This window comes from Sinohyriopsis cumingii, chromosome 4 (assembly GCF_028554795.1).
Source record: "Sinohyriopsis cumingii isolate HCF-2022 chromosome 4, ASM2855479v2, whole genome shotgun sequence".
In the NCBI taxonomy this organism is placed as follows: Eukaryota; Metazoa; Mollusca; class Bivalvia; order Unionida; family Unionidae; genus Sinohyriopsis; species Sinohyriopsis cumingii.
The window spans coordinates 44,615,841-44,687,929 of NC_142964.1; the positions used below are offsets into that span (position 1 = coordinate 44,615,841).

A 72,089-nucleotide genomic window follows, 5' to 3' on the forward strand; every position below is an offset into this window, starting at 1 on the left:
GACTTGATCAAAACGCATATACTGGTTTACAAGTCTCACAGCTGGATTTTACAACACTGTATCCGATCTATTACTTTTCACTGGGGGTTCCCAAGTGGCCGAGTGGTCTAAAGCGCTCTCTCTTACGGAAAATTGCCATCTCACCTCTGTCTCCGTAGGTTCGAGTCTCGGATTCAGGCAATGTGTGTATGTGAGAAAGCTTGCCAGTAGCTTCTCGTTCGTCGGTGGTTCTTTCCGGGGTTTTCCCGGGTTCTTCCTCCACCATTAATACTGTCCGCCATGTATAGCCTATCGTGTGCTGAAAAATGGCGTTAAACCCTACACTAACAACAACAACAACAACTTTTCACTGGAACATTTAGACTTATTTAGGCGATCTGTCGTTGATATACACTTCAGAGCTTTCCTGAATCCAGGTGGCGTTAATTACAGAGCAATTGCGGTTATACTTAGCGACAAAGCTTGAAGGTGCTGGTGGTCGAATGAAAGTTATTAATGCACCAGTAGAAAACATGTAACCGGCGGTGATTTATACATACGAGTATTTTATAAATGTCATCGTACCATCACGTTAGTGTTAGTCTGACTCCTGGTCATATTAAGAATCTAAAGTGAAAAAAACAGGAACCACAATAACGCTAAAGCAGTAAAATCACAGGCGGTGAAAATAAAATGTCGTTGACATCAGGTCAACTTAAACATCTCGATAAAGCCAGACTATTCTGAACCGGAATACGACTCAAACTTTCCGCCGGAGCCATCAACGATACTGCTAAGACTGGCGGTATATTTCCACTTCACGCGGCAATACCAGCGCTGATAGCTCTGAAGCTCCAACCGTTGCAAAAGCAGAAGCTTTATGTGCTATTTGAACAGCTGCTGTAATGGCATTTAAAAAGCAACGGGAAATGGCTTAAGGCTTCTGGAAACTCATCCTCGGGGAAATGGTCTAAGATTTCCAGGAACACTTCGTTGATCTCACAGTTGTCAAATTCTGATTTACTTGATGCTGCTAAACAACTAAATATCAAATACTTTAGAGCTGTTTTTACGCGCGATCAGTTACCGCAACGACCAAACAACACAGAGACAGGTATTATTAATCTTGATAATAGTACCGGTGCAGGAACTCATTGGGTAGCATAGGCGATTGATCCCTGTGGAATTGTTTACTTCGATTCGTATAGGTTGGCTTCACCGCAGGAATTTATCAACTATGTCTCACCACACAAAATCCCGGTTCGGTACTTAACGCTACCAACACAAACACTAACCGATCCACCGATATGTGGTCGTGTAGCAATTGCTGTACTCGACACTGTATCAAAATCAGCGTTGCCACCTTACAAAGTCGTGCATAATTATACAAGTGCGTCGTTTAAACAATAATGGTAGATATTTACGAATAATCTTGCGGCAATACTACTAAGAGTTAAAAAAAATCGACGAATAGATTTGTCAAATTACGCGATAAAGACGAACTCGCTGATATTATGAACCTCTCTGGAGCTGACCTTGATGAAATTGTTGTTTTTCAGGATAAATACGACGTTTAAAGACGAGTAATATCAAATGGAATGACATTGTTCGTAGAGTTCTTGGTGCTAACACGGATAACATCCCTGTGTTTACCAGAGACGTTAAGATCAGAGACTCAAGTACATCTGTATCGCAAATCAGAAATGAAATTGCAAGAAGCATTGCTAATCGTTTGAAGACTACCGGCGACACAACGACAGGTGAACTCAGCATGAACGGAAATAAAATAATCGTGTTAATGAGATTCAACATCCGACGAAGATGCCGCAACAACAAAATACGTGGACAAGGTAGATTGTAAATTGTTGGCGTTGCGGGCCGAGTATGACGTTCACGTAAGTGCGTTTACAAATCTCCGTAGAAACTTTCGAAAACTTAATGAAATCGCAGATGATTTCTTTTGCACCCTGTTGACTGCTGACGTGAAACTTTCTGATGTCAAGAGGAATATTGAAACAATTAAAAAAAACCACTAGAAGATGTAGTAAGTGGAATTCCTGATATCGTTAACAAAATTAATCTGATTAAAATTCCTCACAAACAGTTTGTCAACGTGGTATACACGATATCATGAGGATTCTCAACATGGTCACAGCAGAATAATACTATCAAACATACCGCGGAAGTCAATGGTGTGTACAGGTTGTCTGTGTTCAGCGCTGAAAATTTAGCATATATACTACATATCCCTGGCATCATTCAACCGATAAGTTTTCTGGGGTTGTGTCTATTGTGTTAAATAGCGGAGACGAAGAAACATTTATACTGGAAGCATCTGATAAGAAATTAACCGCAGCATCTCACTGGTGGTGTCTGGAATTTGTTGCTGAAACGCCTCAATTGGTTACCGTGTAAAACATAATAATGGACTTAAAAGAGTTAAGCGCTCACAAATTTAGATATGACCAAGTACGTGAATGGCAAACATCGTTGACAAATATACAACGAAAGTAAAATAAGACGCGCAGTTCTCCTTGATTTTGTTGTATAATCGGTATCTGCGCTCACTGCTGGTACCGGCGTAGTATTATTAGTGCTGATACCAATGACAGCAACAGTAGCAGTGACAACATGTGTTTCATCATCGGCAACCATCGCTGGGTTTTTTAATATTATCGCGAAAAAGATATCCACGTGCACTAGCACAAAACCGCACGATTACTTTGTAACATTACACACAGCAACACCCGCGTACGCTAAATGTTTGTCGCCGAAATCATCAAGTCTAAACGATGAAACGATATCAGATTCTGAATTTGACGGAATGCTTAAGACATACAGTGAAATAATTGATTCAGAAAACCATGATTTAAATCACCATTTGAATAATGACAGAACTACTGCAGCAGATAGTCGCAGATACAAATCCGCTGAAACCACAATGATATCAGTAAACACCACTAACCCTGAATTCAGTATTAATTTTCCAACCGCGATTCCAGTAAAGGCAATAGCCCTTGCGCAGTTGCGGGTATACTAAAGTTGGCCAAATATCAAATCAAAATCATTCAGTGGCTTGTCAACAAATAATTAGTTAGTATTTGCGAATAAAAATAAAGATGATGGCACTTCCGACTGGCAGGTTGTTGGAATATCCAGGTGAAGTTATTAAATCGAACAAATCAATGATGAATTTCAACGTAGAATAAGATCGATAACTGGACGAGGATCCAAGATAGCTATAATAGTCCATGAACCAACGCTATTGGCCGCGTTGAGATAATTTATTTCGATTACGTCGTTGACATTTATCAGTCGTCGATCAGATCACTGTTAGGATGGCCCGAAGTTGCACCTGAGTATCATGGACCGCCAGAACTAAAACAGTTTGATTTTATCACTAACGAAAAGAAGTATATAACGAAACCAGAATATCGAAGAAAATATCCGTGGATAGAAAATTACCGTTATGATTCGACTTCAGATCCTTTGATTGAACATCCTTGGGATAAAACGTTTTTTTTTTTTTAAAGAATAATATGCGATTTATACACCCATGATGATAAATTAAATCTGATTGTCAATTAACAATTTGTGAAATCATTTTCCGAACCTATTAACGTCGAGTTTAGGCAATCATTAAATCAATTACAAAATTTATTTTCCAGCGCTACACAACTCCACAACGATGACATAAAACAAGAAATCATTCCAACGATACAACATCTAAATCACTTTATGTCAGATCTTGAATATATGAATAATATTGTTATTGGGAATTTAAATCGCCTCGGCAGTGAATTTGTTCATTACCATGGAAAACCCCGTACAATAACTCTTAAACAATTGTTTCTAAAACACTATGCGACCAAAGAAGAATAAATACAAGATCTCATATTTCCAGGATTGGAAACTATCCAACTAAAAACGATCAATCAACATTCTCATGAGGTTTTTCTCTAAAATACTAGAGTCATGGAGAAAAATTGCGCCGCCACCAAGTATTCTCAGATACAACAATGATCAGCACGGTGAAAGCCATCCTATTTCACCGGGAATTGTAAATACAACCTCACCGATCGCGGTCAAATTTGTATGTGACGTAATTTGATGGCAGCTATCAGACAAAGATCGACGTATAAAATGGGGCGCAGCAGGGATATATTATTTATACTTTTACACCGCAAGTTCCGCCCGGATATCTGATTGTGCGAGAACCGATTAATCCGGTCTATCTACGATAGCATAATCCGCTATTATCAAGAATACATTTCAAACTATTTGACCAGACCGGCCACTTTGCTAGACCTTCATAAAGAGGTTTTTATTTTAAATTTATATGTGTGGTCTTAATGATTTTTATCAAAAGACAACACATACTTGAAAACAGGAGGAAAAATGCATAATAATCTCCCTCCTTGATCCTTGACTCTGTCAAGGGGACATTTTTAAAGACAAATCGACTAAAATCAGTGACAAAAGGACTAAAATCTGACATACTTTCACTTTCACTTTCACGAAATGACTTTTTCTTTTTCAGATATAATCTTTCTTAATTGTCTTATGTGAGTTTTGATTGTCTTTTTCGCTTGGTATTCATGAGACAGTTATAATCTAATTTTTTATATTGCGCGCGCGCGAGAGAGAGAGAGAGGAATTTCCCTACTTCAGTTTCGTTTCTTTTACTGTAGTCAACGACTGAAACATAGCGCCTTGAATTCGCTTTACAAATTTGTATTCTGATGGTAGTGTGTATCCCCCTTCGAATTTACGTTCTTGTAATGTTTCAAAATCAGTAACAATTTTTTCAGGAATTAGCTCATCAGGTATATTTATTTTAAAAGCAGAAATAATAGCATTGATATTTTCGTAATGCATTATACAGTATATAACATATCTTTAAAATATATTTCTCAGTCATGTGATATAATACAATTGTGTGAAACGCATCCTCTAGATTATTGAATAAAATATTTGTCTTACCTCTGCTGTTTTGCACTTCAGTCCAGACTGAGGTAGAAAATTTCCGTCTTTTATAGATATACACAGATATTTCCAGTGAATCACCCGATGAGTCATTTGGGAACTTACATGAGTTATTTTGGGAATTCACGCGATGACCTATTTTTGGGAACTTATATGATGTGTTGTCTTGGGAATTCACATGATTCACTGGAAACAGCTGTATATAAAAAATGGATTTTTTTTCTATCTCAGTCTTGACTAAAGTGCAAAACAACAGAGGTAAGGGATATATTTTTTTCACTGTGCTATGCCAATTATTAGGTAGACATTTAAACTGTGTGATCGCGGTGGCTACAATTATGAAAGATAATTAATCACTAACATGCGAGATAACTGCTTAATTATTCTACCCGATTAAACTTAGCATTATGGAGTTATCTGTCTTCATTGTCCGTATCTAACACTATTGGAACATGGTAAAATGAACTCCACCGTTCATTCTTCTGCGAAAACGTTGATTTTCGTATTTTATCTGCAACACGTTTTACCCGGCGTGGGTTAATTCTGAAATGCTTGCCAGTCGGGAGCATTGATTGAAATATTATTTCTTCACCGATCTTAATATTTACATATTTAACTGCCTTCCTTGCAACTGTTTTACATCTCCCAGTATTATCACGTGTAAAATTCTCACTATGTGTAATAGCTTGTAAGTTATTGTGCTTTTGTACGTTAATATGATCGATCACAAGACCGTGTTTGATCACCTCGTGAAAAGTCTCGTATATAAACCTATGATTGTAATACCTTTTCTTCCTATCGGCGGTGAACACGAGATAGCCAGCATTATCAACAACTAGCTTTTTCGCCGACAGTTTTAGACTACACCAGCACGAGGTGCTTCATAATTTGTGGTGACAGGATGTCTCAAGAATTCCTTTTACTCAGTTTTATATATAATATTATTTGTCTAAATTTGTATATGTCTTTACAAATCAAGCTATATAATCTTCAGGGTTTCTTATAACCTTATCGTGTAGATTTTTATCCTCTTGATATTTATCAAGGTCCTTGACGTCGTAAAGGTTGTTATTTTTTTTATCATAATATGGTTTTAGTTCTCTATATTATTTTACTACCACATTGCACACACAAATGCGTTTTCCCTCTAACTTCAACACCACACCGTAAGCAGGGTTTTGGATCAAGACTTCCTCGACGCCTTCTTTGCAAATGTTGTCCGCAAAATTCATTTACACAAGATTTGTTACAAGGAGTTGAAGACCCTATCATCAACCACTTGCATCATTGTATATATAATATTTTTAATTTAAATGCATGTTTAAAATATAACATGGAAGAGTTTGAGAGATTATCTACAATCGAGCCCTGAAAAACGATGTTTCCTGAGGCCAGATTCGATCTTGACAGAATAACTCCTGACTTACTGAGGCGAGCTCTGGTTGATCCGACGAATAACCTAATTAATAATATTCGGGATGCTGAAAAAGAATTTCGCGACGATGGTGCATCTCACGTATGGTCAAAATTCAAAATTATACACGACGACAATGGTGTCGATGGTACAATGAACCATAAGCGGGCGGAAACGATTGTTAATTATCTCAACGATCAAAAATATTTTTCAGAATAAAATTTGTTGTATTATCAGAAACAGACAATTCCAGCGCTGGGTGGATTATCCGTGACAAACGTGACCCTGTCCTTGCTAATGGGAAAACCGCTGTGCTAAGCAAAAATTGCAAACCAGGAATGTTGTGTGTATTGATAAACCATATTATGAACGAGCGTATCCTATAACAGCGTGTATTTATGGAATTTATTCGCTAAATGATGAACCCAGCGTCGATGATCTTGAGACAATGAGATTGTCATGGCTAAATTGTGTAGCCGAACGAGTAATCGAACACTTTACAAACGCGATACGTGGAAATGTGTTAACGGATCAGCGACGTGAAAAATAAACAAATGGGCTGAATCGGTCAGTGATACCGGAGCTACAATAAATGATGTTGCCGGGTTAGAAAAAACACTAACATTCCCAATAATAGTAGCAACGAGAGATTTTACACGATTCGAAACATTATAAAAAGTGGTGAGCTCCAATAAATATCGTTGATCATAATGAGCACGCGCGGACTAGCGCAGTGACAATATTTCCACGAGATCGAACCGTAATGATTTTACCCTCAAGACTCTGGGGGAAACCTGTTTGATTGTATTCACGAAATAAGCAAAAACGATCCTGTATCAGTATGGCTATTTAAGAGTTCCGACGATGAAAAATATGATCAATTTGTGCGACCTAACGGCGAATTATATCGTAAAAAATCTCTTCACGAAGAAATGAAAAATCTTGCGCACAAAGCTGCAACAGAGAATACGGAACAATTGTTGAATAATTGTTTTATAGTTCCATCTGTTGCAGCTCACTTTGCAAGAGAAAAAAATTCGCGGAAGACAACACGATTTGAATTTCTTGCGATGTAAAATTAAGTTGCTGCGTGTATGGTCATGATGGATTGTGGAATACCGAGTATGACCACAACGATGTTATCTCGGTTGATATGGTCTCGTGTTATCCGGAGAGTTTTCTTGGTTATGGAGAGTGTTATGGACATTTTAAAAGATTTGGACACCCCACACACGAGATGATTAGACTATCAATAAACGGACCCCTACCTGATTTTGATCTAACTGGATTCGCCCGTATTGAGTCATTCGTGTTTGATGAAGGTCTTCATCCGATCTGTTATGCTTGGTTTGGTAGGCACTTTTCAGAAAAACGTTGGGCACAAATACTGCTGTTACGACATATGCTTGATTGTAAAATACTAATATTGTTGATTGTGAGTGAGGCAATTATATCATACCGTCTTCAGAAAGAAGTTTGGTTACCACCACCTGATGAAAATAAAACCGCAAAGGATCTTGGCAGAAGAATAATTGGTAAATTTACTTAACGCGGAGCATTTGATCATTAAGGACATTATGCACGATTGATCATAGACTGATGTTGAATATGATTTTATAATTGCTGATGCAAGAAAGAGAAATATATCTGTAAGTCGAGAAACCGCTTACTTGTCTAACGGAACACGATTAGGTACTATTGGTGGTTATATTGATGAGGAGTCACCTCAGTTTATTCGTTTAAGATCTTCAATGATCGCTTATGTTTCTATACACTTATTATCGATGATAAACAGATTCCCTAACACTGCAGTCAGAGTTGCAACGGATTTGTCTTATATTGAAATAAAATATTCAGAATTACTGACTCAATTTACCGCTCATGATGCATCGTGGGGTGAATGGAAAATAAAACAAGAAATGTTATATAATTATTCTGAATCCCCAGGTGTTACGGTTAAAGGCATTTATTTTTAAAAATAATCAGATATCAGAATTGTTGTCTGCGGCATCAGTACATGATCCAGTATCCCGACACAAGACCGTTTATCTAAACGGACAGGGAAGTTCTGGTAAAACAAGCGAGTTATTGAATTATTTCGGCAGAGTTCAGATGATATGGTTGTTTTAACACCTACACACAGACTCGCAAGATAAATGAAACAACGAGGAGTGCGATCATGTACTTATCATAGCTTCTTCCGATGGAAGGGTGATACATGTACTCCTGACTGAATGGGCGAGAAATACATTCCAAAGATCACCATTTGGGATGAAGTATGCACAATATCTAAAGTTACATTAAAAATGTTTCTTGATTGGCTGTTATTGAAACATACAGCTGTGATCATGTGCGGCGATCATGGTCAATCACCGCCGTTGTTGGGTTATCTCCGCACGAATGTCTAAAGAATTTTGTAGATTATTATGAAGAAGTAACTGATGATCATAGATCTCTTGATCCAGAATTAAGGGAGTTTAAGAAATTAATCTAAAATTCAGTGTGAAATAATGCGTAAAATAATTTCAGAAACTTCTATGAACGATTTTCTGCAAGTGAGGAGAGCAAATGATTTGATAGTGGCAAGTATCAGGATAGTTCGTGATACACTTCAATAGCGGTTATTTCAGTTGCATAAAGAAAACATTTTAGATCTACGTGTACCATTGTGTTATAGACCAGTTGATACACCACGACAGGATATCGAAATTGAAATTCCCGGTTCAACGGATAAACAGAATCTCGTATTAAATGATGTTATCGTAGTTGATGTCAGTACTGTTGAGGATCAGCTGAGCGCGGATAAGACTCCATGGACGTTGGGATATGCAATGACAATTCATTCATCTCAGGGGTTAATCATCTCTGATACACTTGTTTGGATCGTCGATGATCACATCGAATGCTCAAACTTAGTTTAACTCGCAGGGTATCGAGTCAGAAAAAAATATCTCAGCTGCGGAGAATTGTCATAGACGCTACAGAAACCATCGATGATGTTACTGACAGCGATATAGCAAGAAAATAAGTTAGCTGGTTATAAACAATGTGACAAAAAATAAAAAAACAAACGCGACTTTGATCTAGATGTTGATTTTATCATGACGTTGAGACAACAGCAGAATAATCATTGTGCGAGCTGTAATACAGTAATGTTGCGACAGTACTCGGATAAACATCTAAGACAATTTACCGTAGACAGAAAATATAGTAGTCTTGATCATACACGCGAAAATGTGATGCTAACTTGTCTTGAGTGTAATCGACGTAACGGAGCTAGCTACAAAAGTGATCGCGGTGGTAACTCTGTGTCTTCAGTAATTACTTGTAAATGTTCACGTGTAAATCCACGTTGAGGAGCAGTTTAATCCAATTTGTAGATGGCGGGTCTACCCGTGGATCTTACCACGAAGGAAATTGTATGCGTTGTAATACTCCAGATACGATCAGTCGGTCGTTTTTTAACCACCTTTAAGTTAACCGGTTTCATATAAATATCTTACAGTAACATTACCCAATAATGGTTGTTTTGAAAAATCACGTCGTTGTACATGTATATGTTTTTTATGTGATCGCAGTAACGGTTTTCATAGAAGCTGTTCGAGTAATTTCATTATTTAATGCAGCTACCACACTTGGTAATCTCGCTCCCCATTCGCGAGATGTCGTATTTTTGATCATTTTCGTCGCATACTGATATACAAATAATCGCTCAATAATTGCCTGATCGCGATGAATTGCAGTGTGTCCACGTCTGATTTTGACGTTATGTTTCTTCATCAACGATGATACCGCACCCTGAAATTCTTTGCCAGGATCAACCTAGTTGTGGCCATCGTTCAAAAGCTGAAGCTACTTCAGTTGCTATTTTAGTTAATAACGGCTCTGCTTCGTTATACCTACTTGCAACGTCAACGACAGTTAACGCGTATTTGTATGTTACACGACGTATTCCAATTTTAATAGTATCATCTGGTAAAGACAAAATATCTGCTTGACGAACTTCATTAGGAACGCTGACATCAAAATGTGGATGCTAAATATTTTTAGGTGGTGGTAGATCAATTTTCCATTATTGCCTGTCGTTCTAACCATTTTTCAGCATCAACACGCGTAACACTTGCTGCGTCGGTGAGTTTACTAATCGCTGCTCTACCTTTCCAATATCCCCTTGGACTATAATAAATCGAGTCCATTATAATAATAATCGGTTGATTAATTACCGGCTCCTAATGCTAGTTTACCTTTCATTGCAGATCTTACTAACCAATTAGCTAATGATTCTTTGAAAGATTTATTTTTTATGGAATTTAGCGCATGAACTAATTTTACAATTACGATATGTCGCTGCTGAAGATTTTTACTTTTATAAGCTACATGATGAGCATGACACGCTTTATTAATAGCGTTTACTGGATACTCACCAGGCCTTGGCTGATCTTGGTTATCTAGTCTGATATCAAGTCTGGTACCAGGACCGCAGTAATTATATCCTGGAAGGTGTTTTTCTCCTGGGTATTTTCCCTATGGTGTTCCTGGTAACTATGTTAACTGGGCGGCAATATCACCTCCATTTTTATAGTCTTGCCCGTTGGTTTATCAGCGGGAATAAACTTAATTCTTTTTGTACCACATCGTTCACACTTACCCGTAAGTGCTTGTCGTTTATTTTTCGTAGTTGTAGTTGTTAGTCCACTTGTGGGGGTACGCGCTTTTGCATTTCACACAATATAAATCCATATTATTTATTATATTTCTACATCATGGATGTAATTGATTTTTCAGCGACACGAAAGCAAGAGCCGGTCAAACACCATCCAGCGCTACCAAATTCTGTCCGAATGATTATAATTGGCCCATCCGGGTCTGGCAAAACACAATTGTTACTTAATTTAATAATGAGGTGGATCAACTGGGATAGATTGTATTTAGTTGCTCCGTCAGTTGTTGATCAGATATGTTACGAAGTACTTAAGGATTTTAATGAAAATGCAAAGTTGTTAAACGAAGACGTTATTGAATATATTACTGATATTAACGAAGCGCCATCCGTAGATGACCTTAATGGATTTATTAACAATTTAGATGTATATGACGATGTAATGCTAGACAAACAGTCAAATCCAGCTCGGATATTTTCTCGAGGCAGGTATAAAAACACGGACGAGATTTATGTTACTCAGCGGTATACGCAAATACCTTAAGTGATCAGAGACAACTGTAATATTTTAATTGTATTTAACGGAGTTGATACACATACTCTGCGAAATATTCACCAGACTTGGTGTAGCGGTGATATGCATATAATTAAGTTTAGAATTTTTTTTAGTCATGCTCAGTCAACCCCACGTGGATTTATAACAATAAACGTACATGATCCCCGATCACGATATCGTATAGTTCTTGATACAATTTTTGGATAGCAGCAATGAGGATGCGACCTCTCCGTTAAGGTAACCCGTATAGACTTTTTTGCCTGGTCGTTCCAACGGAGCCTTCCTTTTTGAAAGCTTTATTTTCTTTTAATGGAACCTTCCTCCGTTAAGGTAAGCAGTGTAGACTTCTTTGCTCGGATTTATTGAGGTGGGTTCGCCCTCTATGCTAGCTCTCATATATCAAAAAAATCTTATTATAAAAGTAGCTTCCTATAATATTGATTTTTTTTGGCAGATCGTTCATCGATACAGAAAATATTGGCGTTATATGTTTTCCTCGACACCAGTGAATGAAAACATTGATTTTGGCAACGTACATAATAATAAAAATACACACTGCAACTTATCACAAACACGCCCCTCTTCATTAAACAAATTTTAGTTACCAGAAGTACGTGGCAGCGTACTTCGTAGAGAGTAGGATTATTGATCCTATTGTCGCGGGTTCGATATCCGCGAAGTCCAACCTGGATATGTTATTTCGGTGCGCCCACGGGAAAGACACTTAGTTCCTTTTTTCTTGGCATGACAAAACCAATATTGTATGACTAATGCCAGCATAGCCAACACAAGTAAAAACAAAAATTATTGTTTTTCGATAAAGTTTTAAAATTTAACATAAAATTTTGAAGACGTGAACACAATTTTATTCCATGCACTGGTCATGTAATTTGTGCGCTAAAACGTCTTCTCGGTTAAAATATGAGGAGTTAGTGATACATTATTTATTAAGAGATTCTACTGTCTGTAAAAATACGTTTCAGTATTTGTAGGTTTTGTATTTTGTACTATCCAAGCATTGTTCTATTCAATAGCTATCGACCACTACTGTTACATCGTCGACCTTGCTGGTTATCTTCGATGCAGTAGACAATGTCAGTTATCAAAACGGTCAGGTTACTCGAGCGCTCGGAAGAACCTCTTGCCCATTTCCGTCAGATCGTGAAGTAGCCTCAGAAAATATTAGAGGGTGTAGGAATACATATAAAAATTAATAGTTTTGGTGATCCTACACTAGCGGAGTGCACCACATATGTTACAAAAGCAAAGGCCGACATTGTTCCGATTGCGACTTTGTCTCCTTCCGCTGTTATATTGTTCCATAGGAACAGATGTAGCTTAGAATATATTTCTCATTGGCGACGAATTAAATTAGAAGCTTCTTTATCGGATTGATGAAAAGGGCCGATGATATTTCGAATGGTTACTTTTGGGTACTAAATACAAACGGTGCGTAATAGTGGTCAACTAGGTTTTACTAAAACCCACTGAAGTTTGTTAATTATCAATCCCTTTTAACTCATACCCTTAAAATATATAACTAAACAAAGCAAATAGTTTAACTTCGAAAATAACGCTCTCGGGAGCCGCGTTGAATCACGTGACTTCTAAGGTGGGGTGCAGCTATGTTCACAATATTGCAATCTATTTTATGTCAACATAATTTAATAGCAGTGTCGAATTTGGATTTATTTCATCATCATAACGAGTGATGAAAAGAGCGATATGTCCACGACTGATTGCATCACCTTTCTGCCCTTGATCGTGTATCAGCGTCTTCCTGTTTCTTCGAGCCTATTCCTATTCTCTACGTTTCACCCCTTTCTGGACTTCCTAGTCCTTTTTTTTCTGAACTCGTCAATCCTTTTTCTTTGGACTTCCGCCTTCGGACTGTCCCGTCTCTCCAGAAAGCTGTTCCTTAAAGGACAAAATTACCCCATAACCTCTGTATATATCACTTTCTACATGTACATAAAATTCCCTCACTTACGTTACCCAAAAGCACACTAGCCATCCACACTGCATAAATTCCAACTCTCTTTACCTATGCTACCACATGCTCGATTGCTATTGCATAAAATTCATAAAATTCTAGCTCACAGCAATCCCTAACTTACAAGAGTATTTAAACATTACAAAATCAGATATAAATATGCAATTATCGTTAACTAAATATAATCAGTATCGTCCTAACAAAGAAAATTATTTCATATAACCCTATGAAATCCTACACACATGAAAACTTGGACAGCACGCAATCGTCAATTCTATTAATGAACTAGTAACTGTAAAATTAATGAGATAACTTGCATAACAACTTAACCATCAATTGATTTCCATGAGATTAAACAAGCAATACATAATATGAATCCTAGTCATATCAACCACATTTGCATATAAAACAAACAATAAAAATAACTTTGGAAAATTACGTGGGAAATTAAAAGTGTGTACCTTAATGCTGTTCTCTTTCAGAAATGGTGCTTCCTAGCACAAAACTATGTCTTTTCTTACAAGACAGCCACCTGGTCCCCTTTCCTTGTTTAACTAGGAAAGCACTATTCTTTTTAATCGTCCTCGGAGCCACTTCCTCTCGTATGAAAATTTAAAGCTAAAGAATTTCGACTGAGATCGTCACTTTAAATTCACGTTATTTGAAAAGTTTACACCTTGCATTATTCTGGCCAGTCGTTAGTAGCGGTTCCTAAATTATCCCAAGATAATTTCCTCCGTCAGATCGCAGACAGCATAGAATCTGTGAATTACGGGTATATACATTTCTCTTTGGAAACGACAATTTGACATAGGTTCCTATCAAGCGGTAATGGTTGGTAGCTCAAATGTTTACTTTCTCAGAACAGCGTAGCAATGTCCAGATCAATCTCCCTGAGTGATAACTTCCAGCCTTTCAAGCTGTAACACTGACATGGGGGAGAAGAAAGGTCGAAGTGACACTTCACAAAGACTTTTCTGGCTTAAATGTGATAAAATTTTATTCTCGATGCATTCAACTTTAAGGTTCAATACTATTCAAATTTCGACACTTTGCAGGCTGTTAGTGTTTGACCGAGAGGAAATTTTGAAATGTTTTTGTTGTAGGTTCCATTTCTTATGAGATGGTAACTAAATTCTTAATGCTATTTTCACGTGAATATCTTCTATAAACATTATAGAACATTATATTAGTCTCTTTGACCTTTGATTTTTTGCAAAATGTTTATTCAAAAAAATCGAAACACTATATATCAGACATCTTGTCAAGTTTTATCTTGGTACCCCCCCCCCAAAAAAATATTCTGCGCCATGATAAATTTGCTTTGAATTTTGAATGATGATATGAACAATTATGGAACAACATCAGGGAGAATATTACCGAAGCGAGTTTCAATAAAATTAAAAAATGTCACATTCTTCAAAAAGATTATGAAAATAAAGGATTTCTTTTGATTTGACGTTATGAATATTTAGTTGATACAGAGATACCGTTTAATTCGCTGCAACTATTTCTTTCTCAAGGTATTTGTCGAATAGCATGTATTACCGTACACAGGCTGGGACAGACGTAAAACTCAATAAGATATGGATATTACTCAAGTGGACCTATGAGCCTTTTTTTTTTGAAAAAAAAAGTATATTAGAGATATAGTCAGTTCTTAAATATTGCCATCATATCGCCAAACATTTCTGATAATAGAGATTGTCGCATGTGTTAACATGTTCACTGATGGGAGAGGGTTAACCCTAATTCTAGTCCTAACCTGTCCTACATTGAAAATCTCTACTACAATGTTGTGATTCAATGGCGTTAAGCATGCCTAAAATGAATGGTCCGGAATGTATGAGGCGACTCTGAAATAAGCGAAAAAGAAATTTGAAGGCTGAATCATGGACATGGTATCACAAACAATTAGTCCGCATAGATTTAGCAGTCGGATCAAGGTAATAATTTTAACTGTGATTCATATATGCATACCTTTATAAGATAAATTCAGCGCAGTTAGTACGTCAATTATCAGAGCACTCAGAAATATCATAGCCTATCCAAAAGTTTCGAAAATGACGCATTTGTGGCTGCCCCATTCAGCTGGCAAAACTACCCATTTCCCTTTGCCTCTGGAAGACTTGGGAAATGGGATTTGGGAAATCGAACAACGCTCTCTGGTAATGAAGCTGTCATATAGAACATATAGTAACTGTATAAACTGTAACTGTCAAATGACTGATTAAGAAATTATATCAGACTTATGACTTCATATATCCACGAAAGAAAATTACTGGACGTGACACATGCAACTTCTTTCAAACAATCTAAATTTTGTCTGTGAGCAAATGATCATTTTAAGAGAGAATGATGCGGGTTAAGATAGACGTTTGTGTATGTGTGTGTGTGTGTGTGTGTGTGTGTATTTGTTTGTTTGCTGGGTTGATGTGCAGAGGGTTTGCCCCTTATCAAAATTATATAGGTAACAAAAAATATGAATCCTTCTCTATCAGATGATAAAGCAAAAGAAAAAAGAAGAATACAATTTAACACATCTTTTTACAAATCAACATACTTGTCTCTAAAGATGGACAAAAGCTCGGACTAGAAGAATTAAAACTGTAACTTTGTGTTTAAACATGTAATTTGTAAATTTTACAATTTCCAAACAATGTTTAACAATCGGATACTTTTTTTATTTTGGTATTGCACAAACCTTGTAGTAAAGAGTGTAAAGTCGCCACTGCCGACACATCATTCGAATATGTCACACTGTTCTTTTTGGCGATTTATAGACAATTTCAATTTTCCAGTACAACTACTTTTGGCTTTTTGGACTGTCGAAGCATCAAAGGGACGTAATTAATAACGATCCTCTAGGTTATCGTTATAAACACTACGTCTTAAAACATGTTCATGTGTTTGTTGAATATTCATCTCTCTATCTACTATTTGTTCCAACTTGGTCGATATATTCTACCGGTGCTTTCGCACGTATTAATAGGTAAAGAATAAATCCAAACACATTTTTATAATGAACAATTATTTGAAATGAAACTGTGACTATATATTTAAAAAGTCTCTCTCTAGGAAATGTAAAAAACGTATTAAGTGCATCGACAGGGTGGATATGAATTATGAATTTCAAATTTGCAGAAGGTGCCCACATCTACGGTTCGTTAGAAACGGTGGAAATTAGCAACATTATAATTTCTCAATAAATTCGTGCTAGTGGAAGATTTATGTATTCATCGTAACGATACTAGCAAATAAGACATAAAAGCCACATTCTATACTGCATCTAAAGAAAATGGTTTTTCTATTATTATCTAAGAATCCGTTTTGTTTTATTGTTGTTGTTTTTTTTGTTGTTTATCCTCCGATTAAAACTGAAAATGCTATCTTTGATTTAACGGTTGAGAATTTTATGACATAACCGTTAAGAGGTCTTAAAAGTAAAGTCCTCCTCTAAGGAACAAGCCAAACACGATAAAGCAGGTCCCCTTGCATCTAGTATGATCTTTTACTCATCTGGAATATTGTGAATGATTTCACTCCAGCGTGTTTCTAGTCACAAATACTGGCAATTATATGCACTGAAATCATTTTCATTTTGATTCAAAATACATAAATATACTTTTATAATTACCACCACCCCCCCCATAAAAACTGAAAACTATCCACGATTGAGAGCGGTATCATTATTGCCTTTTAGCGTTTGATTCGAGCTGTCCTGGGGATATAAATGAAAGTGTCTTGTTATTTAGTTTTACTTTCGCTTGATCGTCATCGTCGTATTCGTTCTTAATTTGCCTTGCACTATCCGCATAAATGATCTCTTTTCGATCTCCACATTCATCAATAATATTTATGGAAGGTGTAGAAGCGGAAGAGGTCTGAAATGGAGGGTAAATAGTCAGGTTCTTCACAGGGACATTTGTCTTCCTTAATGATACGGAACTATCATAAGTGTCCGTTATAGTGTCAATTCGAGTTCGAGCATGAGGTTTCGGAACGGCAGGTATCTTAGATCTTGCATCGGGATTATTGTTGCTTGCATGATACTGTGCAATTGGATCCAGCGAAATGCTCGGAATTGACAGCAACTGTGGGCTCTGCGTTTTAAGCTCTTTAGTTTTAGGCGGGTGTTTTTCCAATTTTAGCGTTATTATTCTGTCAAAACTCTTTGTGCTTTCAGGTATAGGATCTTCTACCTTGGTAGATTGTTTGGTGGGTTCATGATTCTGATTACTGAGAGAAGTTTGCTCCGTACTGCGTTTCACCGGGTCCTTATTAACCACAGTGTCAGCTTTGGCAAGATAAGCTCCTCTACTAAACCGCGAAAGAGTTCTTTCTTCCTTGAGCGTGCGAAGTTCTGTTGGCGGTTCAGTGCTTCCACTGTACATGATCTCATCCTGCAGCGCTTGAGAGATGACGGATGGTGGCGGGTTCTTTAACACACGAGAGCTGGAACTGCTGGCCGTACTTGCACGCGACTGTAAGCTGCTATTAATGACTGAAGGAAGCGTTGAAACGTCATCATTTTGAATTATGACTGCTGAAATTTTCTCTTTCCTAATAACTCCAGAATCTGTGTAAAATGCTAGGAAGTCGTATTTGCGTTTCGACTTTTCTTTTCCTTTCATACCTTTCTTTCCTTTCACATGTTTTGGCTGCAGTACTGTGGCATCCATTTCTGCTTCCAAGCGTAAAAGTTTGGTACTTACTTTAGACTGGTTTGAGTTGTCACTCTTAACTCTGTCGGCCCTTTTCTCGGGATATTCGAATTTCAGTTTTCTGAGATACTCATTTTTACTAGAATGCCAATCATACATTGGATAGAGTTTTCTAGTTTTTATTTTCTGTCTATTAAAATGTGTTGGAGTCACGGATTCTCCAACGGACACAACACTCAATTTGTTCTCATAAATAGCGTCTTTTACACTTTGGGTTGAATTTGATTTCTTATTCTTTTTTCCAGACACAAATGAGTTGCCTGGCGTTACGGGACTAGCTCTTCCACGAGTGCTTCCTTTCGTTTTAGGAAATGTTAGCAGTGATGGTTCTAAACGAGAAGAATCTTTATGCTTCTCATGCCTTGATTTCTTCAGCAACTGCATTTGGATCGGTTTCCTTTTGGTTTTTGAAGCCAGGAAACTATGACCTATATTTATCGTCGGCACGAAACCTGGAATTTCATTTGTCAAATTCACTGGAGAGGATGATTTAAGATGTAGCCCGTCTAGACCTTTCCTGGAATCTTTTAATCCTAAAATGAACTGGTTTTTCTCTTTCTGAACTGAAATATTATCAGGAAGATTAGAAAATGGAATACATGTCTTCATGGCGAACAAAGGATCTGGACTTTTACTTATTTTACTGATTCCTTCTCTGAATACACGGTGGTCATATTTGCTATTTCGAAAGGCATACCCACCTCGCATAATGTCATCCTTTTCACGCCTCGGAGAGGTAGAATTGGATCGAAATGACGCCCTTACGGGAGGAAGGTTTCCGATATTAAAGTCAGGATCATCCACAAGGTCGTTGTACTGGCGAAGAAGATCTAATGCTTCGTCCTTCGAAACATGGTTCAGACGTGCTCGCATGGTTGGTCCACTCACCTGAAAAATATATCTTGTGCATATTGTTTTGTAATGAATGAGATCCCCAAACTTGCAACTTGTTCAAGATTAGAATTATTATTATTATCATTATCATTATTATTATTATTATTATTATTATTATTATTATTATTAGTAGTAGTAGTAGTAGTAGTAATGGTAGTAGTAATAGTAGTAGTAGTAGTACTATTATTATTTTTATTATCATTATTATTATTATTATTAGTAGTAGTAGTATTGTTGATCTTGTTGCTATTATTATTATTATTATTAGTTCTAGTAGTAGTAGTAATAGTTGCATTATTAATGTTGTTGTTATTGTTGCTGTTGTTCCTTTTCATACATCGTTTTTAATTTTAATATCAACATCACTATCATCATCATCATCATCATCATCATCATCATCATCATAACTTCATCTTATATTTCTTCTTCGTTCTGAATAGTCCTTGTCGGATAAATTTAAATTAATTAGGGTTCATTCGATAACGGCCGACATATATGTCAGTATAAGGTCGCATAGACAGAATTTAGACAAACCAAAGCAAACATTTTGGGAAATCCAATAGATGTCATAAAACGACATTTTCCAGAATAGTTATTAGTAAAGACAATATAGAGAGGCTTATTCTCACTCTGATGGCCCGTTTAAAGTTTTAGCGGTTAGATAAAGTAATCCTGATTTGCTACGCTGAACGAGAAGGTGTTTTCCATACGGATTTCAAGGTTTTTAATTATGGACATGTGTCGGAAATTTGTGGACATAAAAGCGAGAGATTTAGCTGCATAGTATGAGTGAGTCTCAATAAGGCACAAGGTGAGTCCCAATGGTATACAACATGTTTCTTGGTATATGTTTGTAATTATTTGTTGAATTATTTATTTCAAACTTACGCTAAACTTTTTCTTGAGATCAGAAGATAAATGTTTGCATGCGTTACATTACATGACTCATGTATTATAGGAATGAGTTCAGACTGAGTAGTTTTGTATGCAATATAAATCATGTAGTATAAGAATTTCATGCATTACTCTGACACGCATTATGATAATTCATTTGTCTTGACGGTTATATAAATCATGGATCCAAAAGATTTCGTGCGTTTCTTTTGATACGAATTTTGAGATGTAAATTATATCTTTTAAATGATTTGTATCATGTATATTGAGAATTAATTCTTCTATGACAGTTCATCTAGTAATGTCGTGCTGTTTATCAAAGAGGTCTAGTTATGTCATGTTCCAGTAGGAAGCGAGAAACCGCTTCAAAAGACACTAATGTTCTGATAATTGGATGAGTGGCGATCTGACCATATTGGCTTAGTTCTGTTGAAATGGTCTAAGACAATCTCTGTCATGAAAAGGTGAGAATATTGTTTGATCACAAGAGACTTAGTAGTAGTTGATTTTGACTCAAAATCTAACACGTATTTAGCTTGGATATGGTATTTTTACATGAAGCCAAATTTCGTTCCGTACCTGTATTGCATAGTACAAAAGAGCACAGTCTACAACCAAGACGGTTGATGGCCTGAAGATGTATGTGTGTGTGTGTGTGTGTGTGTGTGTGTGTGTGTGTGTGAGAGAGAGAGAGAGTGCGCAAGGAAATATTTCACGAGTTAATGGGAAACATTTGCTATTGTAACCATATCGTTATATCTACTTAAAGGTGTAAATGTACTTTTTTTAAACAATTTTTTTTAAGGTTAAGGCCTTGATTTGCACGAAGTTTTAGCCACTCTATGTCACTGAGATTGATTACTTAATTATTGCATCTAAAATAATAGTAAAACAACGATCTTTTATAAATGTAGATTATGGATATTGTTATCTGCATTCTTGTGTGTTATTTTTTCATTTTTTATTTCATTAGATGCTATTGTAATCTGACACTGTATGTTGGACTTAACCTTGTCCTAAATCGAGTTTATTTCCAGCTTGACCTTTATTTTGTAAACATTAGGAACGTTCTAGTATTTCTTTTTTATAAATGTTAATTGATGTATAAAGTCAAGTTGAAGACTATATAATCTTGCTAATGGTAATAATTTTCATTTGTGATTTAAGATCTAGCAGAATCAACTATATTCTTTTGGTGTTCAAAAGTTCATTTGGGCTGGAATTTCTTTCTTTAAATTATTCAAGTGAATTTTCTCTGAAAATACAAAAGTACTTTAATAACATTCTTGGAAATAGAAAATTGGAATTTTAATGAAATACAAACAAAATATATATTTTCTGATTGTATCATTGTAATCCAACAAAAGACTGCTGACACATTAGCGTGATACAGGTCATCAATGACACGTCAACACTTTCAGAGTTGGACTTAATTTGGATTTGTACCAAAGTTTATGCAGAACTTTAAATTATTTAGGACTTATGTCTGTAATTCTATGATTATTTTGGAAATTAATTCGCAATACCGTAATTTTTTTTTTTCATTTTCACTTTGTATTCTAGAGGAAATATATTTTTTAAATTTTATAACGTTTCTTGCTTTTCACTCATTTCTGTTCATTATATTTAGAATATTGACTCTTGACAAAATAATGCTTCAAACCTTGTATCTTGTTCTCACTTAATAAATGTCTTCAAACGAAAATGAAGAGATTTTTTTTTCGTTAGCAAATTTCTTGGCGGAGTCAACATTACTGGGTGGGTGTATTATAGAAACATAACAGAACGGTCAATAGACATCACAGCGTAATATCATGAACAAGAGAATTTATTCATTAGAGTTTAATTGTAAGATTTCGATTTCTTTTTTGTTTACAACTTAGATGTGAATTTTTGTGTATTGACTAGCCTGCAGTCTACAGATGTTGTACTTTAATTTCGATTGCAATTTAATGGCAATTAGTGATATCGCCACTGTGGCGATAAAAGTGGCCATTGCCAAAGTGGCGATGTCATTTGTTCTCTTATATTCTTTTACGTACATGAAAAACTAAGAAAATTTCTACTTAAACATTAATTTAGTGTAGATGATTGTTCTAGTGTAAGGACACATTTTTTTTGTGATAGAATCCTGGAGATTAAAACGGAGACATCGATATTGCAGATGAAACTTGCGTGGTCTAGATGTGCAGACAGGAAAGTATCATACTTGAGAGTTTTTAAAGACAGAAACAATACGGAAATGTACAAAAAATGAGAGATAAAAAAGATATTCTGGACTGAGAGAAGAGCTGTCCGTATAATTATACAGTTTGTGTCTAAGACACAGAAAAGCTACAATAGATTCATGCACAAGAAAGAAAGATAATTACATTGTAGTTTGTTTCGAAGAGAATGGTCACAAAACTTGGATGTGGAAAAATCACGTGTTTCAAAATAGTTGACGCTCAGTATTTTAATAAAACAGATCACACAATTCATAAAATAGAACAATTTCTAGCCAAGTAATCTCTCTTTCTCTTTCTCTGTCTCTTAAAATCAGATAAAGAGAGATTAAGTGATTAAGATTAGGGGTTGGCGGATTAGGCTAATATATATCTGTAAATGCATAAAACAATTTGACCAAGATTTGATTTATGACATTTAACGCAATAAGCAAATTTAATAAAGGTTTAATCGTTAAAATCATCGCGCAAAGCAGATTTATATATGTGTTGTATGTCTTTCTGTAACAAGGTATACATTTATTGTACCTGCAAACGTGGACTGTCCCGATTGTTGTATGCGCGTCCTGGTGACAAGGGAGATAAGCCAATAATGGTGCTTTTCACTGGCAGGTCTTCTCTCCGATTGTGTCCATTGTATGTTTTCGTCTCTCGGCTAATAATCAGACCGCCAGCAGTCGCCATGGTTACGGAAATTGACATCCGCCTGAAAAGAAACTTGCTTTAAAGTCCTACTTGCTGCTGATTGCTTTATTTATATAACCTAGCTCTGATTGCAATTTATGACATTTCATGAGCATCGTTATACTGATTTAATGTATTATCCTATTAAACAAGACGTTTTATGATTGATTCTGAAAACCGTGATCAGAAAGATTCATTCTCTATAAAAAAACACAACAACAACACAACCAGTTACTCTTTGTCATAAAGACTAATTTTGGTTAGGCTGTCCATTTCTTAATATAACATTTGAAAACAGTTGTGTAATTTGGGATGTTTTTTTTCTCGATTACCCCTGACTTCGCTCATTCTGGTATAATAAAAGGTTAAAACAACTAACTGAGAAATGTTGAAAACAATATACTATCGTTCCAAGGTTTAGGTGCTATTCTTTATATTTTGCTCTGAAAGTTTTACTTTTATTGGCATCATATGTTCATTATTGTAATGAGGTTCTGTTCGACGCCACTGAATGCATGCATGCATACATACATACATACATACATACATACATACATACATACATACATACATACATGCATGCATGCATGCATGCATACATACATACATACATACATACATGCATACATACATACGTACGTACATACAGACGTAAGTAGGTACGTACATACATACATACATACAGACGTACGTACATACATACATACATACATACATACATACATACATAAACAAAATCTGTTCATCTCTAGGCAAACGTTTATTGACCACATTCTAGTTTGCCAGACGTATACGTGATACCGAATACTTATCAAAAGAACTGCACGTTTCCCTGAGAGATAACGAGAGCTATGTTCCCATGGTTACATCCAATGTAATTAACCTAATCATCACAGTCGGCTAATGAGGATGCAAACCAAGGTCTTCCCTTTGATGGTAAAATCGAAGAATATACACAAAACTCCCAGCACATCTTCAAAGGTAAACATCATTATTCAACAATGGGTATTTCCAGGTAGGTCCAAAAATGCTCAGAACATACATATGAGGTCCTAGCCACAAACTGACCGATCATTCAAGCCTGATTACAAATATGTTTTCTTATTTTTTAAAATTTTTTTGGTTTGGTTCTTTACATCAATACAAATAGTACATTCGGCACTGAAACTATGGGAGTAAAGAGCCTTGTCCAAGGCAAAACCATGGTAGCCAGCCTGGATCGATGCAATGTTAAGATCTGAACCCGTCTACATTCGGTACCAAGTTCGGCTTGCTAAGCACTGAGAACTTTTGTTGAAAGGATAACAAAATAAGTCATATCCTTTGATGGTAAAATCGAAGAATATACACAAAACTCTCAGCACATCTTCAAAGGTAAACATCATTATTCAACAATGGGTATTTCCAGGTAGGTCCAAAAATGCTCAGAACATACATATGAGGTCCTAGCCACAAATTGACCTATCATTCAAGCCTGATTACAAATACGTTTTCTTATTTCTTTTTATTTTTTTGGTTTGGTTCTTTACATCAATACAAATAGTACATTCGGCACTGAAACTATGGGAGTAAAGAGCCTTGTCCAAGGCAAAACCATGGTAGCCAGCCTGGATCGATGCAATGTTAAGATCTGAACCCGTTTACATTCGGTACCAAGTTCGGCTTGCTAAGCACTGAGAATTTTTGTTGAAAGGATAACAAAATAAGTCATATCCGATGGTGTGGGATTTTCCCATCCCACACATACGCTTATGACTGATTATCGAACTCTCATTGCTGACTAAGAACGACCTAAATTAAAACGTTTTTGACAGATACTCTTTAGCATTTTCCAATAAACTGAAAAGGATTTGGTGAATAACAATATGCTACCACTTTCATGTAATCAATCGCAGACATACAGAGTACTTAGAACCCACATGTCTTATTCACAATGGCATTATACTTTAAAAAACATCTATCTATCTATCTATCTAATCAATCGCAGACATACAGAGTACTTAGAACCCACATGTCTTATTCACAATGGCATTATACTTTAAAAAACATCTATCTATCTATCTATCTATCTATCTATCTATCTATCTATCTATCTATCTATCTATCTATGTAATCAATCGCAGACATACAGAGTACTTAGAACCCACATGTCTTATTCACAATGGCATTATACTTTAAAAAACCGTCTGTTCATCTGTATACACAGACTTATCAATATATATATATATATATATATATATATATATATATATATATCTGTGTGTTTATAAGTGTGCGTGCGTGTGTTTGCGCTTGTGTTTGTTTGTGTGTGTGTGCGTGATTGCGTGTGTGTGTTTGTGCTTTTGTTTGTGTGTGTGCGTGCGTGCACGCGCGCGCGCGTGTGTGTGTGAAAGAATTTAAATCATGTTGCTCCAAATGCCTGAAGGGTTAATTGAGCAATTTCTCTTTTGTCTTTGAGAAATGCAACTGAAAGATACAATCAGTTTATTCCAGGCATATTCAAAATATTCAAAACATTCACATTTTAAACAGTCACTCATATATATATATATATATATATATATATATATATATATATATATATATATATATATATATATATATATATATATATATATATATATATATATATCTATATAACCGATTAACATTTATCACTCGTTAAATCGCCATTGATTTTTCATTATGTTGTCTTGGATTATAGGATGTTCTTGATCATACTGTTATGAGTGTGCAATTAAGCTTAATTAGCTTGGCATTTCAGAAGGACAAAATTACATATTGCCTACGTGGCACATACTTAGAGAGGCAATTGGGTGTAAGAATAAACTTTTCCTCTTTTTATCTCACCCTCTGCCTCCCTCTGTGCTAATTACATTTATCTGTACTTTAAAAATGTAAACACGATATTCATAATGCCATTGAAATTATAATTGTACGAGATTATACTGTATTGTGTTTATGTATGATTTTTATTATTGTTGTCTGTGCTTGTGACGTGATCTGCAACTTTTTGTTTATTTACAGATTGTTCTTGTTCGTACTTGGAATGCATAAATGGCCATGACATCACTAACTGACCTGGTGCCTGTGGAAGATCAGGCCAGTTTGTGCTCTGAACTGTCTGTGTAATGAACCTCTGCGAAATCTTCCCAAGACTCGTGGTCAATGTTCAATCCTTGAGAGTGTTCTCAAGGAAGTCAAAAGAATCAAAGATGTCTTGATGGAACATTTTAAAGCGTTCCTTTTGACCTCCTTGAGATCGCTTTCCCGCCTCCAGCTCTCCGTAGAAAATTTCTTTGGTAGTCTCTCTTTTGACATCCTTGCGTCGTGGCCTGCCCCTCTCAGCTGTGATTTCATCAACGGAGCGCATATGCTTGGAATGCTTGTCCGTGCAAAAACCTCAGCGTCTGGGACTTACTCTGCCATCTTATCCTCACCAGTTTCATCAGTCACCTCATTTTAAACATGATTCAGTTTCTTGGAATGGTGTTTGGACAATGTCCATGTTTCATATACAACATGGTCTGCAGCAACATGTCCTTGTAGACCTTTGTTTTTTCGTTGGTGCCTTTGCGCTTCCACACAATCGTCCGTTGTCTGCTTTGTCAATTCTGCCGATGATTTAGTCATCACTGTGGAAAATATTTGATAGTGTTCTACAGAGGCAGGTGAAATTGTCTACTACCTTTCGAGTTTGAGCATTCACTTGTGATGGCAGGAGTTTCATAAGGCTTTCCTGGTGCAGGCTGGCATCACATCTAGCTTCTTGATTCTGATTATTTGATACAGTTGTCTCAGACTGAAAAGAACTGACCGATACTATGTTCTGTGTCAGCATCGGGTTGAGCAGTGGTTAGCAAATAATAGATCACGAACAGCTCCTCCTTGTAACTTCGTGCTCAGCCGTAGTCTCTGAAGACTCTAAGAGAGAATGCAACCAAACTTTTCATCTACGTTTCAGTGTTAATATAGAAACAAAAACAAGGATATTTATTAAAGTAGTTCAACTACTACTATTACTACTACTACTACTACTACAGGTAATACATTTAATAACGTGATTCCGCTTTAACGCGATGGCAGCGTGGCTCCCATTTTTTAAATTAAGGTGACCTCACTTTTTAACACCCTAAATACATGCTCTCGAAAAAGCCGATTATTTGATCAAGAGGTTAGTTTAAGCTGATGGCATTGAAATTTCAATGCACATTTTCTACGGGGAAGATTTCGAATTTTTTTTAACGCGATCCTGCTTATATCGCAATGTTATTCTTTGGGTCCCGAGCATCGCGTTATAACGGGTTTTACTACTACTACCACAATAACAACAACGACAACAACAACCACCACTACTAATGCTACTACTACTACTACTAATAATAATAATAATACTGAGTGAATAAGATGGATGTCAAGAAACACTGATGTGAAAGGAAATGACACTACAATGGATCGAATAAAGAGTGCTGATTAGATGCTTTAAGAGATACCGCTCCGGTGGCCTAAGTGGTTAGAGAGTCCGCCTCGGATGCGGGAAGTCGCGGGTTCGAACCCTGGTCGAATCATATAAAAGACTTATAAAAATGTACTAACAGCATTAAGAGGTTAGTGTTAGGACTTTTTGGTCTGGTGTCAGGATAATGTGACTGGGTGGGACATGATGTTACACGTCTGCGGCTTGATGTCCCAGTGCTAGACATCACTATAAACTTTCACACTGCAGAAATCGTAGCGACATGACCGAAAAATTCTTAAAGCTACGTTAAATAACCAAATCACACATATACATAGATTCTGTAAGTATGCATCGAAAAGCATTGCGCAGACTGTCTCAATTAAACAAATTCTTCGTGTGATTTCAACTGTAGAATCTAATAGTTCTCCTTCCGCATGCGTTCTACGTCAGTATGCACACGTTTAAGCGATATGTCTGTAAAAATGTATCCCACTTTATTCTGTCCTTCGAGTTCCCCTACTCTGGTTTTGAAAGGCTATGATTTCGCTTCTTTCCAGCATTTAGATTATACAGGTAAGCGTTATAAACTAGAGAGTAATACGCTTAGAAGTAATTAAATACAAATTAATAAATTAAATGGGTTGAAGTTTTAGGGGACATATCGATTTAACAATTCAAAGGAAAAACAGACCCAGGATTTCAAATTTAGTCGATAATACGCTGTTTTATACCCATCAGTTACAAAAGAAGTTTTCTTGATAAAGTTTTGAGCAGGGCTAGATCAATACATATTCAATTAGCAACCAAAACATGCACACAGACTGAACGATTGTTTTTCAATTTTGGAATGACAAAATAAAGGTTTTCATTTGTTAGATTCCTTCATTCAAAATATTTGAATTACCAGAGCTAGTGAAATTATGTGCCAAAATATACCGATGTGTATGCTAGTACTAAAAAATACAACAATACTATCAAGACAAAAACATCATATACAGCATTATAAATATAGATATGCCTTTGTTTTTTGCACAGTCTTGCCTCAAAGTGTTTTCCTGTAACAAAGGGTACTGATGGATTAGGGTTAAAATTTCAATGTAGTGATTTATACAACCGTACAAATTGCAGATTTCGTTGCCACGAATGCTTCAGCACGATGAACTTGTTTTCAGCGCAGCGTTTGGAATGGTAAATATAGATAAGATAGACAGCAAATATGACAGCCGTAATAGTATACAACTGACATTAGTATCGGGGTTTTAGTGTTAGATCACTGCGTTTATCTTGCAGATGTATTAAAATGAGAACGGGTTTTGTCTCAATGGATGCCGTATACTTACAGTTAAATTGTCCATTTCCAATAATGGTAATATGACCTTGGATGTCAGTCGCATGCCACGTTTGAACTGCTTTCAAGAAAACGAACTCGTATTTGATGCACCAGTCATTATGGCGCACAACATACTCATAGTGCGTCTGTCACAGCGTACATTTGATCAGGGCTATAACATTCAACTGTTGGTCAGCAGTGTACGTTCGATTTTTATTTATTGCTTGACATTCTGACATTTGCGTCCTGAGTCAAATCTGTAAGTATCGAAATCGGACTAAGATAGGATTCGTATGTAAATCCAGTGATAGAGCGTTTTGATATACTTTTGGCGAAGAGTTTATGACGATTTGAAAAGCAACGTGTCGATTGACATCTGGGTCTCGAAATGAGACTCTGAATTAGATTCGGATATTCTGAATGGGACATAGTATTGTTTTCGCTCATAAATATTTTATATGTCAGGAACCCGCGCACGGAACTGCTCTTGTGATTACATCTTAATCCTGGATGTTTGAAGAAAAATAAAACACAACAAGTTTTTGAACCATTCTTTTCCTGAAAAAAGGCCTATTCTCTTAGTTTGAAAGGAAACACGGAGAAATAGCGCGATATATCATGCAAAAACGCCGACGTACCAAACTGTTCTGAGTGGTTAATATTGCAACTCCAGTAATTCAACATCAGATGCATATGACATTGTGACGTTATTGTCCAAGTAGGTCAGAATGATGTACCTGTAGTTTCTTTGAAAGCCGTCGAAAATGTGGTACGGAAAGTTACGTAAAGAGAGGTATAAATAATGAAGATTACCAGCTGAAGGATAAAATAGTATCAGGTTCGGAACATCTTATTTAAATAATGTTTTGCTCAAGATTATGCATGTGCTAAATGGAGGTTTGTTAAATGATGGTATACTAAATATTAAAATGCGTGTTTGATTAATTTTTAATTGCTTTGAATGAAGTTAGCCCATAAAAGTTATGACATCCGATAGTGGTACTATAATATAACAGACCATGAATCGTTTGCAGTAATAACTGTACTAGCTATGATAGAGTTTTAGCTGTCCTCCGTTATGCCAGACCACGCATCGTGTACCGTACTTGATATAGTGGTGTTTTGTAGAGCTTGCAGCCTCCACCACGCCAGAAAAATAAATAGGCAGTACATTATAATTCGCTATGCGTATGTTAATTGTTGTATAAGTTGTAATATAAAAACTGTAGCTGAAGTGGAATGATTACGCATGCACAGTAGCTGACACACTATGAAAGACAAGAATGCCGGTTGATAAAAATAGAAATGTTTACACTGAAGTCTACAATTTACAAAGCTACATTATTGATATATTAGGCAGGGAAACATTGAAGGGGTATGCTAACACGCAGACAAGATACTCATCAGAGAGGTCTAGTAAACATAAAACACGCTGATTCAATAAACTAGAAAATATTTAGTGGACTTGAGACTTAAGTGAAATTCAGACAGAAAGCTACCGATCTCCTGAAACCCTTAGGATGGTTAGCAGACTTACAAAGGAATATATGTACTTGACACATTAACATATTTTAGCAAAATAGGCTTTTTGAATCAGAAATATTTCCAAAAGGTGGACCGGAATATATTCCACTACATTCCAAAACCTACCATGTTGGCCAACACATCGACATACGCTACACGTGTCAAACATATGATCAAAGTATCATAACAATATTTCTATTTGTGCTATTAACAATTAATTTGCGACAAAGTAAATTGTTTTGTAAAAAAACAATTTGATGAAATATCTTCTTTTGATTAACATGCTATTAATATTATTAAATAAAGATGACTCCGGGATTTCAGTTCATTGGTTATTGACGGAAACTATCGAAGTATCGGTTCGATGAAAAAGTATCATGGTACATACAACCAGAATAAAATATCTCGGTAAACCGTGTACCGGTAACATGTTTCACTTTGCTCATTAGTTAGCCGTTTAGAGAACCTCATTTGTTTGTGTGACGACATTGTTCAATCCAAAGTGTAGTCTTACAGATTACTCTAAATATTTGTGCTAAATATAATAAATTTTTGTCTCATGAATTATTGCTGTTGTGTTTGTATTTAGAATATATTACCTTGATTAGATAACAGAAGAACTCGCTCTGCAAAAAGGGGTTTCACATTTCTTTCTTATATACACAGGAAAAATACTTTTCTAAAAATATATTATATTCATATTAAAACAATCGATTCCTTGTTAATTAATATTTAAAATGTTTATTGTTTTGTGCCCACATCATAAGGCGAAGCTTATTATAATTTTTTCCGTCCGTTCGACTATTACCAATTTTATTTCGGCACAATAACTGGAATACGTCACCATCTACAATCATCAAACTTTGCGGAGAGCGTGCATTATTGACAGTGTTGGTCACTGTGACTGAAAGCAGAAAATTGGTTTCGGCCAATAGATGGTGTCATCGGCTTCAGCAAAGTGTCTGGATGATTCACACATCGGCTAAAAAGAAACCTCTTGAGTTGCAGTCATAAAGTCAGAGATCAGGTCACTGTGATTGAAATAAATTCTCAGTTAAGTTTGCGTTAGTGATAAAATATTTAATATTTAGCTTTTCTCAGGACCAACTCGACCGGTTCCACTCTTTGAACAGTCGTACAAAAATGTTGTATTTAAATTCTACTGACCTATATTTGGTGCCCTGACTGGGTTTGTAGTGACTTAACACTATCTTGCTAATTTTATCTTAGCACGCGGGTACATCTCAAATTTCAATAGAACAATGCTGAAATAGACTAGGCTATTATGGATAAAAACTATTATCGAAAACCCTTGATCGACTATAACTATATGTAGTGGCTTATAAGACGAATCCAACCACCCACAAAACATAAACCCTGCTCTGATGCCCTATAACGCGTCAGCAGATCAGGGTCTATGTTGTTTCTTGTATTGATTACTCCAGGCAGACTGCATTAACGCAATATGTGACGGCAGGTCTTGGTCTGTGCAGTTTGCGATTGATTTACAAGTGAGTAAAGACGGTAATAATCATCATGTCCATACACGCACATTATTATTGTACAAACCATGTGCAATAAATATACATGACTGAACTTTTCGATAAATACACTAAGTAATTAAGGGTTCATATTAGGTTAATACAAGTGATGAAATCAATCGAAAATAAATTATAACTAGTTTTAAAAAATAAAGATGTATTTCATTGAATAATAATAATAATAATAATCAAAGAACATTTAGATAACAGAAAATACAAATTAGAAAAAGTATCTTTTGATTATATAGTGCAGGTCAAGAATATTAGAAAATCGATCACAAAGTTTATGCCAGAATATCGTTATAAAAGCAGGAAAAAAATGCCTACATCTAGTTAGTAATTACGCAAAAACATCGATTTTGATAATGAAGTATGATATAATTGTTAGTGGCATAATTAATAATAACGAGGTAGAAAAAAGACATCACTGAATTCAATTAGAGTAGCAGCTAAACACATGACGAACAGAGCTGCCAGCAAATTCAAATTGAGATGGTTTTTTAAAATAATAAAATAAAATAGAGACAAACAGTCATACTTATAATTCTGTTCTTATAAAGGATATACAATATATCAATTTAAATTATACAATTTTATATAGTGCATTGGCATTAAGTCCATTAGGATACAAAGTATCTAACTTATGAATCCAATAAGTTTCTTTTATGAGTCTATTCATGTCACCATGCACAATATCTATTGGTATGAAAGAAAAATCGAGTAGAGAGTGATTATTTCTGTTAAAGTGTGTTGAAGTATTAGAGGAAAACTGAGGATCTCTATAATTTTTTATATGAAAGCGATGATTATTCATTCTCTTAGAAACTTGTTGAAGTGTTTGTCCAGCATATTGCATGCTACATTATTTTACAGGTTATCAAATAAATCACATCAGTTGACATGCAGTTAGTGTTATCGCATAGAGAAAATACCTCTTTTGTATTAGCACTACTGAAAGAAGTACTTTCTCTTATGTTTACACATTGAGAGCGCCTGTGTCTGTTACATTTAGATGACGAAAAGTGTATTTTTTTTATTTTCTGTCTGTTTAGTTCTAATTAAAAAATCTTGCAAATTCTTGGGTCTTCTATAAGCGAGAATTGGTTTAATTTTGTAAAGTGACTTTACGCTGGTTTTATTCGATATATTTAGGAGACTATACTATTTATTAATTATTCAACCTCTGTTAGGTAATGAAGGATTATATTTTATTGTGAAAGGAATCACATCTCTCTATTTTACATTCTGCTGTGTTTAAAGCCTCATGTTGAGTAAGATTACGGGCTTTGACTTTCGTGCCTGAAGAAGCATAGATTAAATGCGAAACTAGTTGCACAGAATTTTCGGCGTTTGTGTTGTTTTTTATCACAATTCTGATGGCTTTTTAAAACATACAGCCAAGTAATTCAAAAGAGTTTACAGTAATGATTACTGTACCTTACTTGTTTTTTATTTAAAAAAACGCACACGAGCATACTTTGAATACAATGTCTAGCTGCAGTGCAATAAGTATTGATGTAATAACATTTAGTAGGACTTCAATAAAGGATTACGTTTTCTTAAAAATGTTAATATAGTAGTTTTAGTGCACAATTCCTGGCCGAACAACCAAGCCAACGCCGTATCATCGCGCTTGTGCATATATGAATGCTACAAATTTCCCGTCGAATCGTACCATTACAAAATTGCAAAACAACATTCCTGGTGATATTTAAATTCCATATTTCTCAAAGTGCTGCAAGATCCCGGCCCTAACAAAAAATTACTAATAATTTTTTTTTTATTGCTTTTCATGCATAACTTTATTCTAACGATTGTTTTTGTTAAGACTGAAAAGCTTTGGAGTAGGTCAAGCAGTGGCGCCACTACGGGGGTGCGGGGGGTGCGGACCGCACCGGGTCACACCATCTCAGAGGAGTGACACCAAAATGAAATATTGCAAATTTTACAGAGCACACACTGCTCGGTCTAGTCGGATTTCAAAAGCGGATAACCGATTATAGTTAAATACATGACTAGCAGGCACAGCAGTGGCGTCGCTAGGGGGATGCGGGGGGTGCGCACTGCACCGGTTGACACCATCAGAGGGGGTGACACCAAAATGACATTACTAAGGATTCTGTATGGTCTGTTACGGAAGGAGGACCATGGGGGTGACACCATGAGCTACCGCACTGGGTGACACCAACCCGAGTGACGCCACTGAGGTCAAGTAAACAAAGATCGGTAAAAATATTCATATACATATTGATAAATACAAATAACGGTTAAATCAATACATTTTTACATATTTTTTTCTTATCTGACGAATATACACAATGATGTTGCTATTAGCTACCCTGGCGGCATATACTTGAGGCGCGGATCAGTATAAACTGTTCATTTAGCTTTTCGGTCTTAAGCTTTATGAGAAAAAGTTGCCCTACGGGGAATGGCGTGCTAGAGTTTGCTAACCTTCACCAAATCTGCATAAAAAAGTATATAGAAATGGTATGGTGTCGAATATTCTCTGGTTAGTCATCTCTTGGGTCAAAATGCGTTATTCGTCTGTACTGTAGATGATATGAGGTACGAGTCTTCAACCCTTGAGCATATCAAGAGATTAAATCATTCTCAATATGTAGTATTCCCTACCGTCGAACTTTTCCCCACCGATTCCGATTGAGAGGTTAAACACTTGTAAATGCCAGTGTGTGTACTTAGTAATTCTTAGTGTAACCTTGTGTACACTTTTTCCGTTAATACCCACAACACTTGTAAATGCCAGTGTGTGTACTTAGTAATTCTTAGTGTAACCTTGTGTACACTCTTTCCGTTAATACCCATAACACTTGTTTTCATGAGGTCACAATTGTAAACCAGTCTTAGTTAAAATAAAACTAAACAATATGTGCACAAGTTCAACAAACAAAAATCATACAATTTTGTACTGTTTCCTACGGCAAAATATAAAAAGGTAATTATCTTTTTCGTGCAGTATGTTCATGCCATGAAACTGTATTAGAACGATGCAAGTAGTCGTTTTGTTTTAACATATTTACTCACATATACGTCGAATCCCAAATGCAAACCGCATAGACCCAGATCTACGTCATATAATGCGGAGCAAATCTGAGTCTATGCAGTTTGTTAGGAGTAATCAGTTGAAGAAATCACATAGACGGCTGATCAGGGTCTACGCTGTTTGCAGTTTGACTAGACTTGTCAGCGAGTATACGAGGTATGTGTGGTGTCTTTCATCCTTATAGCCTGACGTTGTATTTATCAACATTTTATTTCAGCCAACCTGGATTATCTCGCAGCCCTATATTTGGTATCATATATGATGCCGCTAGTAACCAGCCAACTGGAAGTATGATCTGCTGGCCCGATATTTGGCATCATATATGATGCCGCTAGTAACCAGCCAACTGGAAGTATGATCTGCTGGCCCAATATTTGGCATCATATATGATGCCACTAGTAGCCAGCCAGCTGGAAGTATGATCTGCTGGGCTGATATTTGGCATCATATATGATGCCGCTAGTAACCAGCCAACTGGAAGTATGATCTGGTGGCTCGATATTTGGCATCATATATGATTAGTGCCGGATTAAGTTAGTGCGGGGCTTGTAGCATATGTTATAAAGGGCCGTACATTTGAAAAAAATCCCACATAAATATTAAAACATATTAGTTCTTTTTAACTTGCTTAGTGAAGTAATTGTATTTTTTTATTTGCTATACAGCAAGATAATACGACAAGTATGTCTGACATTTCAGTAATAGTATTATTTATATGTAGGTAATTGATATCTTAAAAGCATTTAGCGCGGGGCCTTTGAAAGTGCGGGACCCGTAGCATATGCTATTTTTGCTTTGGATAATCTGGCACTGTATGTGATGCCGCTAGTAACCAGCCAAATGGAAGCATGATCTGCTGGCTCGATATTTGGCATCGTATATGATACCGCTAGTAAACGTTCGATAACACAAGCAAACGTTCGATAACACAAGCAAACGTTCGCGCATCCTTAACATTATCCAAAGAAACACGAAGTTGCACTAATCATTTGCTTTTTTCAACCATCCCATCACCAATTACCCATGATCCATATTTAAAAATGAATTAAAGTGAGTTCAAATTCTGGTAACGAACCATCGACAAATGTGTATAAAAACGCATATACGAGAGCCTAGCATGTGTCCAGAAAACGACAACCGAATTACAAACAGCTTCGGATTTAAAGTTTTATAATATATTTATTTTGCTTCTTGTTGGCAATGACGCCAACGAGATGAAAACGTTAGATGAATATTACGGCTGTGTCAAATATTGTACTTTTGAGAAATACACTCGAATGGTTCCTTTTAGTAAAAATGACACAAATAATTTCTGTATCAGTAATGAGAAACAACGTTCTTCTTAAAATATTTATTGCACACTCGTTGAAACATTATGACGGCATAAATCAATTATTTGCCAGATCAACTTCAGTAAGCTATCTCAATTAAGGAAATAATCAGTTTACTTTTTTAATTTTTTAATTTTTTTCTCGATTGTGAATTGGTACATTCTTCACTTTTATTTACGTTTCCGCCATTTTGATGAACACATGTGGCAAATAAAGTAATAATTACAGAAATATGTGATATAATATTTTGCTTTCCATTTAGGAAATCTAGTAATATAACTAAAACATGGTCGTCCCAGGACACAAACACAAAACTATACAAACTTATTATTTAAAAGTAAAAAAAAGAATATTTCTTGTGATTGGTTTGATTTGGATGGTGTTTTTTTTTTTTTTTAACGTAGCTTTAACAATGTTTTCAGTCATAGCGCTACAATATCTGCAGTTTGAGAGTTTATAGTGATGTCTAGCACTGGGGCATCATGCTACAGATATGCAGCATCATGTCACACCCAGTAACATTATCCTGACACCGGGCCGACCAGTCCTAGCACTAACCTCTTAATGCCGAGCGTGAAGCGAGGCAGCTGTTAGTACCATTTTATAAGTTTTTGTTATGACTCGGCCGGGGTTCGAACACGCATTGGAAGCGGACGCTCTAACCATTGGGCCACCGGAGCGGTCATTTCATGTGATAGAAATGACACATAAGTCAGTAAATGAAGCAACGGAACTAGTATCCTGTTTGTTTACATTGGAACAAAATTATATTATTTTCAATATTTTTATTGAGTCTGACCACCAAGATGCACCCTTGATTATCGAACGTTATATTAATGCCAATAAAATCCGTCCTTGTTCGCACGTGCTATTGTGTTCTCAATCAGCCAAGATTGACTGACAGCTCATTTCAACTGAATAGTTTCAAATGTACTTTATTTAATGATTCTGGATAGTTGATATTGTAATAGTAGCGACTTTATTATATCGTATATCCACCGGAGTTAAATTACTTCACAGTTCATGTTTCTGAGCTAAAAGTAACAACAAGAAAAACAATCGTACCTTTAACATGTATCAGTTGCCGCTGTATAAATTGCAAGAATGCAGATTTCAATACGTTTCAAATATTTGTATTTTCAAATAGTCGTCCGTCATATTAAATAATCATGCTCCTTCAAACAAGTAGCGTGTTTAATGGAAACATGAATCATTTAGTGTCATGAACACCTGAACATGTCTCAGTAACTTTAAGCTAAATGCCAACAAAATTTCTACAACTGGAAAACCGATCATTTCCTTGAGTAAATATTGTCATATGAAACCACTTTCCGTAATGTTATCATCTTTATTTCCATGTTGTTATAGTGACATATGTTATCTCTTTCCGTAATGTTATCATCTTTATTTCCATGTTGTTATACTGACATATGTTATCTCTTTCCATAATTGTATCAGCCATATGTCCATATCCTTATCAGCTCACCGTAGATGGCCAATTACATCTTTTTAAAACAATGACAGAAAGTGCAGAACTACTCAGAGAAGGAGTACAGCACAATCATTGTCAACGTTAAAGAAAATTATTTAAAAAAAAAAACAACAACAAAAGCAACATATAAACAAAATAAAATAAAAAGCAACTACAATGACAGACAATTTCATTTCAACAAGAACAAAATATGCGTAGGGCTCAAGTTAAAAAGCAAACAACCAAACCCCCAATGCACCTACCCCCCCCCCCAACTCTTAAATATTATTGGCAAACTATATTAAACGACAATGAGGTTTTTATGTTTGATTTTTTTTCCTTTTGCTATACATACATACATCGAACGTTCTTATGACTGAGTATATGCACGCTCACTGAATCCCAAATTTCTTGTCATCTAAACAAAATCTGAGTACCTGTATGTGCTAAGAAAGCTACGAGTATTTATTTTTCCACTAACAGTAAAGCGCTTGCAAGATTTGGAAGTCGGGCTTGCGCTGCTATAGTTAGTGGGTGTCATAATGTTTTTGCATTTGTACTGACAACAACAACAACAACAAAAGTAGGTCGCGGGTAAAATATTGCATTAAAAAATGAAATCAATCCAAATGAAAGAGCATTCTATTCTTTCATACTTATAATCGGATACAAATTTAACGGTCGGCGCTAAATATGATCCAGCAGGAAATTATGCTGATGACATATCGCTGGTTTGTATGTATAATATGTAATCTAAAGCACTGCATATCCAGTTTAGCTAGAAAGGTACGTCATTGCAACCACAATTGACTTGTTAATATACGCTCAGTCATTATAGGGTATACAAACATGAATAAAACTCGTTATACGCATGACAAGAATGATTCAAGTTAAGTGTGCATATTGAATCAGAAATGGTAGCGAAACGCATGTGTGGCTGAGAATTAACAATTGGTTCGATTCTCACGTAAAAGAAACCGAGATGTTGGATGTATATTCTGATCTAATCTAAAATGAACATTCACCTTATAGTTGTTGCAACCGTTACCTTTATTCCAGGTTGATACCTTTTTCACGACATTGAAAAGATTAAAGACTTGTATAGGGCACAACAAAGGTGTTTAACAACAAAGGACGTATGAAGGTAAACAAAAAAAGGTAAACCAAAAAAAAAAAGGAAAGAACGAAACACATACCATTCAACTAACAAAATCACCAGCACAAAACGATGTCAAGAGTGATCAAAAGCGACCTACACAAACAACGGGAAACGAAGAATAACAAACTGTAGGTATGGTCACATACAAAAATACTTACCTTCCATTTGCCATAGTTTGTACTGACCTTCAATTGAAAAAAGCAAACAAGCAATAATTATGTTAAGAACACTTTAGTGAACATGATATTGTCATTTGTTCATTTATGTGTTTACACATTTCTTGGGGAAAATTCTGATCAGGTCTCAGGAGAAATTGGAACAAAACATTTGATCGAACAATTTTAAAATGATCACATGAATGCCAATTTGAAGCACCCATATGAGACACGCAATAAAAGTGATCACTAATGGTCATGTTTACCGTGCAGGCCTATACGTGGCAGCTAAAGTGAAAAGAACAGATGCTAAAATATAGATTGACCCAACCTCCACAAGCATCCCCGACCATACCTGAAAATTTCTATATATATATATATATATATATATATATATATATATATATATATTAGCGCGTGTACAACTGAAAATACCTGTCTCTTGTACAGACAGCATATATATTGGCAAGAGCTAAACATAATTGTAAAGAATGGAAGGTGTTCATGTTGATAACAAATATAGCATATTTTGAATTGAGCATGAAAGGTCAATCTTTCGCAAAATTGTCTAAATATGTCTGCGCGTTCATAAATGTATATTGCGGTGGTTCCATTAAAAAATGGAAAGCTCAGGTGGAATAAGTGGTTAGAGCGTCGAACCCCGGCTAAGTCATACCAAAGTGTTATAAAAATGGAATTATTAGCTGCCTCGTTTGGCACTCAGCATTAAAATGTTCGTGTTAGGACTATCGGCCTGCTGCCAGGATAATGGGACTGGGTGGGCCATGATGCTACATGTCTGCGGCATGATGCCCCAGTGATAGACATCACTATAAACTACTACACTGCAGATATCGTAGCGATATAACTGGAAAATTGTTAAAGCTGCGATAAAATCCAAATCACACACACACACACACAACAACAACAACAACAACAACATGAAACAGATTACATATCGCATAATAAATATCCCAATGGACCTCTCATCAGGGTAGGAATCATTACATAATCGCTTCCACCGGCTCCCAGGGCAAATACATTGACTGCAATAAACATCATACTCAAATCCAGCTCTAAATAACTTCTATACTTTTTATCTAATTTTGAAAGTATGTTTATAAGTATAGATTGCATCAATAGGGGGATTTCTCAAAAACAGTTTATGGCCGGTTTTTAAAGAAATAGTTATGCAAAGTTTTAGGCGGGTTATTAGTGAATAAAACACGAGAAAATGACTTTGAAGCGCAAAATGTTGGACACCTCGAAAATAACCTGTTATGTTTTTATGCGGAGTAAAAACATTTAGTTTAATATTTTCCAGATATTGAACGCCGACTGCTTAGTTAAACAAAATGAAAGCAAGCAATGACACCAGATTTTTTCGTATGTCCAGAACATCGGAGGGTATCGGCATTTTAGGAAATACACAGGGGTATATGCATGGTGTTATTGTACACTTATTCCCAAACCTTTTTTTGAATCACAAAACTATGTTTGTTCGTCCTTGTTAATGTCCGTAATGAAATAAGAAAATCAAGGGAAGTAAACATTTATAGGCTACTGCATTTGTATGGGAAAATAAAAACGAGTTTTTCTGAGTAATACATCACGACTTTCGGTGTGCATTAATAATCCGAGAAAAAACAACGAGTTCATATTTTCCTATACAAATTCAGTAATTTTTTTATTTTATACTCATTTCGTTTTCCTACCTAAAAGAATGCACTACAAAAAACAAAGCAATTGAATTTAATCTGTATTCCAAAAAAATACACAACCATAGATTCATCAATACATAGAAACACTACTAGTGCGCACATAGCACTAACAGCGACGTTTGAACTTCGTCTCGCATTCAACAGTTCTTTAAAAACTAATCGTTTTTGTATACTTAAAATTTAAATTTAGAGACATATTGTTAATGATCGCGCAATGAAACAACTTTTCCAGTTGGTCTGGAATGGATGGATTTTACTTTTCTGTTTTGTTTTTGCTTGTGATGGGCTGCATTTATTGGGTAAATTCCTTCCTATGTACATGTGATTTGAACAGCGGAGGGGTCGGCGTTGAGGGATAAACTGCACTTTTGTTTCTGTTCTGTCATTCGAATTTGCAGATCTGTATGTATATTTTGAAAAAATTCAAGATGCAGAAATGTAATATTTATTGCCATTTTTATTAACAGCTAAAGAAAATATATGCATCCGTCCTGTCACTTGCATGCTCCTTGTTGGAGGGACCCAGTCACTACTCATATGTACATGACATGGCTTCTATCGCTAGCCTAACATTGTATCAAAAATGTTAAACGTCGAAAATTGCAACGCAGATGTTTTGTGACATTCCAGTTAACAAGCAGAAATAGGATTTCTTCGTCATCTTGGTTTATTGGCTCTGAGGTTCTCAGATATCTACCAGAACCTTCAGTTCTATTTGGTCTCGAACTTAGTATTTAGACTGACTTGTAAAATGCGTTCATATCATTAAGTTTGTCATCTCTACTTCAAATGGACGAAACAGATCGTTTAGTTTATTCACAAACAAATGTAATAAATCTAAAGCCAATGTGTATGCTACATGAGCGTACACTGTCCAGATTCAAAGTAGTTCCTATTACGCGATACTATTTTTAGACTCACGTCCGGTGCAATATGAAGCAGTGAAATATGGAAACATATTGTCCGATTATGACAATGTAACGTTAACAGAGAAAAATATGAGCATATAATAAAATATATGTATGTAGTAGTAGCTATGTACAACACCCAAGCACAACAGTGACAATATGGTAACGTGTAATGGTAATGTTCGACGGATGGAAAAATCGATTGCACAGAAATTTAAGGATGATAATCCCTTCCAAATAAATCTTAAAATGAAGTTCAACAAGATAAAATATGTAAACTATGAAATGTAGTGATATTCAAATTTCGTAATATATATATATATATATATATATATATATATATATATATATATATATATATATATATATATATATATATATATATATATATATATATATATATATGATAAAGGTAACATGTCAAATCTTAAAACATCTGTAAACGTTTATATCTAAACCACATAAAGGTCCAATTATCTTCCCTGGCAATATTATGTAAATAGGAGAGGAAGATGGGAAAGATGGAAGTTAACAGACGAATGTAGTTAATTATAATGATGACAAAGCAAAGTCTGCATGAAGATTAAGGGTTACTTGCAGACCATTCAAATTCAGCGAGCCATGCTAAGCACAATTCATTGATCTCCACCCATGTCGTTCTTCGACATGTATAGCTAAGGTGTACATAAAGACTCATCTATTTATCTATCTATCGATCAATAGATCGATACATTGATAGATTAGTCTTTAGGTATATCATATTTATACATGTCAAGAACTATAGACGTGTATATGAATGAATTGTCCATCCATCCATCCATCCAGCGATCAATCAATCGATAACTCTAGCCATCCATCCATCAATTAATCCATGCATCTATATTTCTATCTACCAATCATAATAACTATATCTGTGCATTACTTCAAATATACATATGTTCTTAATCATAATATTACCGTGAATGGTGACACTGACTTCCGAATTATCAACCAAACTTCCATTGTCCTTCATCCAAGAAGAATGTATATTCTTATCCTCGATGTTTTGGTGTATCTGTAGCAATTTCAATACACTCACCTTTCTTAAAAAGAGAGTCTTTGAAGCTTGGCATTGTTTTCAAACGCCAAGGCCTGTACATGCAACACACACACACACACACACACACACACACATACATATATATATATATATATATATATATATATATATATATATATATATATATATATATATATATATATATATATATATATATATATATATATATATATATATATATATATGCATACAACGATTCGTATACTGTTTTGGCTGTATCAGCAAGACAGTGGCCTTTTAAAAGTGGATAGTGATAATTAAGCTGTATGAATTCAACTCATGATCTGTATCAGTGATATTAACGATCTTCATCCGTAAGGAAAAAAAATGTCAACCAGTTACTTAGCCTACACGAATACAATCAACGCGGTATCGACAAAACTGGAGCGAGAATATGGTAAAATATGCTTCTAAAGCAGTACCACAGTCAGCGACACGTACTTATAAAAAAATCAGCAATATCCAAGGGTCCCTTTTCCTACTCTTATTATCAGTTACAACTTCTGCATAAACGACACCATTCGATTAAGGACACAGTTTTATTATCCAGTGAGTCTCTCCTATAGACTGGCTTCACTATGCATAATGGCCCGATACTCCTCTATATTTGAGTGGAATTCATATTGCCGAGAAAAAAATCATTTCGGTCATTTCATTAATTTTTTGGTATTTTAATCAACATATTACAACAAATAAAGATCAAGTTTATTATATTAGATATATTAATAACTAAGTGTTGAAGTTGAAATTTACAGATAGATGATTGAGTAATCAAAACTGATCAACCACAGATTTTAATCGGGTAATGATTCTATATTTTTCTCATGGGTAATGCGATTTTAGCATACTTGGTAATCGTTCACTTGCTTGTATCTTGTAAATTGGAACGGCTTACGGGCACCCTTTGTCGTATGCAATGATGCTGTCGCTTGAGTCATATTAAACAGCGGAAGACTAAATTTACATGAATGATCAATAATATTTTGCTATCCTTTAAGATTTCGTCCGAAAAAATTGAGCAGTCAAAAGAGAGAAAAATATAATCGTTTATATTCGATTATGGAAAATCATAATTTGTCATAAATCGATAAAGCTGAAATTTTAGAAAGATGTTCATGTCACATATCTGGCTATTATATATGCAAAAGGCTTTCCCGACAAAACTTTTATTATTTTAATTAATTGGCGCATCATTATTCCTAACTCTGTCTGTCTGTCTCTTGATATATAGTAAAGAAACCTTTTGAGTCATTAAGGTAAATAAAACCCATAAGCAAACGTTTGCAAGAATAGATTTCCCATATGGTTTGGTCATAGAAAATTCACGTTCTTTGTTTATAAAGTATCTTAACTGTTATATAAATTTGGTACCGAAGTTCTAAATGCTTAGGCATATAAATTACTTATACATGATGGTTAGGTACATAAATTACTTATACATGATGGTTTAATCACAAACCTAACATTCTTAAATCTACTTAAATCCAGACAGATGTCAAAATAATTGAAAGATTATCTCAAGATATTGCTTTGAAGTGACTGTAAACTTTGATAGAAAAGTGTTATCTATGTAAAATCGATTTGGTTTGCTGCAAGTAGTCATTGTTATGAACTGTGTTTTGTTCATTGCATAAAAACCGACATAAACACACACACACACACACACACACACACACACACACACGCATTTCCTAACTATCAACTAACCGACGTAAGTAAGTACCAAACCTACCCATCTACTTACCTATCGACCTACCGGGCTAGCTAGCTACCCACCTGCATACACACATACATACATACATACATACATACATACATATATACATACATGCATGCATGCATGCATGCATGCATTCATGCATGCATGCGTGCGTGCATTCATGCATGCATGCATGCGTGCGTGCGAACGTACGTACGTACGTCCATCAATCCATCCATCCATCCATCCATCCAAACATACATACATACATACATACATACATACATACATACAAACATGATATGCATTGATAAAGCTATCTTTTAAAAAATTTCAGCTTTACCAATTTGTGAACAATAATTATATGTATGTATCATGACCGATGAATTTTAGCTACGTATTTTATCTATGTAACGTTATAGGTATTAACCAAATAAAAAATAGAAAAACAATAAGAATTCCAACAGCTACAAGTATTACTGTCTCATCGTTTCGCATAACAAATCAGGTAACTGTCACTTCTACAATCATCACCACACCACAACTGATTCTTCTGCCATCTACTACTAACACCACCACCACTACTACACCATAGTTCTTGCTCCCATCACTTTTCGCATGACCTCTATTGTGCGACGAATAACCGCATTATCACCCATGCTACATTACTACTACTCTAGCAAAATGAATAAGTGCAGGTAAAATGTATACTTTGCAAAGATAAATCTATTTAAATTCAATCCATTTGTTTTGGTTTCTTTTCTTAACCGTAAGGTGGCAGCTTAGTAATTCCTATACAATACTAATATTGAAGCATATACGTAACGACAACGATTAATTAGTGATGTTCTCTAGTCAGTGCATCGTTGTAATTGTACCTGACTGTTAAAGCATATATTAAACATAATCATGTAAGAAAGTGCTAATATCTTAATTACAATCAATACAGTGAAAAGTATATCTAAATGTTTTACCTTATTGTTGTAAAATATCTTCATCATCTTTTTCAGTGTAAATATCTATCCAGCTATATATATATATCAGTCCAAATCTGTCACATATCATATTTAGCCATAATTCATTAGGGTGTACTCCTGAAAGGCTCAACTGACCTATAAAATTGCCGTATTTTGCACTGTCTTGATAATACAGGGAATACACAATAGGGATCTAGTGTGCACATTGTTATGTGTAGATAAATACATACCTCAGTGACGTTCTTTATTTCCCCCACATACGTTCACACAATAGTCGGGAAGATCGTGATTGCTGTCCACGCATCCACTGTGCTCCTGTCACTCGTGGTTGTTGTCCACCTATTGGCTGCACTCTTTTCATTCCGCTAGCATTTCGTTTTTCCGGCGATCCAAAGATCTAATCCAAATCACTGGAGTGTTTATGTTTTGTGTGTGCAAATACACAAATATGCTAATACACGTCGATAAAGAGCGGAGGCAGTCAGACGAATTTCGAACAAGGATTACGACTGAGCTTTGGGTTTAAATATGCCAGAGCCGATGTGTATTTATTTGCCAAGAGATCTTAGTTCAGTGTCTAACTAATCCTTATTAGTCTTTTGTTGGCAGCAAAAGAACTTAATCCCACCATGCAGGCATTTAAATCATCCAGACGGTTAGGACATATTGTTTCCCGTCTCTTTTCAAGTTAGGTTTACTAGATTTTCGATCAAATGAAAATCGAATCTCGATAGATAGCCAACGTGGAATAAGGAAAAATCGGTAAAATATTCATACCCTTGTTAAAAATCTTCAAATCCCGAGGATGCACCCATAGACTGGGATTGACATTGTATGAAATGTGGGTGGATGCCCCCCCCCCCCTACAAAGCGGTTAGTGATTCGAGCTACTTAGAGTGACATATACAAAAGTCCATACTGCGCTGTTTTCCAAAATGTCAACGATCGTATTATGCATTAAAAATGTACGCGTGAAAGTAAAGAATTCAAATTATCAAATGTTTAATTAGCCTAAACCTGGAAATTCATCTAAATGTTATATAGTATGAATAGATGTTGTTTCTATCTATATTCCGTTTTCCATTTAATTCCTTTGATATCTTCGATCGTTTGAATATGTTATTCTATCCCTTTTAAATGTTATTTTTTTTAACCTGTCAACGTTATTTCAAAATTTAATTACTTGTAAACAGTGTTTGAAAATAGCTCATTTGAAAATAGTGGATCTCTAAAGCGGTTTAATTTCTTTCTAGGGGAGACGGTAACAAATGTATTTGATAAAGAAAGGAACTAAAGATAAGTGAGTACATTGTATTGTACTGTACATGCTTCTTACCATGCTACCACATCAAAAGTAATCCTTACCTTCATTCCAACATTAATCATTCTGGATAAAATAGATTTCTTTTTATTCGGAATTATTATTATTATTGGTGTATGTGTATGTGTGTATCTGTGTGTGTATGTATGTGTGTGCATGTATGTGTGTGTGTATGTATGTATGTATGTATGCATGCATGCATGCATGCATGCATGCATGCATGCATGTATGTATGTATGTATGTATGTATGTATGTATGTATGTATGTATGTATGTGTGTGTTTGCGTGTGTTGTTATTATTCTTGTTGTGATTCCTTTTCATACCCGAGTTGTACGTAAGCTTTAATAAAATTGCAGGATTCCTTCTAATGAAAGCTATACCTAGATGTTTTCATAACTAAAGATTATGATGATGATGGTGGTGGCAGTGGTGGTAATGATGATGACCGTGGCGGTAATGGTGATGATGAATGTAGTGATTATTGTTAATGGCGAAGATGATAATGATGATGATTTTGATGGCGACAATAAAGATCTTGATAATGACTGCTTATAACGATTATATTGGCGATGATGGCGTGATTTTTTACAGCGATAATAAAGACAGTAAGGATGAGAATATTCCGATATATTTGTCTCACCTGTGCCAACGGATACCGAAACATAGGTATTAACTTCCAATCGGGAGAGCAGCCGCGGTGGCTTTATCTATTGGCGGTCATACCCGTGCTGATGTGCTCAAACGTTTATCCGAGTGTGAGAAGAGTTTGCTCTACAGACGCTTGAGCTTAGCGAAGATCGCGTTACATATTATTATCAGTCACCAAACAAATAAATTATGAGCGACATGAAAACAACATCTACTCTAAACTGAAATTCAGATATTTGAATAAGGCGGATGTCTCAAATTCTTACATAACTGGGCCCCAAAGTGTTGGTCTAGCACAGACCTTTTGTGACTTCAACTGTACCTAAACATCAGAATTTTACATGTTGTTTGAATTCATGGTTTGTCGTATTTAATAGCTCTATTTTTTCTTTTCTTTTATTTTCTAGAAAAAAAAAGCGCTGGTTTGTACCTGTAAACACTGAAAAACAAGCAAAAACATACAAGCAATGAACACAAGGTAAACAACTCGCGCAGTTTGAAATCTTACCTCTCGCCGATTTCGTGCTAATTTTGTGAACAGACTACTTTCAGTTTTGATTGAGTGTAATGACTGATGCTAATATATTCTATCCCTGGGTAAACAGTAACTACCAATCATTATTCGACATATTTATTAACTGCGTGCATGCCAGAAGTTCAAACCGCCAGAACGGTATCCAAGTAGACATTACATGAAGTAAATTACAAACTTCTAGTAAAACGGACCATTAAATAATTAGAAATGTATTTAAATTATACACGGAGAAAATACCTGAAATGGTTCCTTTGTACCCATATACGTCATGAGTGGCTGAATTGCTCATAGGGTAAAAGACAATTATCATTAGAAAATCGGTGACGGGTCAGATTTCAAAACTCCGGATTTATTCATCTTGAAATTCCTTTAAATAATGCCATATTAAACAGCGAAAGACTAAATTTACACGAATGATCTATCGTATTTTACTATTCTTTAAGATTGCGTCAGAAACGAGTGGTTGCGTTTTGGAGGGATCTAGTATAAAATGTGTATACCGAGTATAGTAAAACGTTCAATGCTACGCAACTGTAGCCCGAACATCTCCAGACAAACCGAGTTTTTTGGTCCTGACTAAACCGTTGCAATGGTATTTGACCCTCTGTCTACTGGTTACCTCCATAAAATGACAAAACTAGCACTTTTACTGTGACCGATGATTCACAAATAACGATAATAAACCGTTTGTTGTGAACAACATTTCTGTCCACCTATTGATTAAGCCGATACTTATTTCCATTTTGTTATTATTGTATGGTTTAAAGCCATTTTCAGCGCAAGATAGGCTACTGGGAAGCCCTTTCACATACCCACATTGGCCGAATCCGAGACTCGAACCCACGCAGACAGAGGTGAGATGGCAGTGATCCGTAACGGTGAGAGCTTTAGACCACTCGGCCCTAGTTCCATTTTGAGACTCTCTTTTTATTTTGCATTTAATTTCTTTGCAATACATTTGTCGCACTCTTCAGCTAGGCAGTTACGCTCCATTTCCTCAACGTATCTAGATAAAAATGGATAAATGCCTATAGGATAGTGAAGGGAGAAAGAGTGGTGTTAGCTGGAGTATCATCCTGGAAATAAAAGGGGAGTCTTGCCACTTCTTTAGTCGCTTCATGTCATGCAGACCGAAATAAAATTTAAAAGTACTTAAGCAAACTTGGCACAATGTATATGCTATAGCAAGGTCAGGGATACAATCACCAATGAAATAAAAAAAATTAAACTACTATTTCAATATTGCATTTATAACTGTAACACAAAGAATTATAGGGATATCGAGTAAAATAACATCTTCGAATGATTTTAAAAAAATATTGCTTTCTGATTATTCAATATATAATATAATGTCCATAACAAAAGCAACAGTTTATTACCTATAAGATCAGGAACATATGCACACGTCGATCATAGCCCTGCCCTTGATAATGCTTACTGCATTTCCAGTTGACATTTTCGAGTTGCCACCTTTCCGATTTTGTGAAAAAAAAGACTACAATTGTTTGTCAGTTTCTTAAACTTGCTTTTGAATATTTTATTCAAGTAACGGTTTTCTCGTTAAGTTGATGGTATACCAATTTGGAAGCAATCTTAAGACAACTCGATACCCGTATATACAACGTTCCTTTTTCAATAAGGTACCAGCCGATGAGTTAGAAATTCTTGTTTTGCATCCAAACGCAAAAGTTGGTGAGCGCATTTCAGCGTTTATGACCTAGAGCTAGGGTCGGCTTTTTAAGCAGTGCGTGACTCTCACAGTGCCGCCCCATTTGCGAATGAAGCTGCATACCAGTGCCAAAGAGTATGTCGCGCAGAGCTGTTTTTACGTGCAAATTAAGTTCGACAGATGTTGTGAGTGGACAATTATGTCCGCTTACAATCATGAGATACCGAGAGCATATATACTGAGCAAATAGCTACAGTCAGCACCTTGGCAATCTTAACTTTGCCGGCAATGACTTTCCGATAAAGATGAATGACATTGACAAGTTTGAGAGCCGTATCACAGAAACTTTAGCCAATGTCTTTGCGTCGGACAAGGACCTTTACCAGTTGCACACTAGTAGTCAAAATGGTGTCCAAGATGTGGACTTACTGCTGTTAAGCAGCGTTTAAAAACTGCGTGTGTATAAGGAACTGAGCCGCATAGTGTACCGCAACACAAAATGAGAGAAAAAAGAGGAAAAAGAAGAGTCGTTTAGAAATGTGCAGAGACCTTCTGGATTTGAGGAGAACAGCTCGGAGACAACCGCGTGTCCGACCACTGCCACATTGTAGGCAGTCAAAGCTGCACAATCCACAATGCCTTCAACCTAAAACTGGATACAGCCGGAAAACAAAGGTGCCAGGTGTGTTTCACCGTCTGAAGGGACACGACTGCCACCTGATAACGTAGGTCGCAGGGATGGCTCAGGAGAACAAGGTGAGTTCAGCACCTAACAACATTGTAAAATACGTGTAAATCACGCTGGATCAGCTGCTTTGTATCGAAAGCCTCCGATTTCTGAACAGAAGCTCGTAAAGCTGAATGATTGCGTCCGGGCGAGAAACTTGGATTGCTAAATCGACATGTAGACGAAATCTTAGAACTACTTGCCAGAAACGGCGAATACCCTGACGAAAGCATAAGCTGCTATGACAGCTTTGAAAAGAAACAGTTGGTGTCATATGAGGTCTTCTTTAACCAGTGAACCAGTTTCAACATTGAGATGGTGATTACATCCACCGAAAAAAACGAATGTCTTACATTTGCCTGAAGAAATCTTGGCGACTACTTATACCTCAAAACAAATGTTCTCCTGCGTTTGGACGTGTTCAAGGACCTTTGCTGGGTTTCATTCAAACATTACAGCGTGGATCCCGCCTACTACATGAGCCCACCTTAAATGAAATGAGATGACGTACTTATAATAGAAAAACGGCGAGGACGAGCTGCTAACCGACGTTGGCATGCGTCTTATTATGGAAAAATGGCATCCGTGGAGACCGCTCCGGTGGCCTAGTGGTTAGAGCGTCCGCCTCAGAAGCGGGAGATTGTGGGTTCGATCCCCAACCGAGTCATATCAAAGACTTACAAAACTGGTACTAACAGTTTCCTCGCTTGGCGCTCAGCATGAAGAGGTTAGTGTTAGGACTTGTCGGCCTGGTGTCAGGATAATGTGACTGGGCGGGACATCATGTTACATGTCTGCGACATGATGCCCCAGTGCTAGACATCACTATAAACTGCTAGACTGCAGACATCGTAGCGATATGGCAGAAAAAATTGTTAAAGCTACGTTACACTCCTAATCACACACACACACACACACACACACACACACACACACACGCACGCACGTACACACACACATTTGCGGAATTATGTCGAAGGTAAACCAGTTACTACCCGCCGGACCACCATTGCCACAGCGAAAAGCCAAGAAAACACGGTGAATAAATTTAATGATAAATTCAACAGTTCATGGGTATTAACCACAAATTGTACAGCATTAACGCAACTCGCCCACTGAAGCGGGATAAGGTGTCTTACATGGGGTCGTTGAGCACGAATTTTGCCACAAAGTTCACGTCGAATCTCTTACCCAGCGCAAAAAGTTTAGGCACGCACCGACCGCCACAGGCAGTGTCGGTTAATGAATACATATTTACTAGATTAGCAAACCCAACTCATTCCCGCTTGACAAGAAACGGATTGCGCCAGACGGTGTTATCGCGCTAGCGTATGTGCACCACAGGATTGGCTTTGTAGATGACGAATCGCTCAGTAATGGGCGATAACTGAGTTCATTAACTTTCCACTTGCTGACTGGACAACATCAACAGGAGGGGACTGGATATCAGGTAACATAACCTGCAGTTCCTTGTAGACAAAGCCCTTGCGACGGTGGCCTGATGAAATTATCTGCAGTAGCTAAGACTGGCGGCTAGAGCGGTAGCACACAGACGGTTGACCTGACATCTTGAACCGGTGGGAGAAACCGTACAACTAGAACGACTATACTGGCTCGGTGGCGCGGAGGTCGTCACCTTCGTAAATTTGAAGCAGGACATCTGGAAGGAGAGTTCGCTTGCTCAGCATTCAAGCGGAAATAGACGTGTAGATTTCGGCCCACCAAGCACAAATTCCTTCTCATTACTTTTTGCTCGTTAGCCTGGTTACCGAGCCATTGACGGCGGCCATGACGCCGGATAGGCATCTCACACACTGAGTCCTACTTGTCAGTACCTTTTGTTAGCATCAAACATGCGGGCCGCGTCTAGCATTGTCCCAGCATACTGGTGGCAACAAAGCCGCCAAGACGGCGTACGGTTGAAATATTCTAGTGGTCGCCACCCACCACGCTACGTTTCGCGCGATTGCTTTACCTAGCCGTGTAAGGTCGAAGGCGCCGCTTAGTCGGATGTGGCCAATTCATGGTACGTTGACAGTAATTGTGATCCTTTAAAATTGATGTATTTCCTATGCTGTGACATCGAATCTGTAGGTTGAGAAAGTTAGATTACTTGATGCATGGATACTCAACGTGGATTCATCAAAATCACCAGCGTGGCGAACCCAATGTAGCTCCAGGACGTGACCAAATACAGGACCTTGGCCAGCGAGACAAAGTGGTCGGTACAAAACAATGTCGACCTAAGCCCCTTTCCCCAGTTACCAATCAAAGATGACCGTAGTGGATTTATTGCTTCTGCCAGGAACTTGTTTGGAGTAAATAAAGCCTTTATTTTCTTCAGTCACTGTAATACTGCGTTGTTTGTAGGTCCCCATCCAACTAGCGCATTATTGGATGCAAGCTAAACCATTGTATACGGTGCGAATAAGGTTTTATTTCGTCTAAGGAATGTGAAGTGCAGATGAGCTTTCCTTCTTTGATCTTGTTGACCGCCCGTTCGGTAGTCTTAATGCTGAACAAATGCAACAATTTAATTTCGATTTTCACGTGGGAAAGAAGCAATAAGTCATGACTGAAAAGTATTAAGTTTGGGAAGCAAAGAGTATAATAGTATTACGACATAACAATTTCTGAATTTGGCGGAAAATAATTACCTTCCGACATTTTACACAATAAGCGTCATTAAAGAGTAGATTTTTCAGATTAAAGCTAGAAAACACTCTTTAGTCAAGCATTAGGCATTGCAGCTATATTTAGCGTGACGTGACAACCAAACAACCAAGGCCAATATTACCGGTTACAGAAGCCGCACCCTCAGTGCCAACTCCAATGGCCTTGTCCTGTTTGACAATGGATCAGAAAATATCAATAATTCAGGCGTTGATATCACCGCTCGGTTAAAAAGGTCAGCCAGCGTTGCGTTGGCAACGTTCCCAACTCGAAGACCAATGACATGCTTGAACACATCGAGGCCCAGAGCACCGACACGATAGACACTGTAAACTTATGGATGATTGAGTTAAAAGTATATGTTTCCAGAATGTCTCAGCAAGTGGAGCTTGATGGAAAACATCGCGGTCCTGCTGTACGTGCTGGCCCTGCTAGCATGGGTATCTGGGGATCCGTTGTCGACATTCTTTGGTGTTTAAGATAGCCATCTCGTTGTTCAACAAAACAATTGAAAGGTTTTTAGCCGTCGGGTGCTAAACTCTTATGTACTGTGCGTAGCCTTGCCTGGTAACTCCACTGAGATCAACACATCCTGCTTTATTTGCGGAGCTGTAGTGCAACACGTTGGCACCTTGCACATATACGTAACCTGCTCCACCATAAACTATTCCCAAACCAGGTTTTAATCACATCATCTCCAGGGCCCGTGGGAGATATTATCAGTCCACAGATGCGAAGGCGTAAGGGTTGATGCCATACAGACATTTGCCAGTATAATCTACTTTTAGAACTGCATAATTTTCTACACGTGTCTTGGTGCGTTTATCCAACAATGATGATGATGTGGTAAAGAATACAGCAAATCTATATTGATCTGTGGCAGCTTGGAGTGGCCTTAACGCTGTACAAAAAACAAATTGGAATGAAGACACCAAACACATCGATTTTGACCAATGTAGCCATATTCATCGCCCAAATTCCAACGTGAAAGCAGCTTGTTATAATCACGCTCACAATCGCGCTCGTGCTTCAACAGAAAACAGCTGTCCCTAAGCTGGTTGTGCATGCATGCTACTATATCTCTAATGCGTGTTTTTAATAGCACCATATTACGTTTGAAATACCACGCACCATATTACGTTCGGAGTCCCAACTTCAACTTTTATGTTTCCATCGTGAAAAAAGACTACTTTTCAGAAGAACTAGTAATTGTTATCTGCCCGAAGGGCAAATCGTCGTTACATCTCCGACTGGAATGCTCTGTTGTCATATTTCTCATTGAACATGCCTTCGCCGTTTCAGGTCTTCCGTCGAAAACGCCAGCCTCTGTATGGATGGAGTCGTTGCATTTGGCAACACGGCAAGAGGAAAAGACATATGTTATGACATTGTGGCCATTCAAGTTTGCCATAGCTTTACCCCCAAAAGAATTGTAATGGAAGGTGAGACAGTTTTATCACACAGGACGAGGAAATCCTCGCCCTAAGCGAGATGCACAAATAATACGCTCAAAATATGAAATTCGGTTCAAATCAAACTCCGACTATCTAATAATAAAAAGAGCCACGGGCGTGCTGGCACAAGCAGTTAGTACTCTAGCGCAGTGTGTAATTCAGGGGTCGTGCTGCCCGGACCACCCTCTAAGTGACCGGCCTGAAGTTGTCAGATGAAATTGATGGTCCTCATCAAGCCGCTCTATACATTCTTGTGAGTATCGATAGCGGAGCGTGAGCTTCATCGGCTTAAAGAGTGAGTTTCTGATGGCACGCCTAGCATTGTCAGTGGAATACATGAAGCAGGCCTCCATTCCTCAGCAATAATCATGGCGGTGCAGCAATGTGCTTTGCGTGCTTACTCGTTTTATGCTTAGCTTTTGTATCAGCTAACCTCGTTTTGCCACGATTGTAGGCATCCCGCCACGCGCTCCCGTTTGGGATGTATGGCAGAGTTATATCTGAATTATTACAGATAAGTCACTCGTGTTGCTCACGGTCAGCATAGAACTTAACTTGCAAGCTGGCTTAATCAGCATAGCTTCTTTTGTGCTATTAGTAAATTCGCTATCTGTGACTCCTAGCCAAAACTTTTACGCTGAGCATGGTAATTTTAAATGGTCCTGTCCGGGCTTACTACGAAAGTTTCTCTTACAGTTTTGTATGAGACCGGCCTAAATTGCTGCGTCAGCCTTTGTTTTTGCTCTATGTTGTTTGCGCGATATATTGATGAACAAAATAGTGGTATCAATAGTTAATCACCTGATAGTTATTTGTGTTTTCCTTCCTCCGCACAGTCTCCACCAGCTCATTATCGACAAGGGCACAAGACTCCACAGAAAAGCCAAACGCCACGGTTAGCAAAAGGCTGAGCGTGGCAAGGCTAAACATGTTCGCAAAACGCTGGTAACCACCAATTCCGCCTAGATGCTCCTGAGAACAAACCACGACAAGCAATCAAATGCCAATGAGATTCCAGCGCCAAGTGTGCTTGTCATGGGTCACCAATGAGCTCACTACCAGCATTGCTAATGATGGTAGTGGACCCGAGAAAGGTCTGGATGAGGCTTGTCAACGTTTGATTTAAAAATTCTCTTGTCTGTTCTGTTAACTGTATTCGTAATATTCATCCACGGTGGCCCACAACTTGAGGCAATTTACTGCCTTAATTTTTCGCAGGAGGAACGCCGGTTTCATAACAATTTACGATCGCATTTCGCTGAAAGTGCACTCTTTCTTCCAATCATTTGGAGAGGAGGGCGGCGAAAAGGTAGCGGGGCGCACCATCGAGTACTAGTTTGTTCCTATTTAGTTGCTTATCTCTCTCCCGGCATCGCCAGCGAGGTACAGTCTCAGTGTTCTAAGCCAAGATTTCTACTAGAGTTTGTTTTCGAACTAGACTGGGATTTAGCCTCATTAGCATTTGTCCCATTTGTGTGTCACGGCAAAATTTGAATTTTCAGGGAGTATGTGACTTGCAGTCATGAAATGTGCCACATTAATGTTTTACCTACTTATGATAGTCAATAGGTATTTTGCAACAGCCAGTACTATTTATTCCGCTAGTTTAAATTATGGTATTTCTTCTCAGTACACCCCAAACCAATGTATAGGCAATTAATCAGAAAATGTTATGTTAGCATAAGCTTTTAAAATGGTTCAGTCTTATTCAGACCTTTCCACTTTTAATGAATGGTTTCCAATGTTTTTACATTTTTTATCAATGACTGTGGTTTGTATGTGTCTGGTACATTATGATTTTGAAATATTTTTGTTATGGTCAGTGTAATTATCTTTTTCAGGGTCCTAATTATGTAAGGCATATTGGTGAGTAAATATAATGTTATTACAAGCTTTCTGTGAGAGATGGCTTGCAATTGAATGACACAGCATCATATGATATGTGACATTTCTTCTGTCACATGGTCATTTTTCGGATAGCATAGCCTTGACATAATCAACTTTAAGGTGAGGTCTTAAAGTCGTAGAGTTGTACAGTTGATGTGGCATTTGTACAGTTCTAAAGCAAAATTATTAGTGAAATATTTATATATATATTTCCTTCCTATATGTTCTTGGTAAATATATTCCTTTATATTTTCATGCATGATAAAACAGGGTTTCCCACCATGCCATGTGATATGTGATTATATATGTTATAATTACAGCAAGAAAAAATAACATTTCGTGAGATATATAAAGAAATTGTAACTGTGTAACCTTTCGGGCATGGAAATTATCTTTTGCTGAATATATCTGACCGTTTGCTTCTGTACATGGATATGTCCCTGCAGTACACATAGTAAGCAGTAACCTAAGTGTGCTGCTTTGCTCAGTTGGACATGATTTGTGACTGTATAGGGTAAAATAGCTAGCAAAATTTAAACATACATAATTTCTTAGCATTTTCATATCACATTAATGATCCCATAAATTTTACTCTTAGCATTGCATTTTTCAATAGCATTCTGAGAAAATAAGAGGCTTTAGAAAGTAAAAAGCAATATATAAAGGTGCTACATTGTCCAAAGGATTCTAATGATGCAGTCAAAATTAGCTTGCGTTTTAATGTTGTCATATTGTCAGAATTTTAACCATCTCTTAAATAGCAGAGTTGGCTTTGACAAAAGTGAGTAGGAATAATTCTGCATATACAGGTAAAACCCGTTATAACACGATTCTGCTTATAATGCGATGGTAGCATGGCTCCCATTTTTTAATTTAAGGTGACCTCTCTTTTTAACACCTAAATGCATGCTGTCGGAAAAGCCAATTATTCGTATCCCTAGCAGATTTATATGAGCAAGAGGTTAGTTAAAACTGATGGCATTGAAATTTCAATGCACATTTTCTGTAGGGAAGTTATTCAAAAAATTTGTTAACTCAATCCAGCTTATATTGCGATGTTATTATGTGGACCCCAAGCATCGGGTTATGACGGGTTTTACCTGTATGCAATTATATATCAAATTTATAGAGTTGTAGTGTCATACAACTAGGTACATAATGTTGAAAATAGAAATGTTATACTTTGGGATATGGTTGGAGTGTGTATGATGTAAACAAATCTATAAGAATTTTTGATACAATGTATTTTAAAAAAATTTTATTTTCAGTTGTTTGCAGAAGATAATTTGGCTACATTCGGGAATCACCAATAGACGACCAGAGATAGTTGCCTCGTACTTTGTCGATACAGTTGATAAATCCCATGGTAAATCAAGACAATATCAACTCACATAATGCAAATTATAAAGTAATTACATGTTCATATATGTTATTTATATTGCAGTTAAAATTTTGAATAGTTGTCATCTCAGTATTGTCATTTTTTTGAAAACGAAATACTTGACAGGCATGTATACATCTTGGAATTGTAAACAGTAAATTTATTGCGTTGTTTATTATGTCGTCCTGTTCACACTCAAGATTTTAAAGGTGGGTATACTTTTCTAATGACTGTTTTATACACCCATACAAGGAAATTATATGCCAAAACAGTGTTACTGTAAAAATTATATTAATTGAAGACAGGAAATGAGATATTCAAATGCAGAATTAACGAATCATGTCATCTCTTCTTGGACTATGGGTGTAAGCAAAGCTAGATATAATTGGCTGATTGGTCAGCCATAAATGATACATCTGTTTGTTTTCAGGCCTGGTGTCACACATGTAAAGCTTACTATTTTGTACAAATCTTGCATTATCTCCGCTACAGTATCTGCTCAGAGGGGCAGATTTAGAATGTTTATGATTCATATCATATGAATGTTTTTCTCATCGATCTTAATTATTATTTCTTAATTACCCTTGAAGCAAATATTGTATTGGCATTTGGTTTTGGTATTATAGGGGCAAAATGTAGTTTACTTGAAGTATACTCATGGTGAACTAGTAATTGTGTTGGTGTTTTTTCTGCAATATAACACTGCTGGTATACACTATACCATTTGTGCAATTAACACTATGTCACAAGTTTACATGATCAGTTTCTGTGGTAAATTGGATTTCAATAATGTTTGTAAAAATTCAGTAAAATAATGTTTTTTACATTTCCTGAACATCAGTACAATACAGACAGTATTTAAAGGCAAAAGAGAACTTTAACTTCCATCAGAAAAGTCGATATAAATTATAATAAATTTTATATATGATACTTTGATTAATACTATCATATAAACATATTTTTAGGGTGTCCAATAAACATGAGATGCAACCCATACACTTGAAACAGCATGGTTGCTGCAATGCAGATGGCCTTCTTAACAATGAAAATGCCTTCATATGTGGTGCATCAAATGTAAGCCATGCAGGTTTTGAACTGAAAGAAGAGTAATACAGGTCAGTTAGAAACCATTGTAAGTGCCCTTTTGTATATCTATATATTTTATATATTGATTAACTTTTGTTAATGATTGAAAGGGTCATATGTAAGCAAGATATTGATATGCTAACTTTTGTCATTGATTGTAGATTATCGTCTGAGACGATATTTGTAAACGTGCTTTTTGGAATGCTTACAACATAGCTAAAAAGTAAAAGTATAAAGTAAACATACCATACCTTATTAATGAATTTGATGGGAAAACGACCCACATCCTGGTCCTCTTATTGTGTCAGGTTTTTATATAATTGTTGTGATCAATTTTATATAAAGGTTGTGATCAACACAGTTAATGACATATTCCTATTGTAACATCTGTCTAGTGGAATCTGTCTTTTAGTTGTGTTCAGTTATCATTACACAGGATTTATATACTTCAGTTATTCATTTGAATTGCAAAGTGCTTGCATATACTTTTGGACTTTATCACTATTTTGGGATTAGTGTGAAATCATTCAGGGACATTCCAGATTATATCATTGTGATACATCAAGATTATCACATCGGCGCATTTAAGACTGTTGGAACATCAGCACATTTAAGATTGGCATATATTCGGAACACCACTAATTCATTCGGAACACTTTTTCTTTTTGGGCCTGTGAGGACTATTTAGAATTTATTTCATAATGTAAGCTACTTTTAAATGTTCACGTATTCTGTGAAAATAAAGCATTTGTTGAATTTTTCTTGTTGGTTTCACTTTTTTTCTGTTTAAGATATTTGAGGCGTAATAGCTTTAAGATCTTTGATGCGTAATACCTTTAAAATCTTTGAGGTGCAATACCTTTAAGATCTTTGAGGCGTAACACGTTTAAGATCTTTGAGGCGTAACACCTTTAAGATCTTTGAGGCGTAACACCTTTAAGATCTTTGAGGTGTAATACCTTTAAGATCTTTGAGGCGTAACACCTTTAAGACCTTTGAGGCGTAACACGTTTAAGATCTTTGAGGCGTAACACCTTTAAGATCTTTGAGGTGTAATACCTTTAAGATCTTTGAGGCGTAACACCTTTAAGATCTTTGAGGCGTAACACCTTTAAGATCTTTTCGGCGTAACACCTTTAAGATCTTTGAGGCGTAACACCTTTAAGATCTTTGAGGCGTAACACCTTTAAGATCTTTGAGGTGTAATACCTTTAAGATCTTTGAGGCGTAACACCTTTAAGATCTTTGAGACGTAACACCTTTAAGATCTTTGAGGCGTAACACCTTTAAGATCTTTGAGGCGTAACACGTTTAAGATCTTTGAGGTGTAATACCTTTAAGATCTTTGAGGCGTAACACCTTTAAGATCTTTGAGGCGTAACACCTTTAAGATCTTTGAGGCGTAACACCTTTAAGATCTTTGAGGTGTAACACCTTTAAGATCTTTGAGGCGTAACACGTTTAAGATCTAAGAGGTGTAATACCTTTAAGATCTTTGAGGTGTAATACCTTTAAGATCTTTGAGGCGTAACACCTTTAAGATCTTTGAGGCGTAACACGTTTAAGATCTAAGAGGTGTAATACCTTTAAGATCTTTGAGGCGTAACACCTTTAAGATCTTTGAGGCGTAACACCTTTAAGATCTTTGAGGCGTAACACCTTTAAGATCTTTGAGGTGTAATACCTTTAAGATCTTTGAGGCGTAACACCTTTAAGATCTTTGAGGCGTAACACGTTTAAGATCTAAGAGGTGTAATACCTTTAAGATCTTTGAGGTGTAATACCTTTAAGATCTTTGAGGCGTAACACCTTTAAGATCTTTGAGGCGTAACACCTTTAAGATCTTTGAGGCGTAACACCTTTAAGATCTTTGAGGCGTAACACCTTTAAGATCTTTGAGGCGTAACACGTTTAAGATCTAAGAGGTGTAATACCTTTAAGATATTTGAGGTGTAATACCTTTAAGATCTAAGAGGTGTAATATCTTTAAGATCTTTGATGCGTAACACCTTTAAGATCTTTGAGGTGTAATACCTTTAAGATCTTTGAGGTGTAATACCTTTAAGATCTTTGAGGTGTAATACCTTTAAGATCTTTGAGGTGTAATACCTTTAAGATCTTTGAGGCGTAACACCTTTAAGATCAGATCAGCATGCTCATCTGATTCAAAATAAAAGACTTTGCTCTGTAAGTGTTCTATATGTTTGATGTTATGAATGCAAATACAACTAATGTGAATCCTTGTTATAATTTAATCTCTGTAAGTGTTCTATATGTATGATGTTATGAATGCAAATACAATTAATGTGAATCCTTGTTATAATTTAATCTCTGTAAGTGTTCTATATCTATGATGTTATGAATGCAAATACAATTAATGTGAATCCATTTTATACTTTAATACCTTGTAGGAGTTAAAAAATGGAAAGATGCAGAAATCGGATCAATTAGTATAGTAATTGCTTCCCGTTCCGTTTTTGTATCGTCCTAACCATATCTTTGTAGACACCCATTTGGGTCATCATCACACCACATTTGGGTCATCATCAAATCTGGGTCATTCTCACACCACATTTATGTCATCATCACAAGTAAATTTGGATCTTTGTCACACTACATTTGGGTCACCATCACCTGTACCTTTGGGTCATCGTCACATATACATTTGGGTCAGTATGGTAGTTTCAGGTCTGATTTAAAAAAAATTCTTTATGTATCTAAAGTCTTGGGAGCTCTATCAAGCATGACATGTAATGAAAGGATACATTTTTTGGAATGCTTACAAGTTAAAATATCATCAGTATGGATATATTGGATGTGATACAAAAGTTGATTATTCTATGCATGTATGTTCTTTTTTTACTAAGCAGGATGATACAAGTTGCTCAAGTTAATTTGGCAAATTTCTTAAAATTGCCAAATTAAAACACCTGCATTATTTGTTACATGTATGTACACATGCACCAATTGAAAATATGCCAAACTACATAAACACAAAAACAGAGATGTCTGTGTAACTTTGTCTTTCTCAAAAAATGTTTGCTTCTATAAATTTGCACTTTCTTAAAAATATTTCTTCTGTGATCTCATTTGAGAAGGTTCATAGTGTGTGTGTGTGTGTGTGTGTGCAGTCATTTTGCAGTCATACCGCTACGATGTCTGCAGTGTGGCAGTTTATAGTGATATCTAGCACTGGGACATCATGCCGTAGACATGTAGCATGATGTCCCACCCAGTCACATTATCCTAACACCAGACCGACCTGTCCTAACACTAACCTCTCAATGCTGAGCGTCAAGCGAGGCAGCTGTTAGTACCATTTGTGTAAGTCTTTGGTTTGACTCGGCCGGGGATCGAACCCACGATCTCCCACTTCCGAGACGGACGCTCTAACCTCTAGACCACCGGAGCGGTGAGTAGATCCATAGAAGTCATCAATTGATTATAGACGTCAAAATACAGATACACTGTATCATTATTCCAGAGTGTGTCTGCAGTTTGCATATGTACTGCTCATTCAGAAACATCTAAGAGATGTTGTAGTACTGTGGAATAGCCATAGTATACATCAACGAAAAATGGAGGATGTAGTTAATAGCATCCCAGATATTCATTTCAGCTATCCAGAAATAACAGGTAAGAACTATACAAAATTTGCTGCGAATGGGCTTAACTCTTTTCTGAATAATCTATTGTCATTTTTTAATTACCTAACCAACAGTTTGTGAAGAAAGGACGCGTTGATATCCATCTCTCTGTTTAACATATGTTCTTTTATTGCGTTGACTGCCATTGGATAGCAAGGCTTAAATACTGATTTATGCTGCAAAAGCAAAAGGGGTAACATCTTTTGAATTGTTTTCATTTTGCATGATAAGCTTTTAGTGACTTTTCTAGCCTGCACACTTGGTCAGCGAGCTCCCAAACAGTCTGATAAATAAAATTATCCAGGTCATTTTAACTTCTGTTGGTTTCGGAAACTACACTTTTTCTGACAAAGATAACTGTTGGTGTTTCTGTGAAATAAAAGACTTGATAACTTGTTTGAATGGACTTGTAGAATTTGTTAATATGCTCCTTCTGTGTCAATATTATTTCATGTCCTATAATTACAGTTGTTTTCTAAAAGGTTGAATTAAAAATGAAGGGAAGCTACTTTGACACAGTACATGGTAATTTAAGCAGCTTTTGTACATTTATTATATTTTGTTTTTGTAACCAAACAATGCATTTCACCCTGTCATAAGCGGTTTTTGCAAAGACTTTAAAGAACATGGTCTCTTAAGGTTTATTTATACAAATCAGTTACAAGAAGCATAAAAAATGCTGCTCTAAGTCAAGGATGGAATATACGCGTGGTAAATGTCGCTGTTAATGCTGGTGTAACTGTACATGAATGCAAATTATTTAATCTTAATACAAACTTTTCTTCAAGAGCAGATAACTGTTAATCACCAGGAACAGAGGAGGAAATTCAGGACTTGGAGGAACTGTGTCAAAATAATTATACAGAACTTGATCCAGATTTTGTTAGGACTATACAAGAAGCAACAGAGACTTATCAGATACCAAATGCAGCAGAAGACTTTGATATTGCTAAAATCTTCATTGTTTTGTCAGAAGTGATTATAAAACTGAATCATCAGATGTAACAGAACAAATTGAACTGAATTATAATTATTATTCAGACTATTATTTTTATTACCGTGGCACATAAAATGTTTGCTTATTACAACATGTGCTTAAGAATGAATCTAATTATCCAATCATCTCACTAGCTTATAACAAGAATAATATAATTCAGAAACAAACACATATAATCTTGTACAATTATAATTACGATGGTCTTTTGAATAATGACATTATCTTAACGTAACAATAAATACAATTAGGAAAGAGGAGCTGAGCGAGTGAGATGCAAGAAAAAGTTGTCAATTCTTGCACACAGTTCTCTCTAAGCGATTGCCATATAATAAAATGTAATTTGTCATACAGAAAAACCCAATAATCAAGCATGATTAAAGACATGTAATGTCCCATCACAAGACATTAGCTAGTCTAAGCCAATGTAATTGTTGTTAATAATAAAGGCTGACTTAACGGCGAATAAAAGTTCATCAGCTATTGATACAAGCGCAAGTAGAATCTACATCAGCCAAATTTTCTTTGATCAAAACAAATTAACACTTGTCACAAAGTCATATATAATAAGACTCTCCAGTGACACTTGATGTTGTCAATGCATCATGCTCTTAAATATGCCAAAATGTTAATATTGACTTCATTACCGATACATATACAATTGAACAAGTATACAGGGCTCCCACGCTACTGGGAAATCAGGAAAAGGTTGGAAGAAATAATTTCTTTTCTGACCATGAAAATTCCTTGAAATTTGCAAATATTGATGAAAGTCAGGAAAAACATAAAGTTTTCTGCAACCGCTTGATGACAGAAACAATTACATATTTGAGCCATAACTGATTGTGAATTAAATTTATTTAGTTCTGGCCAGAATATTCGGAGGTTGCAGTATGGATCATTTGGGTGCTTACCGTAAACATAGTTGTTGAGTTAATCCAAACACTCACTGGATTAGGTTAGACGACTGGTTGTTTCACAGTCAGCTTGATATTGACATTTTTCTGACATGACTGATTTGAAAACCAGTCAAGCATCACAGACACCAACATGGTGTTGGCAAAGCGAAGCCGCTTACCAGATGGCCTAGCAAACTTAATGCTGTTACCTAGAGCCATACCTGCACGAAACCGATATGAAAATTATTTTTTCCTCTCAGAAAATGCTAGTATTAGAATAATTATGTCTTTAATCTGCTGAAAGATAAGATTCAACTATGGCGCTGATGAAATTTGACCTGGTAGTCACCATTTGCGTTGCTAGTCGCATGAGTACACAAATCTTGCAACCCACATATTCATGACATAGGTCAGTTGTCACATGATGTCAGTAATAACCCATTTGAAATGTGGTAGAAACAAAATAAAATCTTAAGTGAAAGTTGTAAACTGTTTGTAATAAAAGCACTACCATGAAAGAACACAGAATTCTCCATATATATATATATATATATATATATATATATATATATATATATATATATATATATATATTAAAAAAATAAATATATAGGTTATGTTGTATCACGTGACTACCATGTTAACATGTGCTCTCTGTTTGACGAATCTGACTGTTCAGATTGCAGTGAAAGCGACAGGTTTCTTGTCGTTTTCTTTCTGGATTTTACAGAAGGTCTCTGACTTTCATTTAAAATATTTTAATATTTATACAACAACATTAGGAAGGAGTGTGTTGTTGATATCACGCGACTATTGGATTTCTGATGTAGTGTGAGATTTTTGTCATCATATGACTAGTAATGCAAATAACGAGTACCGGATCAGGTTCCATCTATGCTGCAGTTGTTTCAAGTCTGTCAGTGGATTGGATTAAGACATAATGATTATTATACTCTCCATTTCTGAGAAAATGAATCACCTTCCTATTGCTTTCATGCAGGTATGACTTGATGTAACAGTGTTTAAATTTGATAGGACCACTGATGGAGCTTAAGTTAAATTTGTAGTACAAAATGTCGAATCTCTGAGCTTAACTTTGGTGTTAAACTATTACACTGAACATGTAGCTCAAAGGATTTGTTTCAAATCTTAAATGTGAGAATGTCGTCCCTTGTATTGTGAGTATCAATACAGACTTGGGTACTGGTCTTTTTTCTGTAATTGCAATTTCATTTGTAACTCTAATGTTTGTATCTATCTCTCTCTTTGTCCTACATTTGCATCTCCCTTTCTTTTTCCTGCATTTGTCTCTCTTTCGTTTTCCTGCATTTGCATTTTTATTTATTTATTTACTTTTTACATTTTTAATTTCATCTTCATTTTTTTTCTCTTCTTTTTGAATTTGCATTAGTTTCTCTCTTCCTCTTTTCCAAGCTCAAGCTTTCTTAATTCTTTTTCGTTCTTGAATTTTCATTTCAATTCCATACCAAATATTGAATGATATTTTTTTATTTCTTCCTTTAAAAATATGGCTTTGCACCTGACAGATCATATTGTCTGGAAAGTTGGAAAAGTTCGTCCTTTTTCAAGACTCTAACTGCTTCTGGCTAGGATTTAAAATACAATTCTGCATCTTAGGTTAAATCGTAAAAGCTTGTTGGTTTTACTATGTAAAGTCAGAAAGATTAGGGACTAAGATAATTTAAATTTAAAGACAATTTCAATTTCTCTGCAATTGGTATCTCCGATGAGCCCCCAAGTTTATATTACGACTCTATGATCACAAACTTAACAAACAGAAAAGAAGCAAAACCAAGTTTTATAAAACTTAACAGTTTTATTATCAAAGTTATAATTTAAAAATATGAGAAGAACTTAAATTTTGTGTGTATGTGTGTGTGTGTGTGTGTCTGTGTGTGTACGTGCGTGATTTGGATTTTTCACGTAACTTTAATAATGTTTCAGTCATATCGCTACGATGTCTGCAGTTTGGAAGTTTATAGTGATGTATAGCACTGGGGCATAATGCTACAGACATGTAGCATGATGTTCCACTCAGTCACATTATCCTGACACCAGGTCGACCTGTCTTAACACTAACCTCTTAATGCTGAGCGCTAAGCGAGGCAACTGTTAGTACCACCATAAGTCTTTCGTATGACTTGGCCGGGCACAGCAACGCCAGAAATATTCATCTACAATGAAACTAAAGATGGTTTATTCTAATAAATTGATTGGTATGTAATCCTGTTGACACGTGCCCATGTCATACGCATAAAGGCAAAGAGGTGTAAAGGTTTAAGCCCGGTTTGTACGGTAGTGAACAGCGAGCTTCCCATGTTACAAATTAATGCAGGTCCTTGAAATATTGAACCCATGACCTCCCGCATCCGAGGCGGACGCTCTAGCCACTAGGCCACCGGAGTGGTCGAACTTAAAGTATTATGAAGTGAATCCAAGCTAGTCCTTATAAGAGTCGATGAAAGTCCTAAATGAAAGAAATGTTTCTTATAAATTTCAATACCAGAAATGTACTGGTCCTCCAAGAACTGTGTCGTTGTCAAGATGACTTGACCTGAATTCCTTCGATAACAGATTCAGAATAATATTATAGTCCAAATAATGAGCACTTCCTTTTTACAGTGAACAGTCCAAACACATATTTTCCTCTCTGAAAGGAGCCGTTGATAGAAGACTGAGCTTCAGATGTTCTGAAGCCGTTAATTGTGAATTTTATTAACGGAGCCGTAGATTAAAAAATTGTTTTAAAAGCCGCTAATTGTACTAAGAACCGCTAATTGTAGTCCATATCAAAATACAGGGGAAAAAATGTAATCACTGTCATTTTAGGAGCCGCTAATTGTTGTCGAAGCCGCTAATTGTTGTTGGAGCCGCTAATTGTTGCCCATATAACAATATAGGAAAAACTTTCGATCACCGCTGGGTACCTGCGGCTTTCCATAGCGGCTTTCCATATAAAGCAAACTGTAGAGAGCACGTAATCTCGTTGTCCAAATGCTGTTATAACACAAGTGTTGTCCGACTGAAAAATCTAGTGTATCTATGCACGTGTAACATGTTCAATCAATAGTCCATGCACTACTTTTGTGCTATCAGTGAATTAGTTTTCACGACTCCTTTCTACAGCTCATTCGATATTCACATCAAATCATAATCTCAAACCGCCATCAAGTGACTTAGGTGTGCGTGTGTGTGTGTGTGTGTGTGTGTGTGTGTGTGTGTGTGTGTGTGTGTGTGTGTTGTGTGTGTGTGTGAGATTTTTTTTGAACGTAGCTTCAACAAAGTTTCAGTCATATCGCTACGATGTCTGCAGTGCGGTAGTTTATAGTGATGTCTAGCACTGGTGCATTATGCCGCAGACATGTATCATCATGTCCCACCCAGCCACATTAACCTGAAACCAGGCCGACCAGTCCTAACACTAACCTCAGAATGCTGAGCACCTAGTGAGGCAGCTGCTAGTACCATTTTGATACGTCTTTGGTGTGACTCGGCCTGGGTTCGAACTCGCGACCTCGCCCACCCAAGACTGACGCTCGAACCTCTAAGTGACTTAAATAAACAATACTACTACCTTCACAGATGATTTGAACCCTGGTCAGCTTCACTTTGAATTGACATTCAAATAATTTTTACGTTTAATTGTGGCAAATAAGATGAAAAGTTAACACTATTAATGTTTGCGCTCTTGGCTAGAGGTTTAATATTCTATCATTTACGTTACCTGTTGAAATCCCTTATAAAAGAGGCGTATATTCTATCATTTACGTTACCTGTTGAAATCCCTTATAAAAGAGGCGTAAGAAGAGCAGACATTTCTGCCAAAAAAGTGACTGTTTTAAAAACAAGTTATGACGGAAGTGGTGTTTCGAGAGAAGCGAGCGTCCCATCTGGAGATAAATTTTCCTAAAAACTATCTCGGAAATGCTTCGAGAAAGCGCAGGAAAATGACGGAAAACTCGGTCACACGCTTAAGAACGGTAGGCAAATTTGGGCTACGTCAACAGCAGCGGGGTATATTTCATGAGGTTTTGTACAAGTTCAGGAAGAGAAAGTTCTGCATTAAGTTCATAATTGAGATAAGGAACGAAAAATGTTTTGGCCAAGAATAACTTATCTCAATCGATAAGTCTCCGTCATTAATGTTGTGATGGCATATGAAGAAAAATTATCTAATCCTATGTATTCTCTCTTATTGAAACACGTTGCTGATAATTCCTATGACGATGCAAGGTTACTTCAGGCTGGGTTAAGTTGGGTTAAGTTACGTATGGAGAAATCAAAATTTTGCAACAGTTAATTGGTCAAAAGATTTGGTAGAAAAACTGCTAAAAGGTCAATAAAAACATGCTTGGACGGCTAACATCAATAAAATCATTTAAATGTCTGAATTATATGTTATTTAAAATTAGATTTGATTTTTAAAATATCTATTTCTCATAACCAAAAAAGATGCTTAAAATTTAATTATGTTTAGAACTGAATCATTGGGTTCCCGTTGAAACTGGTAGATGGGCTAATGTTCTCTATGACGAAAGATATTTCACACTTTGTCAGTCTCAAGAAATAGAGGATGAATATCACTATCCTGTGTCATGATCTTATTTTCACGATGAAAGACGAAAATTTATAGCTCATTTTTACATTCCCAGGGCTAACATTTATAAAATAAATTAATGAATACAGGTAACATATGACTCGTAACAATATTTGCAGGTTTATGTTTGCTTGAGATTCTATATATTAAAATCTTTTTTCACGGTGATATTTGTATAGGGTTCATTAAAGAGATTAAATAATAGTATTAAAGATGAAAGTGGGACATTTTTAGACTTTCACGGAATGCCTGTAACATACGTTTTTCATCCTAGGAATATAACTTAAGGTCAGAAATATCATTAAGAGGTCCAAATAAATTTGGTTTGAAATGACTGGATGAAATATCAGAAATAAAAATAATTATAGATCAAATTTTTAATAATAATTTAGACACGAATAACAGCTGTATTGCTGTTTAAATTACATAATGAACTAAAAAAGACTGATATACAAGACGATTTATAAATACATGTTTTAATAGTTAAATACGTAAGAATGTGGAAGATAATAATTCTAAAGATATCAAGATTTAAGCAAACGAATGCAAAAACTTGTTTCTCTTGAAAGAGCTTTAAAAACAAATCAATGACAACAAGAACAAGGAATTCAAAAGCACAATACATTTAAATTCAGATTAAATACTCTTAATAACACAGTGCAAGCACTGCAAGCAATCAGAGAGGAAAGAAGCAAACGATCAGGGAAAATAACAAACATTCATCTATACCGGCAATCATTCAAATATGATAATCCCGGACATGTTTCCATTTGACTCTAACATGGAACAACATAAATAACATATAGAAATATATGATAATTTGCAATCACAACTTGTACATCTTAAAATGTAGATAAAGAAATCAAGGAAAACGATGAAGGTATTATAGAAGAGAATTAATGATTTTTCCGAATCTAAAGGTCCTGTCGAATGCTGATGGAACGGGCTTAAGTGGTCCGCTCCTCACAACCTGCAGAAGGATATCTCAAGAGCCTGCTTATCCCTTTTCCACTGGTTCAAATCCTTTGGTCCCGCACACTGACTAGACCAATTCCGTTCTTCCGACCAACATCACTATCTACAGCAGTATTCTGATTTGACGATTTCCTCTGAATATTTAGAACTATAATGCCTGAATCCTGAAATACGTGAGACACGGTTAACAATGATAAGTATTAAGCAAATTATGACTGAATTCAACTTGCTTGTACAGATATAAAAATGGCCAGCTTGAAACAGATTAATTTTTATCAAATATCACGAGTTTGTGTGACATAGTTCTGACTCTATGCAAAATTTAGAATAAATTTTGAAATATATAAAACAATTGTATCACATACAGCGGACAGCAAAAAAGAATACATCTGCATTTTCACATACCGCTATAACTGAAGATTACTTCTATAAAGTGGAAGCTACTTGACAAGACTCGTTTATATTATGACTATACAGAGAATTTAGGACTTTAGTACCAGGGTTGTAGAAAAATTTACGGCGAGAGAACTCATGATAGTTGGGTTTCTCAAGGTCAGATCTTTATACGTGCATCAGTGGTTGACCCGAACTCAGTACTTTTGAAATAGCTGAGGTTAAAGCAATACACACCCGGATAAATCTGCACAAGACAATAAAATCCATGTGCATTTTCATTCATATTATAGATAAATAGTTTACACGCACGATTCCATGACAAGTGTAAAGAAACTCTACTAAAAGAATATAAATGGCAGAGTGATGAAGGTTTTGCTACTAAGTACTTAAATAAATTGGACCAAACTTTTTCTCTTTTTTTCTACTTATACTGATTCTATAATTGTTATTTCAGAGAAATCATGAAAACAAAATTAGGTGATTTTTACGAACCTCTGATAATCAGGTGAAATATCAACATGGATTTATTGTGCTACAGTGGTTATTAGTATTAATGCTCATTACAAATATAACTTTTTAAACTTAAATAATTGAGTTAATATGAAGCGTATGACGACCTATAGTAAAGAAAAACACCACAAGGTGTTAAACATCTTAACCCTATACATTGTTGTGTTACACATAATGTTAGCAGCGTCCAACCGGAGACCGGGAACAAAACAAAAGTGTAATATCTAAGTTGGCGTGGAATAATTTTATTTTTTACACCGTTCTATTTAAAGGTAGAATAAGTTGCTAAAAATCCTGTTAGCATGATTCTATTTAAAACATCACTATTTAGTTTGGTGGCTATGATATTTTTAACTTTAATGAATTAGACATTTTCACGACGTACTGTTATCTATAGCTATCAACGCCTGTTGGAACATGCAAGATAGAACATGCTAACATGAACGAAGAGTCGAGAAAGCTAAAGGACGAAACACCGACACAGCAAGCTCTCGTGCTTGCAGCGTAAAAAAAATAATGATACCAATGGACTTCAACATTAATGACAGCTCATTGTCCCCTATATATTTTCCTTTCCCTGAGGATTTCAGGTTTTACATTACATTAGGAAAGGCCTCTGAAGTAATAAAAGATTGTAACCCAAATTACGAGTTGAACAAATATTTAAGTTTTGATACAGTTACTTCAGACGCAATGGATCAGTCAATTAATGATATTTATTTAATATATTTCCTTACTTGTACAGATAGATAGATAGATAGATAGATAGATAGATAGATAGATAGATAGATAGATAGATAGATAGATAGATAGATGGATGGATGGATGGATGGATGGATGTATGGATGGATGGATGGACGGACGGACGGACGGACGGACGGATGGATGGATGGATAGATAGATAGATAGATAGATAGATAGATAGATAGATAGATAGATGTTATTTATGTGGCAGCTTGTGCATCTGTAGCAAATGTAGCACTTGATTTACCACAACGGGGTTCGAAAAGAGTTTTGATATTGCGTAAAAGACAGGGAAAATTGATCTATAGAAGTATTTAAACTCATCGATAGCAAAGTCAATGATTAATGTGGAAAGATTACATTTTAAATAACATATTTGATTAAATTTCTGCTAAACTAAAACATAAACATAACATCAAAGTTTACAACTTTGCATACGAGAAAACAAATAGTTGACAAGTAATAAAATTAATATA

General features: G+C 36.1%; 1 protein-coding gene across 1 annotated transcript; it reads right to left on the reverse strand.

The window, feature by feature from the left end:
• Positions 1 to 15,902: 15,902 nt before the first annotated feature.
• On the reverse strand, positions 15,903 to 45,835 carry LOC149801072 (uncharacterized). Its single transcript, XM_089954246.1, has 3 exons — positions 45,678 to 45,835; positions 22,854 to 23,031; positions 15,903 to 19,200 (listed from the first exon to the last, which is right to left on the reverse strand). Exons 2-3 carry the CDS (start codon positions 23,025 to 23,027, stop codon positions 17,278 to 17,280), a joined length of 2,097 nt encoding a protein of 698 aa, XP_089810372.1. The 5' UTR covers positions 23,028 to 23,031; positions 45,678 to 45,835; the 3' UTR covers positions 15,903 to 17,277.
• Positions 45,836 to 72,089: the final 26,254 nt, after the last annotated feature.

Coding starts and splice junctions, on each gene's coding strand:
- LOC149801072 (XM_089954246.1), bottom strand. CDS start 23,027: ATGTCAATTTCCGTAACCATGGCGACTGCTGGCGGTCTGATTATTAGC. Junction 19,201..22,853: donor GGGACAGTCCACGTTTGCAG/GTACAATAAATG, acceptor TATATTTTTCAG/GTGAGTGGACCAACCATGCG.